The following is a 72,089-nucleotide window of genomic DNA, read 5'->3' as shown; positions in this document are numbered from 1 at the left end:
AGGATCGATATAATTCGCATTAGCAACTTTAGTTATAGGCAATTTGTATTTATAGAATATTTTAAGAACATATATACATAATTTCACCGAGTAATGATTTCATCTCGCATGAATCTTGGGGTGATGTTATGTTCAGTACACTTATCCTTAAATTCTCTAATTCTAAGGTGTCTATTATTTTCTTCAATAACACTAGTGACTCTTCTAACTAGAGTAATCTCATTCAAAAATAAATCAAGGTCACTTTTAATAATTAAATTATAAACATGACATGCACACCTAACATGAAAGATATCATCAAGTGGTGGGTTCAAATGCAGTTCTAATAGTGAAATAGCGACATATTAGTTAAAAGCATTATAAAAAGACAGACACAACACTTTTTTTTTATTAAGATTGTAATATGCCACGAGTTCACAAATGGCAGTACTTAAAATTTATATGTGTATCACACTATGTATCACATATATATCATATTTGTATCAAATGCGTATTATATGTATATTCATGTATACTTGTGTGTGTGATAAATGCGTGATACATGTTTGATACATGATTTTTTTAACACGATTTTAACTACAAATTTTGATACCAAATCACCTCCAATCTTCCTCAAAATTTATATATTGGCTCATATATATGTTTTCAATGAATTTCAATCATACTCAAGATATTTGAAATCTTGTGTATTATATATATATATATATATATATATATATATATATATATATATATATATATATATATATATATATATATATATATAATTTTTTCATCACCTTGTTTGCTACCTCATCCATGAAATTTTCTTTTCGTCTTGCATCTAATGTTGCCGATCACGCTTAAAATATGGAAGGAGATCTTTGCGTGTGATTCTTGGAGAGAAAGAACCTTATTTATTTGAGTTTTTAATTTTTATATGTGTTTGGTTAGTTTTGGTAAGTCTGTGATTAATGGATAGAGGTTGGTAAGTTATGACTTATTTGGGACATTTCTATAAGATTCCCAATTAAAAACATATGCCCCACGAGATTCTTGGGGCTGATGATTAGGCCCGGCCAGTAGGTTGACTAGCTTTGAGCCCGCATCATAATGGGCCTGGGAAGAGGTTTAGGCCTTCTCAAAGTTGGAAATGTACCCACTTGAAAAAAGTAAAACTACTAATTTCCAACATTCGAAAAAAAAAAACGTTTTTCTTCTTTTTTCTTTTCAAAAAAAACTTGGCATTGACTTGTGAATAACTCCAATCAAAATACAGAATCAGTTTTAGTTTCGTGCATTAGTACCTCGCTACTTGTCAAAAAATAATTGGAGAAAATTATACAGACCGACGATTAACATGACATATTCTTTCTACAAATAAGTAGCTACAATTGAACCATTCATAGGGTTACTTCCAAGAACACAGCGTGTTGATTATAGGTAAAGGGTACTTAAAAAACAAAATGGCATGTCTGTCAAGTAATTAACATGATATTTCATAGATTAGCAGCTATAACGGAATCCTATATGTTTAATTAAAACCAACTAGATTTAGGATACGGGCGATGTGCGTGTACCCTTTACGATGCATATAAAATTATAAAAATATAAGCTCTTGAAAATGACAAATATTGAAGCTATTCAGTCAAAGAAGTAGAGGCTAAGCATGAAACAACCAAGATGATTTTGGAAGTTTAGTGTTCTATTATGTATCTCATTCTTTTATATTAATTTTGTATCAAAATAATCGTCCAGGTACCATATATTCTAGACAAGTCAACTAAAAAAAGAAAAAAATTAGCGATGAAAAATTATGTAGTTAAATAATAAAAACTTATCGCTAATCCTATTCAGTGACAAAATTAGTGACAGATCATTAAAAAAAAATTACCAGCTACAAGATGAATTTCATAACTAATTTCCATTTTTAAAGCTAAATTATGTAATAAAAATTCTTAGTAATAATATTAGTTTCTTTTTTACCAAAAAAATAAAAGTCATTTTCCATCTTTTTAACACGAATATGTATTGAGGTAATTTAGGTAGTTTTGTAAATTAAATTACGGTAATTAATTTTTTATTACAAATTAATGATTGTTTTTTTTTAAAAAATAATTACTATTTCAAAACCTAATGCCGTAGGAAATTTTAAGAATAGACATAAATGAATTTAACAACCAAGCTTCTAGAAAAATACTTTTGATTTAAATTTTAGACACAACAAATAAATCATATGAAAGGGAAATAAAGAGGCAAAATTGGTCTTTATGATTAAACAAGGACAAAGAACAAAAATATTACACAAAATCGTGAATTTTCCTTGTTGGAAACCAACAACAACTTTTCCTCCTACTTTTTTGGATTCTTTTATTGTCTTGATATTTTGTATCCTTATTGGGCGAAGATATCAAACACTAAATTACTTAATTAGAAAAAACTTTTTTGATTTAGAACTCCTAAAAATTAGGAAAATTTTAGATTTTATAATTTTATCCAATATAAAATATGCTTTTTAAGGGTAAAATAAGACGAACGATATTCGCTAAGGGCTTTCGTGATTTTAATATTTTACTAATTTTTTGACACGTGCAAGTACTAATTCATACAAATATTTTTAAAATGTTATAATAAGTGTGGGATGAGTTGCATAAATTAAGGGGGGAAATGCAAGCTCAAACTAATTAATGGTGAGACTATTTGCTCGATATTGATTATCATTGCAAAGCACAATCATATAGAAAAATTAATGTCGAATGAATTTGAAAAGTAATTTTCGAGCGACTTCAATTATGCAGTTCTTATAATATATCAAGTATTCAACTTGAGAATATTCTTTTATATGTCAACAAATCATAACTTAAATGTGAAGCCTTCTTTTTTAGAAACTATTGCATCCTCCTGACATACATATCAAGAAGTTATTATTGAATGAAAATAATATTTGTAAAAACTATACAGAAAGTCAATCAACGTATGCCTTCCTTAGGATGGCGAGTGAATCGTTGTGTACACTACACTTAGTTGCAAGTAGTAGTTATTTGTGATAGATAGAATAGCTGCTGAACGATTTAATTGATGTACATAAATCATATTCATGTACCCTTTGGTCATAGGAAAACTCAAAACGATAATGTAAAATCTTCAAAGAGTTTAAATAGAAATCACTGTCACGACCCAATTTCACTTATAGGCCGTGATGACGCCTAACGTCGTCGGTAGACAAGCGAACTATGAACTAGCCATATATTTATTCTTTTTAACAATTTCGAAATAGTTATTTTCTTTATTTATTAAGTAAGTAAGAGGTGAAAGATTTAATAAAACAAAGCATAAACAAATATAAGAACAAGTGTGGTGAAATAAATACTCAAAAGCCATCGAATTGTCTACTAGTATATTTTTCAAGATCTGGTATCACAAGTATATGAGCTACTAGTAGCATATACAACACACTAAACTACTGTCTGAAATAGAGTAGACAGAAAATAAATGCAAAAGAGAGACTCAGGGTACTGCAGAACGAACTCGGAAGGCAGTTCACCACTAAGTCTCGAAGTATCAAGGGTGCGCGCCGGGATGACTGTCAGATGCACCTACCTTAAATCCTACACGATTAGTGTAGAAATGTAGCGTGAGTACATAAACAACATGTACCCAGTAAGTATCCAGTCTAACCTCGAAGAAGTAGTGATGAGGGGTCGACTTCGACACTTACTATGGGCCAACAATAAAAATACAGAAATTCTTAACAAGTATGAGACATGGGAATGATAATAATAATACAATGTCAAGCAGGGAATAAATGACCCATTAACTAATAATAAATTTCATAAGTCTCCAACCACCATCTATTAACCCCGAATCAATTTCTGTCATTTAATAAATTTATAACCTCTCGAGCCATAAAGTAATATCAAGTGTAATCAGGTTCCGAGTATTATTACGCACGAGTTATGCTAAGGTCGTACGGCCCGATCCAAGAATATATTGTGTGCACTGCCGAGGATCGAACGGTACGAACCATAGATGCATCTATTAACCTACCAAGGCAAACGTCCCGCTCCTATGAGAGCAGAGAAATTTACCTCACTCACAGAAGTACTTGCGATGCGAGTGGACATGGATTTCTCACAGTTATTAAAAATTCTTCAGTTCTTCCCAAAAATAAGAAATCTAAATTAGAAAGTTTCAACCTTACAATCCCTAATCCCAGCTTTATTTAAGACAATTAATATGTATAATAAACATAACAGTACAATCAAGGCATGATGTAAATCTAAGACTACCCGGACATCTCATGAAACATAGCTACGCATGAAGTCTCGTCACCTAGTGCATACGTAGCTTCCCACACAAATAATTCATAACAAGAATACACCTAAGGGGATGAGTTCCCTCTTACAAGGTTAGGCAAGAGACTTACCTCGTTCTCAAGCTTACTTCCGATCCACAAATATGCTTTAAAGGCACAACTTGATGCCAAACAACCCGAAACTAGTCAAATGTTATATAAATTAATCAATACATGTTCAAAAGTTCATAATTTAACTATTAGAGTAATTACCCAACCCAAATTAGAAGATTCCTAAAAGTCACCCCCGGGCCCACGTGTCCGAATTCCGAAAATTTTCGAAGATAATTATTACCCATAACCTCACGAACTCAAATATATCATTTTCACCCAATTTCATAATCATTTTCGTGGTTAAATCTCATTTTTATCAAAACCTAGGTTTTACAACTAAACCCATAATTTTTATAATTTTTCATGTTAAAATCTACCCATAATCTACGTATTTAACTTATATTAGATAGAAATTACTTACCTTTAATAGTTCGGTGAAAACCCTTCTCTAAGAAGCTCCAAGATCGCCCAAGAATTGAAATAAATGAGCCAAAATGGCCTAAGTCCCATATTAAATGGACCATTCTGCCTCCAGCGATCTTCGCTTCTGCGGAGAATCAGGCGTTTCTGCGGCTTCGCATCTGCGGAAAAAGTATCGCAGATGCGGCTCTCCCCCAGCTGGCCTATTTCCGCATCTGCGGACAGTGGCCCGCGTTTGCGGCGCACGTGCCGCACCTACAGCCTTGCCCGCTTCTGTGCTTGCCTTCTTCGCACCTATGCTTTCGCAAGTGCGGTCCTTTTTCCGTTTTTGCGATCTCTGGGCAGCCCACACCAGGCTGCTTCTGCGGTCGTTAGCTCGCTTCTGCGAGCTCGTAGCAGCGGCTAGCTCCTTGCAGGTGCGATTGCACTAGAAACTCTTCTGCTTCAGCCATTTTCTCCAAGTCCAAACGACTTCCGCGCATCGTCTGAATGGCATGCGGGTCTCCCGAGGCCTCGCCCAAACATACCAATAAATTTGAAATCATAAAACGGACCTGGTTGACCTCACGAAACACGAAAAACAACACCAAAACTTAAAATCACATTACAAATCAAATCGAATCAACTTATGAATTTCAAGTTCTTCCAACTTGCTCCTAACACGCCGAATCATACTTAAATTACTCGGAATGACACCAAGTTTTGCGTGCAAGTCTTAAATCACCATACGGAACTATTCCCCGGCTCAAAATCCCAAACGGACCTCGATAGCACCAAAACCTACTCCAACCCAAATTTAAAGAACTTTAAAACCTTCAATAAACCAACTTTCAACTTTAGGCACTGAAACGCTCCCAGGTCATCCAAAATCCGATCCGAACACACGCCCAAGTCCAAAATCATCGTATGACCTATTGGGAATGTCAAATCCCGGTTCCGAGGTCGTTTACTAGAAATGTTGACCCAAGTAAAACTTAACCCTTTTAAGCCTTAAGGAACTTAGTGTTCTGATTTCAACCAGAATCCTTCCAAACCTAATCTAGCCATCCCGCAAGAGTCGGGTGGTTACAATCATAAATCATAAGACAAAATTGACACATAAAAAAATCTAATATTATAGGAAAAACTAATAAAACCTCACAGCTGGCAAATCTGACGTTGAAAAGAAAAGAAAAGACATTTTTTCCCCATGTCTCACCATCCTTCACTTTGTATACAACATCGAGTATGATATGAAAAGTAAAACCGAAAATGTGAAAATGTGGAGTCACAAATTGTTGTCACAAAAGAGCAATGTGGTCTATTGCAGAGTGAAGCAGAGAAACAGAGAAAAAACTAAAAGTAAACTTGTAATCTATTGCAGAGTGAAGCGTAGCTGAAGTGGAAAAACCAATGGATCTTTTGCGGAAAACGGATTTTTTGATAGAAATAACAAATAAGTAAAATGCGATACAGTGCTTAGACAATTGACATGCACTTTTATAGAGTGAAATAAAAACTGTAACTGCAAAATATTCTTACTACCGTGAAGATAAAGAGCCAAAATTGAAATGTGCTTCTGAGTAATAATTAAGAAAATTTATAGCTGAGATCTTGCTTTACTACTGTGGAAGATGAAAAAACTTAATTAAAATGTGAAAATGAAACTGAACACTGATTAATAAAATGTACAGTTGAGAAGCAATATGAATGCCCCAGCCTAATTAGATTCATTGAAGTGATTGTCTGGAGCATTAAACTACTATTATGATTCACTCGGCTAACTTCTAAAATAATTAAAAAAATAATTAATTGAAGGTTTATTATTTTTTCTTAGGGACAAAATGATAACTCAGAGTTTAAAGGGTATTATTGTAAACTAACGTTGAAGGTAGGAACTTCTTACTTTTAGTATAATACTAGTTTATGTACGTGTATCTCTTGTTAAAGTATAAAGCTCAAAAATAAATATTGTAATACACAAAAATAAAATTAAAAAAATGTAATTTTGTGGACCACTGCATCAACCTTGTTATAATTTAGCAATCCTTGTTTTCTTGTTATGGGTAATTTTGTTTCATAAAATAGGACACAAATATTACCAACCGTGTTTGTTGCCATTTTTGAGCTCCATATAAATAGGAATCACATAACTTATGCAGAGATTTATGTATTGTTTATAGTAGCAATATTTGGATTATTTCACCTTCATAAAAATACGCAATTAATATGAATAAATACCCTTAAAGTATGTTATGTATTTTATCCAAACTGAAATACTATTGTTTCTTCATATTTTCTATTCCTCTGGAGTAGGGTAAATTCTGCGTACATACTACCCTCCCTAGACCCCACTTGCGGGATGTTATTGTTATTGTTGTTTTGTTTCTTCTTATTAATACAAGATATGTAAGATGAACTGTTCGGATGGATTGATTTTAGATATAGCTAATGATCATATTTGAAAACGTACCCCCCCCCCCCCCCCCCGGAATTGTCTTGCGGTGACTATAGTGTATAGGAAACCTATCAAATTTTTCTGTTCGAAGGGTGATCATATAAGAGTAAATGTGTAATGAACAATACAAAAGAACCCAACACTAACAAATACACAATCCTCAACTCTCCTCCCCGACCCTTTCTTATCCTGTTTCTTGCATTTTTTTTAGTTCTTTTTACGCATACAAGAACAATACTACAGTTTGAAAGATCAAAGGAAATGTAGGAGAGTTCTTGACATTTATTCTAATTAGCAAATATAATATACATACAAACTATACCTGATTTTTCTTCTTTACCCAAATTTATCCTTGCGTCAATATAATTTTAACTTTTCGAGCAATCACGCCAGAATCTAAAGTACTTCTAACTTTTAACCTTCGAACATGACTGATTTGTTTCACCTTTTCTTGATAAAAACAAATGTTCATGCGTCAAGATATATAGTGGTTTGAGCAAATTAAAACTGAAACGAAAAGATAAACCTAGTATATGAATGGGCAGTTTCTAATTTGCATTTAATAAATGCATCGGTCTTGTATTTGAATTAGTCGAATGAATTTAGTCACTACCAATAACACCTACAATAACTATAGATAGGTGGAACAATTTTCTCATATTACATTCACCTGTTTTAATCTAAAAGTAATTATTTAATGAAAGTTTTTTTTTATTCAAGGACAAAAGGGTCAACTAACTTTTGAAGGATATTTTAGTACTTCAATTTTCAACTTTGGGCTTCACACTTATAATATAGTATGATATGATATGACGATAGATAAGTAAAAATTACATGTAAGAATTAAGAGAGCCCTAAAATTGTTGAGATTTTTGTTATTTAAGATGAAATAGTCTTAAAATGAGGGTGAATGGGAAATGGAGGGAAAAATAAAATTTTTGAGTAAAATTTTAAGTTTTTCCCTCTTGACAATGAGACATTGTCCCATATTGGAAGAGGAAAAGATTTTTGGTGGGTATATATATAATTACTCTTCTTGTAGCTCTTAAAGAGTTAAGAAGAAAGCAAGCCTTGCGCCATCGTCGTCGTCGCTCGCTCGGCTCGGCTCGGCTTCGGCTTCGGCCGGCTTCGGCTTCGGCTTCGGCTTCGAATTTTTTGGACCAAATTTATTTGTTAATAGTAAATATTAACGTAAGATTATCCGCATTTGTAACGGATATGTTCCAATCCGTGTATTGACCACCAGCTGCAATAGCAGCCGCCTAATGCTCTTCCCACCATGGCCAAGTGCTTGCTCCACAAACAAGCTAGTGCATGCTCCACCATGGAGGGTGGAGGGTCGTTCATCTTCAAAGCTGACTGCTATAAATATATGCAGTAGCTGTTGAAGAAAGATACACCAAACTGAAAATGCTCAACTTTGGCTATACATTGCACTCCTTCCTCTCAGCATTTCCATACGATTTTCTGAGTTTCTACTCCTTTGTTCTGCATTGTTTTAACTTCAAACAAAGCAACTGTAAGTGTGATTTGCTACCGAACTTTGTGTTCGCTGAAACACTGGGGTTTGAAGTACTGCTACACCAGTGTGTGATTCGTTCTATCCTGGGAGGAAATAATCCATAACCTTGGGTACTAGGAGGGGATTAAATTCCTTAAGGAAACACTATGAATTCAGTGGGCTCGAATTAATTACTGTTTCATTACGATAACTTATATTTCCCAGAATTATTATTTACAAATACAGCAATATTGGCTGGACTAACAATCTTAAGGAATTTAATATTTATTTCTGTATTTGTGTTATTCTTATTATTCTGTAAACTAAAACCTTTGTGGTTTTGTATACTCCCATTTTGGAGAGTAAAGCTTTCGTGGCGTTCTGTTGGAGATTAAAATCTACGTGATTTTTTCTCCAATTTGAAAACGTTTATTAAACGTTTGTTTGTGTCATTCTTTTATAGAAAAAATAACGACTGAAAGCGAAAATCAAGCTGTTCCGACGGTGACTGCCAATGCATCGATAAGCCGAACACCGGCTTTGGCACCGGCAGAAAAATTCGAAAAAATTTTCGGGATTGATTTCAAGCGCTGGCAGCAGAAGATATTCTTCTACTTAACTACGTTATGTCTACAGAAGTTCATCAAGGAAGATGTTCCTGATCTGCCAGATAAAACTCCAGAGAATGAATGCTTTGTCGTGATTGAAGCGTGGAAGCATTCTGATTTTTTATGCATGAATTATATTCTTAGCGGACTGAATGATAATCTGTATAATATATACAGTGGCGTGGAGACGTCAAAAGAATTGTGGAATGCGCTTGAAAAGAAATATAAAACTGAAGATGCCGAGATGAAGAAATTCATTGCCGCAAAATTTTTAGACTACAAAATGGTAGATAGCAAGTCTGTTATTACCCAAGTCCAGGAATTGCAAGTGATTATTCATGATCTACTTGCTGAAGGTCTTGTCATCAATAAAGCATTCCAAGTAGCAGCAATGATTGAGAAGTTGCCTCTGTTGTGGAAGGACTTCAAAAATTATTTGAAACACAAACGAAAGGAAATGTCCCTTGAAGATCTCATTGTTCGGTTGAAAATCGAAGAGGACAATAAAGCTGCTGAAAGGAGAGGCCGTGGAAATTCAACAATAATGGGAGCAAATATTGTTGAAGATAACAAAAAGAGGAAAAAGGCTTCTGTTCCGAAATACAACCCAAGCAAGAAGCGGTTCAGTAGAAACTGCTACAACTGTGGAAAAATCGGACACAAATCTACGGAGTGTCGTGCTCCGAAGAAAGACAAGAAAAGGGGTCAAGCAAACATAGTAGTAAAGCATGATGATGTTGATAACTTGTGTGCCATGCTTTCTGAATGTAACTTGGTGGGAAATCCTAAACAGTGGTGGTTTGATTCTGGAGCCACTCGCCATGTTTGTGCAGTTAGAGAAGCTTTTGCTACTTATGCTCCTGCTGGACCCGGAGAGACAGTTTATATGGAAAATGCTTCAACAGCAAAAGTTGAAGGATATGGGAAGATATTTCTGAAAATGACTTCTGGCAAGGTCATAACTTTGAACAATGTCCTTCATGTTCCCGAAATGAGAAAGAATTTAGTCTCTACTGGACTTCTTGTTAAGCACGGTTTTAAGTGCGTTTTTGTGTCCGAGAAGGTTGTCATTAGTAAGAATGAAATATTTGTAGGAAAAGGTTACCTCACCGAGGGCCTTTTCAATCTGAATGTAATGGTTGTGGAAAACAATAATAATATTTCAGCTTCTTCTTACTTACTTGAGTCAAATGATTTATGGCATGTACGTTTGGGTCATGTCAATTATAAAACCTTGCGGAAAATGATTAACTTGGAAGTACTGCCTAAGTTTGAATGCGAAAAATCAAAATGTCAAACATGTGTGGAATCTAAGTATGTTAAACATCCTTATAAGTCAGTTGAAAGGAATTCAAATCCTTTAGACTTAATTCACACAGATATTTGTGATATGAAGTCAATATTATCTCGCGGTGGAAAGAAGTATTTCATAACTTTTATTGACGATGGTACTCGATATTGCTATGTTTACTTACTGAATAGTAAAAATGAAGCAATAGACGCATTCAGGCAATACAAAAATGAAGTTGAAACGCAACTTAACAAGAAAGTAAAAATGATAAGAAGTGATAGGGGTGGTGAATATGAATCTCCTTTTGAAGAAATATATTTAGAATATGGAATTATTCATCAAACAACAGCCCCTTACACGCCCCAATCTAATGGGATTGCGAAAAGAAAGAATCGCACATTAAAGGAGATGATGAATGTATTGTTGATAAGTTCTGGTTTGCCACAGAACTTGTGGGGAAGCCATTCTTACGGCTAATCGAATATTAAATCGAGTGCCCCATAGCAAAACACAATCCATTCCATATGAAAAATGGAAAGGAAGGAAGCCCAACTTAAATTATTTTAAAGTGTGGGGGTGTTTGGCAAAAGTGCAAGTTCCTAAACCCAAAAGGGTAAAGATAGGACCGAAAACCGTTGATTGTGTTTTCATAGGATATGCGACAAATAGTAAAGCATATCGATTTCTGGTTCATAAATCAGAAAATTCTGACATTCATAATAATACGGTTATAGAATCAGATAATGCTGAGCTCTTTGAAAATATATATCCGTATAAAAAGGAATGTGAGTCGTTTGGTGAAGGATCTAAACGACCTCGGGAAGAAACAAAAGAAAGTATATGTAATCAGGAGAATCCAAGACGTAGTAAACGTCAAAGAACGTCTACTTCATTTGGACCAAATTTTGTGACTTTCTTATTGGAGAATGAGCCTCAAACATTTAAAGAAGCTATGACTTCTTCCGAATTATTATTTTGGAAAGAGGCAGTCAATAGTGAAATAGAATCCATATTGAACAACCATACATGGGAATTGGTTGATCTTCCTCCTGGAAATAAACCTTTGGGTTCTAAATGGATTTTTAAGAGAAAAATCAAAGATGATGGCACTATTGATAAATTCAAGGCAAGACTCGTAGTCAAAGGGTATAGACAACGAGAAGGTCTAGACTACTTTGATACATACTCTCCAGTTACAAGAATTACGTCCATACGGATGTTAGTAGCATTAGCTGCAGTGTATGGTCTTGAAATTCATCAAATGGATGTTAAGACGGCCTTCTTAAATGGAGAGTTGGAGGAAGAAATTTACATGGAACAACCTGAAGGGTTTGTGGTTCCAGGTAAAGAAAAGAAGGTATGTAGACTTGTTAAGTCTCTTTACGGACTAAAACAAGCACCCAAACAATGGCATGCGAAATTTGACCAAACAATGTTGTCAAATGGTTTTAAGATAAATGAATGTGATAAATGTATGTACATTAAAAATGTTTCAAATCACATAGTCATTGTTTGCCTATATGTGAATGATATGCTGATAATGAGTAATGACATTGCCAACATAAATGCTACTAAGCGTATGCTCAATAGCAAGTTTGATATGAAAGACTTGGGAGTTGCTGATTTAATTCTGGGAATTAAGATCCATAAGACTCCTCAAGGTCTGGCATTGTCACAATCTCATTATATTAAGACAGTACTTGAAAAATTCAAGCACTTGAGCTTTAAAGTTGCAAAGACTCCAATTGACGTGAATCTTGCATTAGCAAAGAATAAAGGCCAAAGCATATCACAATTGGATTATGCTCGTGTGTTGGGATGCTTAATGTATATCATGAATTGTACACGACCAGATATAGCTTGTGCTATAAGTAAACTGAGTCGATATACGAGCAATCCAGGCCAATCTCATTGGATGGCAATGAAACGAGTTTTGGGATATTTAGAACATACCCAGAACTTTGAATTGCACTACAGTAATTTCCCTGCGGTGATTGAGGGATACTGTGATGCAAATTGGATCACCGGTTCAACTGATTCTAAGTCCACGAGTGGATATGTATTCACTATTGGTGGAGGAGCGGTATCTTGGAAGTCGTCCAAACAAACATGTATTGCCCGCTCTACAATGGAGGCTGAATTCATAGCCTTAGATAAAGCCGGTGAAGAAGCTGAATGGCTCCGGAATTTCTTGGAAGATATTCCATTTTGGCCCAAACCATTGGCACCAATATGCATACATTGTGATAGTCAAGCGGCAATTGGAAGGGCTGGGAGCGTTATGTATAACGGTAAATTTCGTCATATACGACGAAGACATAAAACCGTTTGGCAATTACTCTCTAGAGGAATTCTCACGATTGACTATGTAAAGTCAAGTGATAATATGTCGGATCCACTTACAAAAGGCCTAACTAGAGAGGTAGTTGAGAAATCATCAAGGGGAATGGGGCTATGGCCGAGAATAAGTCATTGTGGTGGTAACTCTACCTAGAAGACTGGAGATCCCAAGATCTAAGTTCAAGGAGATCAAACAAAGTCATTAATGACGGTTCAATATTGTCAAATAAAATTTTAGTCCGTTCTCGTGATGAGACAATGTTCAGTACCAAGGATAAAGCATTAAGGCTTTTTAATGATTTCTAAATTTGATACGGGGTATATCAAATAGTGTATCTACAGGATGACACGTTTAGGAATCACCTATGTAAGTGTGAAGTGTTAGCTGCTTCAAGGAGAACTTTGTAAGGCCAGTTCTCTACGCACTTATGAAACCAGGCGGTGTTCATGGCTGAAACGAACACAACAATGAGAACCAAAGACGGTTAAGGGTTGATTGTGTGACTTATATTTGTCTAGGTATACACCAAAGATCGACGGTTCAAAGATATCAAATCTACCGATTGACCGAGTATATCCGACATAAGTTCACTACGGAAAGTTCAAAGGGAAACCTACTTATCCAGATGCGATTAATCCTTGCTTGCAAATCAAACAGTTTTTCCATGCATACTTTCGTGATATAGCCATTCCCCATTCATGTGGGGGAATGTTGGGGTTTTTGTTATTTAAGATGAAATAATCTTAAAATGAGGGTGAATGGGAAATTGAGGGAAAAATAAAATTTTTGAGTAAAATTTTAAGTTTTCCCCTTTTGACAATGAGACATTATCCCATATTGGAAGAGGAAAAGATTTTTAGTGGGTATATATATAATTGCTCTTCTTGTAGCTCTTAAAGAGTTAAGAAGAAAGCAAGCCTCGCGCCGTCGTCGTCGTCGCTCGCTCTGCTCGGCTCGGCTTCGGCTTCGGTGATTAATATTTTGGACCAAATTTATTTGTTAATAGTAAATATTAACGTAAGATTATCCACATTTGTAATGGATATGTTCCAATCCGTGTATTGACCACTAGCTGCAATAGCAGTCGCCTAATGCTCTTCCCACCATGGCCAAGTGCTTGGTCCACAAACAAGCTAGTGCATGCTCCACCATGGAGGGTGGAAGGTCGTTCATCTTTAAAGCTGACTGCTATAAATATGTGCAGCAGCTGTTGAAAAAAGATACACCAAACTGAAAACGCTCAACTTTAGCTATACATTGCACTCCTCCCTCTCAGCATTTCCATACGATTTTTTGAGTTTTTACTCCTTTGTTCTGCATTGTTTTAACTTCAAACAAAGCAACTGTAAGTGTGATTTGCTACCGAACTTTGTGTTCGCTGAAACACTGGGGTTTGAAGTACCGCTACACCAGTGCGTGATTCGTTCTATCCTGTGAGGAAATAATTCATAACCTTGGGTACTAGAAGGGGATTAAATTCCTTAAGAAAACACTGTGAATTCAATGGGCTCGAATTAATTACTGTTTTATTACGATAACTTATATTTCCCAGAATTATTATTTACAAATACAGTAATATTGGCGGGACTAACAAAAATGATATTATTATGGCTAAAGGCCAGTATAATCTGCATATAATCAACACACATGCAATTCAAGGTTTAAGTCAGATTTCCTAAATGTGAAAGTATGATGAATAGTGTATATATATATATATATATATATATAAATAAAGAAATGTCATGAACATCACATGTAATAATTTGTAATAAAACCCATCTAGCGAAATACTGTTCATGCATACTCTAGGTGGTCGTTTGGACATAAGAATTGTAAAATTCCCAAAAAAAAGTGAAATTTTATTTCAAGTGAAAATGGTATTTAAAAATTAGAGTTGTGTTTGGACATGAATATAATTTTGGGTTGTTTTTAAATTTTTGTGAGTGATCTGAGTGAAAATTTTAAAAAACAACTTTTTTTGGAGTTTTTCAAATTTTCGAAAAATTTCAAATTTTACCTTCAAGTGAAAATTGAAAATTTTATAGCCAAATACTAATTTCGAAAAAAGTAAAATATTTTTGAAAAAAGTGAAAAAATTGTTATGTCCAAACGGACTTTAGCTTGTAAGAAAAAGTGATTCTGAAGTCCAATGTTTGACCCTAGGGATCTCCTCAACAATCAGAACTACCTCATCTGCTACAGAAGAGCAAAAACTTATTTCCCGTTCTAAACCTTAAAAATCAGTCTGAGGCTGGAGCCTGGAGGGCAATTAGGTATATTATTGGTTAGAATTTGGCTCATATGCACGGAAAGTGAGAATTTTTATTTTACCCTTAGATCTATTTATAAATGAGTTTAACTTATATACACTTATATTACAAATAACTTTAATAATTTAATTGTTTTAGATCATGTTACCTACCTTTATTTTCCGTGTAACTAATAGTTATCCATAGTTATTTTTTAGGTAATCTGATACACCGTTAGCATATATAGAAGTTAAATAAACTCATTTGTAGACTTGATCTTTCTACCATCCTACTGCTACAGCCTACAAAGGGCATGCCTAAAATTCTCGATAATGAAATTATTGCATTTGAAAGTTGTTTTTCAGTTCTCTAGGAGAACTTCCCTTAACTCTTATCATGAGTCATCAAACTTTAATCTTAGCCAAAATTTGTCCAGTATTCTTTTCGCTCCCCTCTTTTTATCTATCTATCTATCTATCTATCCATTTTAGTTACTTATTTTTTTTCTCTTTGCTGGATGGAGCCATTGTAATGGCAATTGGGGGTACTATTTTAAGGCTCAGGACTATTAGCAGTAGGAGCAGGTGTATTAGGCCATGCAATATTGCATTTGGTGCAGATCAATTTGACACAAACACAAAAGGGCAAATCGAAAGTTTCTTCAATTGGCGGTATTTATCATTTACTATTAATTTGCACTAGGCACTAGCCATTGCTTTAACAAGGGTGGTTTATATTCAGACTGAAATAAGTTGGACTATTAGTTTTGCTATACCAACTGCTTGCTTATCATTGTCGATTACAATTTTCTTGATTGGCTGACACACTTATATTTAACAAGAAATCTCAAGGAAGTGTCTTTGGTGACTTGGGTGGATAGCAGAGGCGGAGTCAGGATTTAAAGATTATAAGTTCTTGATCATGTTACCGACCCCTGCCTTGTTTTAGTTACTGAGTTTGCCATTAAATAGCTTTATATATTTAATGGATTTGCTAATACAAATACAGAATTTAAGTAAAAGTTACTGGGCTCATCGAACTCGTACCTACTACATGACCTCCGCCCATGGTGGGTAGTCATGATCTTAATGAAGGTAGATTGGAGTGCTATTATTTCATAATTGCAGCTCTGGCTGGCTTGAACTTCAATATATTCACTTTGTTTGCTAGCAAGTTTTTCACTGCTATCAAAACAACTGAGATTTCAACCTTGGGTGCATGCCAGAGAAAAGATGAAGAAATTGGACGAGATTGCAACACTGCTTGATCTATTTGGTTACATTTTATTGAGAAATAGATATCCGCGTTGTCCAAGAATTTCCTGCGATTGTTTATAGTACAGAATCCATTTTAATATCTTATTGAACAAAAATAAAGACTTGTATTACTATAATAAAACTGTACATTGTACAGAGTAATCAAATAATTTATTCTCTATACAAAAGAGTAATATCATCTTTTCCTTATTCGTTTATAAGAGGTGCAAAACATAGGGACGAACATCTTATCTAATTTAAGCAAACTCTCTAATAACTGTAGTAATTAAGTTCTTTATAGTTGTAATAAACCTGCAAAATTTGCAAAGTCGGCAACCTTATTAGCTTCTTTAAAGTAATGTTGGACTTGCACTTGCCCACGTGCAAGTTGTCTGTTTTGTTGAAACAATAACAACAACAACATACTTACTTACTTATGGCTTGTTTGGATGGTTGTTATCTATTGTATTGTATCGCATTGTTATTTTAAATATAATATTTATTTTGATTGTTATTTAAATTTTGTTATATCGTATCGTTAAAGTCGTCGTTACGTAACGACGAAAAGTGTCACTATATATAACGACCGATTTGGTGTGGTTGCATCATTGACTTGTCTTTTTCTCTCATCCCTTTCATTATTATTAAATAATCCTACTTTATCCTTTGTACTACCTTTTTAATTGATGATTCTACCTCGTACTATACTTTTTCTTTGTAATATTGTAAGTTTATTCTTCATGTTGCTGGTGCATGATATTATGAAATGACGGCAAACGATACAATCTATCAAAATACTGTATTTATCAAATTATACAGTACAATATAATACAATATACTATAATACAATAAAATACAATACATTATGAAACGATACGTAACAACCATCCAAACAAGCTGTAAGTGTATTCCTACATGTGGGGTCCGGAAAGTGTATTGTATATGCAGCGCTTGTAGAGATATTGTTTTCAACAAACCTCAGGTAAAAGCTATTATATATTTGGATTTAAATTATATACACCGGCAATTTTATTATCCGTGTAACTTTTCACCTATTATAGCACTGCAAGTGTAGTGAATTTCCACAATTATGCATTTTAGCATGTTACTTTTTAGGTTACTAATTCCCTTTAACTATAGTTAGTTATGTTTAATTACCTTTTAAGTGATCGCTTACTGGAAACAAATTTTATCCTGCTTAGTCTGGTAATCGGAGCGCAATGATAATATAAAGGAATACTTCCTAAGTTTGAAAATCTGTTATGTCTCCTAAGAATTTTTCTCCCCAAACACTGAAACTCTTAAATGACGTGCGGAATGGTGTCACATTTTTACTTCCAATTGTCAGTCATTTGACAGGCCGTAAAAACGAGGAGCGCGATCACTGAGAATGATAAGCACTCAAGGTGCTTGTCAAAAAGTCTGAAAGAAAAAGCATAAGAAAGAGCACTTGTGCTCCTAATTGGAACATGAAGAATGCAGTAGATGGACACGGAAGAGAAAACGGAGCGGTGATAAGGCAACAGAGAAAGAAAAAATTGCAAGATCAATCACAGGCGAGGTACTCTGTTCTAGACCTAAATTTTAATCATGTTCAAAGTTACTTGTCAATGCATTAAAGAATAAACATGTTAGTTTAATTAAGTTCAATCCTGTACACAACATGTTTTTCGTATATGAGGAAAATGTGGTAGATATTTGAGCATATTGAGGCCAATAGGATTGAACACCAACTTTCTAACCCCATTTACCACTAAAATATATTTTTTCCTTATGTCAAGGGAATTCAACAATTTATATATAACCAACAAATTTGATTTTTATCCTATTTGCATATAGTATAATTATTCGACAAGAGATTCGATTGAACCCCCTTCCCTCTTACTAGCTCCGCCCTTGGATGTACTAGATGAATATGATTACTTGGCTAGTCGCATAGAAGACCCAGAAATCAACAAAAAGAAAATAGATGTGCCAAGATTTGAACTTGGACTTTTCAATAAGTAAGAAAAGAATATGAAGATGGTCCTCATAGAAATATGAAACGAGTAACCATTACTAGATATCGCAGAATTTGTTGTTTATTTTGGTTCTGCAAAGTCAACGTTAAGAAGATCTGAGAGATGCCTCATTTCTCACAAATTTGATTCACAGGGGTATTGGCCTAGTCCCTCGCTATGTTTTTGTAGTTTGTTGTTCTGTTAATGAACTTTTTAAATTTAAACAAAAATACAGTAAATTATGAGTTCAGTGATTACTAATATTATGCATTTATTAGTCCTCACTTCACCCTCCACCAGAGAGAGAGAGAGAGAGAGAGAGAGAGAGAGAGAGAGAGAGAGAGAGAGAGAGAGACAGAGAAAAGAGAGGGATGGTTATTGAAATTATAAACTACGATTTTAATAGAACATAGATTAAAAGAAGAAAGGAAAAATTTAAGAAAAATAAGCCAATGTCCTTAAATATGATTCAGTTACCAAAATTTTCAGTGATGACTTCATCAAAGTCATTTTGATCGATGAATCGGAGTAAGTTGAGCGTGCAATTTTCCGATATGTTTTGCAAATATAACGCTTTGCGCATTTGGTAAATGGTGTGCTTTTAAAGAGGCTTCAAATATTTGGTTTGGGTTTTAAAGAGGCTTGAACCAAATACGTAACTGGCGTAATTCCTTGAACTTTCAGCCTTTTGGTGTAAGACAATCACTTTATCAAAGAGATAGCTTTCACTGCCTTCCTTTGGTACCTGAAGTGATATCATTTGTCTTCATGTACACCCCGAAAAGGAAAAGATTTTGGTGTCCATCATGTTTGGCAGTAGTCTTGAATATGACAGATCTTTGAAAGATTGCTTCATGTGAGTTGTACTTAGTGATACATGCTGAAAATTTGTCTTAGATCATACCATATCATTACCTCTTGCTAGAACTTTTTGAAAATTTTCCAGAATTTTGAAAATCTGAAGTCTAGCTTAGCTGATAATGAAAAAAGATTTGAGATACAAAAAAAGGTAAAAATATATATTGCCCATAATGGCATAGTGTTCGTGTCGACAGTTTCAAATATTGACTAATAGATAGGGAGAACAAACATAATGAAGTTAATTCAGAAGAAGAAAAAGGTTAATTTCACATGTATGGTCATCAAAATAAATCTTTATTTCTGGAAAGCTACAACACTATTTTCTTTAGCAAAAAGTACCTCAACTGTCTCTATAATTTGCATAAAATGAAAAATCATTGGAAGATAAAAAGATTGGCACGAGAATGTTTGTAGAAATCCAAATAAGCTCTGCCACATCATCAACTCAGAAATTCTTTTCCACATCATAGCACATGTGGAAGAGTGTACAAACACAAACCAATAGAACATAATTAACCCTTTTCCTCCCTTTTGAGAAATCAGCATCCATGCATATCGAGAAATGGTTTTAGTAGGATTCCGCATGGCATGGCATGTTGTGAGGTGGAAATTTAATTATGTGCCATTGGTGACTTGACAAGTATTGCTTATCTGGCATCTGAGTTGTTGATATTCTGATGATATTTTTCATTTTGTGCAAAATATATCGATAGTTTAGCTACTTTTTGTTACAAAAAATTTAGTGTTATGACCATCGAGCTATTAATGCTTAGTTCTATGACCATGTGAAATTCATCCAAAGATTGAAAACTTATCGATTAATGTGAGCTATAACAGAATCCATCTCCACACGGTTAACTCCCCCATCTAGCACTGATTGCTTGACGGCATCACTTTGTTCTGTTGCTCTTTTCCTCATCTCATCTCCCTCAAGTGAATCCATCAAAGTTCTCACCGCATTTTCAACTATTTCTGATGTAACTAATTCATCTCAACAATGCCTCACAGTTAGGCCAATTTTCAGAAACTTAGTTACCAGCTGAGAATTCCTTGGCTGGTCTGAATGCATTGTCCAGGCTGCTATAGGAAACTCCCATGGAAATACTTCCCATGCACGAATTCCATATATCCGCAGTGACTCATAAAACCACCTGCGGAAGGATGTCCCTGAATTTCCAACTGAGGTACCCAATCTCTTATAATAATTCCTCTTCCTTTTATTCTTTCTTCATAACCTTCAGGCGGCTAAGCTCTTCTGTCTTCACCTGCAAAAATATCACCTTTGTCAGCATCTCTGAGAACCCAAATGAAATTCTGCATGCTTTTCTCTAACCCAATGGCGAGTTGTTCGATTTCTTCATTCGGCAACGAATAGATGATCCAAAAGATACATATATCACTGAGTCTGGTTCTTGTTTGTCAAGCCAATCCAAGGTTTGGTGATGTTTATTTAAGTCTTTCTTCTGCTCAGTCAGCAAAAATGGGTTCAATGGACCAATAATAGCCCGTAGGTTTAAGCCATCAATTTCTTTGGCTACTAAATCAAGGTATAAACCTTCCATTACTCTGGATTTAATTGTAAAGTTCTCCAGAGCTAACTTTCCCCATAAGGGATTCCTGTTTCCTCCACAATTCCGATAACTCTGGAGTACCGCAGTTTTCAGAGTGATGGAATGTCCTCGTATAGTTCAGTTCCTGCTAGCAAAGGCTTTCCTTTGGCCTCTCAGAAAGTGGAGAACATATGAAAAGCTGAGATAGTATTAAAACAATAGCACTCAGCATTTGGGATTGCTGGCACACCCTCTACTACCCAAGTCATCATAGAAGTAGAACCATGCATAATAACAATCACTCAACCCTTCGGGGTTGCCCAGTTGGTTTGGAGGGTGGTCATCCATATGGATGACCTGGGATCGAATCCCCCCTCAATGCCTTTTGGGTTGAGCCTGTCGCACAGGGCTTGCCTAGTGTGGTTTACATCCCTTGTGTGGTTTGCAGGCTATTACACAGGGGGAGGTTTACCCACCCGAAGGGCAGAGGTTGTAGCGACTGCGGGTTTCCCCTCTTACCCAAAAAAAAAAAAAACAATCACTCATAATGGTTCGGGGAGATGGATTGTTGCATAAAATGAAGGGATTAATTGGTTACGAAATTTATTAGAAGCATTAGGATTTGGAGGGCTAGTTTCGAAAGATGGTATAGGGAATTCATGAAATTGTAGGTTTTTTGCTGTGAGAGGATCAAAACCATGGACACGAAACTTAGGCTGGCGAATATGACTGGTCGTACTCGTTCAAACATAGTGTACTGGGATATTACATGAGGAAATATGCCTAGAGAGGTGGAGAAACTGGTTGAGATGGCCACGTGCTGAAAGTGATACCATAATCACAACCACTTGTGCATCTTGAACACTTTTTTGGCCATGGATTTTTGCGGGGTAGTTTTATTTTAAAATTTAGAACTCAAACACTTCAAATCCTAGCTCCATGAATCCGACCACAACAAATGGTTAATGGTGCATGCACAACATGTACTGTAGCTAAAAAAGATTATTAAAAAGCTTAACATCTCTTATCTGACAAGTACTGCAAAGTATACTACTACTACTTTTACTTAAAGCAGTCACAATCACTTTCCTTTGTTCTTTTCTCAGTAAAATCAAAAAGTGGTTGAGTTTTACATCCTCTTCGTCATCATTGTAAAAAAACAAAAACTATATTTTTTACAGGTGTAAGTTACACATTGACTAGCTTGTGCATCGAAGCAGTATTATTACTCCATTATTTTTATCGTACTTAGTACCATTATCTTTAGAAAATTATATCCTAGGAAAAAAATACTAAGTATTATTTTATGGGAGCAAATTCTAGTCCACGAGCAGACATAAAAAAACTGCATATTCAGAGTATTGTTTGCATGTTCTTGCTCCATTATTTGATAAGACATCTTGCTTTTTGATCTTTGTAACACTAACTTAGTTTTACCGAATTATGTCAAGATATATAACAAGTGATAATGCTCTAATTTACCACAAAAAGGAACATAAAGCATTGGAACGGTATATTGTATAGCTCGTCCTTTTCCTCTTAATGTTTCCTCCGCAGTACTTACAATCTTTTTTTCAACGACATGAATTTGATTGAAGATAACGATTGGTGAGAGGAGATCCACAAAATCTCTTTACTAATCACAAACCACTGGGTATCATTATTGAAAAATCGCTGTACTGATTCTTCCATTTCTTTGGCTCTCTGTCTCTTCCTTTCTCCTTTGTTTCGGTTGTTTTTTATTAACTCAACCAATATAATTCTGAGTTATAAACCACTTAAGTGGTGGAAGTTATGTTGTAGCTTGATTTTACTCACCTGTAAGTATATTCTGAGACACGTGTTTATCCCTTAAACTGTTGCTAGTGGATGTATATATATACATATGGAATGGCGTAGATAAATATTTTTCTGGCTAAGTTTTTGTTTCTACGTGGGAATATCACTTGCTTCTATGATTATTCAGCCTTTAAACACGAATTTGATTATATTTTTTTCGGTTTAACCATCTGGTACCTACTGGCCAGACTGATCCACATTTGCGCTGCTTAGGTCTATTGAAGGAGGTACCACTATTTCTCCATTTTCAGGGATCACAAGCGAGACCTCTCATTAATGATGGAGAGATCACATACATTCCACCTCATTCCTTATTTTAAATCAATAAACTTCACCATGAAATCCCCAGCATGTATATTTCCCAATTCCACAGATTGACCCATCTCGAGCTCTAGTTGCTTCTCTATGTTGCCGGCCAGTTTGCTTCTTCATTGCTCCAGTCGCAACAGAGCAAATTTCTAATTCAAATCAAGAGTCTCATGAAAGTTTATTCATGGTTTAAAAGAAAAACTACAGAGAGTACTTGAGCTCTTCCTTATTTGTCTATTTGCAAAATCTGTTAAGTATACTTAAAAAGATTGTCTATACCTACCAACATGAGAAGTCTAGTGGAATATCAAATACAAGGTTACAGAATCAAAGATAAGCTCCAAAAGTCCTGGAAGAACATACTATACCATCCAGGTACTAGCAAAAAGTTCTTGAAAGAATTCACAGACAACTGTTGCGGAAGCCGAATATATAGAGAGCGATTAAATCACAATTACTATATTTAAAGGTAGCTAATAAATAGTAAATGAGACAATAATAAAAGGAACACCAGATATTAACGAGGTTCGGAAAAATTTGATTTTTGCCTAGTCCTCGGACACAATCAACTCAAACTTTATTTCACTCCAAAAAATACAAGTGAAATACTACAAGAGAAAAAGAAGATTCAAATGTCTTAGGAGATAAGAAGGCAAGTGAGAGATGATTTCAAATGAACAAAACCCTTGCTATTTATAGAAGGGAAATGACCTTAATAATGTCATGCATGACATCATATTAAGTGTGAACATGCAATGTAAATGCATGAAAAATGCATCTACCAATTTCTTCCTAAAAAGAGATTTCAAATGTTTACAATAGTTCACATTAATCTTGTCAAATTCAACAAATCTCCACCTTGGCAAGATTTCCCTTTTTCAATTTTCTCTTACTGATAAATTTTGATTGTCTTCAACTTCAATCTTCAAAGTTCAACAATGTTGATCAAGTTCAAACAATGTTGAAACTTGATCGCAGTCACTACTTTTGTTAGTATATCGGCAGGGTTGTCTGTAGTCCAAATTTTGTGCACCATGACTCCACCTTCTTCTATAATATCTCGTACAAAGTGATATCGGACATCAATGTGCTTCGTCCTTGCATGATAAACTTGGTTCTTTGCTAATTTGATAGCACTCTGACTATCACAAAACAGTGTGATGCTTTCTTGACCAATACCATGATCTCTAAGCAACCCTTGAAGCCAAATTGCCTCCTTTACAGCCTCCGTAATTGCCATGTACTCTGCCTCAGTAGTAGACAAAGCAACCGTCGACTGCAAAGTAGACTTCCAACTAACTGGTACATTTGCAAAAGTGAAAACATAACCAGTAGTTGATCTACGCTTGTCCAAATCACCCGCATAATCCGAGTCACAATATCCAACCAGATACTAACTATCTTCCTGCACAAAAATCAATCCAACATCTACAGTATTACAAATGTACCGTAGAATCCATTTCACAGCTTGCCAATGCTCCTTTCCTGGATTATGCATATACCTGCTTACAACTCCGATAGCATGTGAAATATCAGGTCTTGTGCAAACTATTGCATACATCAAGCTACCAACGGCATTCGCATATGGCACTCTTGACATATACTCTCGTTCAGCTTCATTCTTCGGTGACATAGAAGCACTAAGCTTAAAGTGAGGAGCAAGAGGAGTGCTAACCAACTTCGTGTTCTCATTCATGCCAAATCGATTTATTACTCTCTTCAAGTATTCTTTCTGAGATAGATAGAGTTTCTTTGAATATCTATCTCTTTTTATCTCCATTCCAAGAATTTTCTTCGCCTCACCTAAATCCTTCATCTTAAACTCCTTTTTTAGTTGAATCTTCAACTTCGCAATTTCCTCTTGACTTTTGGAAGCTATCAACATATCATCAACATATAGGAGAAGATATATGAAGGATCCATCTTCAAGCTTGCGCAAATACACACAATGATCGCATTTGCTTCTTCTGTACTTCTACCGCAACATAAACTTGTCGAATCGTTTGTACCATTGTCTAGAAGATTGTTTCAATCCGTACAACGATTTTTCAAGTTTGCACACCATATTTTTCTTTTCAGCAACTTCGAATCCTTCTGGCCGAGTCATATAGATTTCCTCTTCCAAGTCTCCATGTAAAAATGCAGCTTTTACATCTAACTGAACTAGTTCCAAATTGAATTGTGCTACCAAAGCCAACAAAACTCTAATGGAGGAGTGTTTCACGACTAGAGAAAACACCCCATTTTAATCAATTCCCTCCTTTTGAGCGTACCCTTTGGCCACCAATCTTCCTTTGTAGCGAACATCTTCTTGGTTAGGAAATCCTTCTTTCTTTGCAAATACCTATTTGCACCCAATTGCTTTCTTGCCCTTCGGGAGATTGGCCAATTTCCATGTGCAATTCTAATGAAGGGACTGCATTTCTTCATTCATGGCAATCCTCCACTTATTTTCTTCTGAACTTTGGACTGCTTATTTATAAGTGGTAGGAACACCATCAGCTACAATTGAGGCTGCACAAGCCACCGCCTCTATGAGACGAACAGGTTTCTTTATTGTTCTTTTTGGCTTGCTGGTTGCTATTGATTCAAGTTGTTGTTGGGGTTCCTAAATTGGAATCTCCCATTCCACTGACTCTTCTTACAAGGGAAAATCTTCTATCGTTTCCTCGTTTTCTCCCTGTGTTGGGAAAATTAATTTTCCCTCAACTCCACCTGCTTTGAAGCACCATCAGTTTGTTTGACATCTTCAACTGTCACCTTATCTGTTATGGCAGATTCATCAAAGGTAACATCTCTACTGAATATAATTTTTCTTGTATCTGGACACCATAATCGATATCCTTTGACTCCAAAAGTAATCCCCATAAATATAGCTTTCTTTGCTCTCGGATCCAATTTTGACTCTTTCACATGATAGTATGCAATTGAGCCAAACACGTGAAAAAGTTATAATCTTCAGCGGGTTTTACATACCATTTTTCAAATGGTGTCTTGCCACCAATAGCGGTAGATGGTAGACGATTAATGAGGTGGCATGCATATGTTATTGCCTCAACCCAAAATTCTTTGCCCAAGCCAGCATTGGACAACATACACTGAACCTTCTCCAGCAAAGTACGGTTCATACGTTCTGCCACTCCATTCTGTTGTGGTGTATTTCTGACGGTGAAATATCTCAAAACGCCATCATCTTCACAAATCTTATTGTAAAGATCATTTTTGTATTTTTCACCGTTATCTGTGCAGAGACACTTTATCTTTCTGCCTGTTTGAGTCTCTATCATCGCCTTCCATTTGAGAAAAATTCCCAGTACCTCATCTTTGGTTTTCATAGTATACACCCACACTCTTCGGGAAAAATCATTAATAAATGTTACAAAATAGTGTCTCCCACCTAATGAAGGTGTTTTGGAAGCACCCCAAACATCATAGTGAACATAATCCAAAATACCTTTAGTATTATGGATTGTTGTTCCAAATTTAACCCTTGTCTGTTTTCCCTTGACACAATGCTCACAAAACTCCAAATTGCAAGTCTTTACTCATTTTAACAATCCTTGATCTAATAAAATTTTCAAGGATTTTTCTCGAGCATGTCCCAAGCGCATGTGTCATAGCTTGGTTGTTTCTGCCTCCTTGTCATCACTGGATGTCACTGTTGTTGTCCCAATAACTGTACTACCGTGATAGTGGTACATGTTATTATTTAGCCGAATTTCCTTCATTACCACTAGTGCACCGGAGCATATTCTCATTATCCCAATTTCTGCAACGACTTTGAGCCCCTTTGACTCTAGGGCTCTTACAGAAATGAGATTTTTCTTCAATTCTGGTACGTATCGAACATCTGTTAATGTTCTGATCAATCCATCATGGTTCCTTAATCGTATTGAACCAATACCATATGCGGTAAAAGGATTGTTATTCGCGGTGTGAATAACTCCACATTCTCCTTCTTGAAAATCAATAAACCAGTCCCTGCTAGGACACATATGATAGCTACAAGCTAAATCCATCAGCCATATGTTAGATGGTTTGAATGGCTCAGTTGTAACTAGTGAGAAATCAGAGTCGTCACAATCAGCTACATTTGAATCCATGACAGCCTTCCCATTGTTAGGTTTGGCCTTGTTTTTCAACTTTGGACAGTCTTTCTTCCAGTGTCCTTTTTCTCGGCAAAAGGCGCATTCATCTTTGCTAGGTCTGGATCTTGACTTGGATCTTCCTTTCTTCGTTCTCATATGATTTTGAGAACGACCTCTCACAACCAGTGCTTTTCCTTCTCCACTTTTTTGCTTTTCTCTCTTTCTTTGTTCATAGCTGTATAAGGCAGAACAAACTTCTTTGAGAGACACATCATCATTCCCATGAAGTAGAGTTGTTTCAAGGTGCTCATACTCATCGGGAAGTGAACTTAATAATATTAAGGCCATATCTCCATCACTAAAGGTCACGTCCATATTCTGAAAATATGTCGCCAACTTATTAAAGTTGGTGATGTGATCATTCATTGTAGTACCAGGAACATATGTGAAGCGCAAGTCTTTTTTTCGTGTAAAGTTTATTTTGACTGTTTTTCTTCAAGAATTTATCTTCCAATGCATTCCACAATTTACTTGCAGAAGTTTCTTTTTTGTATGGATACTTTTGTTCTCTTGCGAGGTAAGATCGAATGGTACCACAAGCAACGCGGTTGATAATCTTCCAATCTCCTTCGCCGATATTGTCTGGTTTATTTTCTTCTATGGTAATATGTAGCCCTTGTTGAAAAACGACATCAAGAACCTCAGCTTGCCACATCCCGAAATGTCCTGACCCGTCAAATATTTCAACTGCAAATTTCGTATTTGACATAATTCTTGTCATAAGCGAAGATGCCAATGACGTATTACTGACACCCGATGTGGACTCTTCATTTTTATTATCTCCCATTTTGCTATAGATACTATTTATTTGCTGACAGTACAGAACACCAAAGTAATTCTTTTATGATGTGAAAGTTCAGACTATGCTGCAACCACAGAGCATACTAAGATAGAACCTTGGCTCGGATACCAATTATTGCGGAAGCCGAATATATAGAGAGCGATTAAATCACAACTACTATATCTAAAGGTAGCTAATAAATAGTAAATGAGACAATAATAAAAGGAACACCAGAAATTAACGAGGTTCGGCAAAATTTGATTTTTGCCTAGTCTTCAGACACAATCAACTCAAACTTTATTTCACTTCAAAAAATACAAGTGAAATACTACAAGAGAAAAAGAAGATTCAAATGCCTTAGAAGATAAGAAGGCAAGTGGGAGATGATTTCAAATAAACAAAACTCTTGCTATTTATAGAAGGGGAATGACCTTAATAATGTCATGGATGACATCATATTAAGTGTGAACATGCAATGTAAATGCATGAAAAATGCATCTACCAATTTCTTCCTAAAAGGAGGCTTCAAATATTTACAATAGTTCACATTAATCTTGTCAAATTCAACAACAGCTTCCAATATTTTTGTATCTCTGGTCCAATAAACTAGTTGCTAGTAAAGGAGGACCTCCACTTCTATATTAGCAAATACAAAGAACACAAAGGAAATGTTCTTCTCCTTCAACATACATATCGTGGTGCGCATAGAGGGTGGACACTAAATCCACTCGGCTGGTGATAGCACATCGATACAGTCTCATAGGTTGTACCACTTATGCTAACTAGATGGCATGGTTCTACTTCTACCAATTTAATACAAAAGAAAAAAAGTTATCGAGTAATGTGAGCTATAAAAGAATCCATCTCCACACAGTTAACTCCCCCATCCATCACTGATTGCTTGACAGCATCACTTAGTTCTGATGCTCTCTTCCGCATCTCATTTCCCTCAGGTGAAGCCATCAAAGTTCTCACAGCAGTTTCAACTATTTCTGATGTAACCAATTCATCTCGACGTGTCCAATGCCTCACGGTTAGGCCAATTTTCAGAAACTTAGTTACTAGCTGAGAATTCCTTGGCTGGTCTGAATGCATTGGCCAGGCTGCTATAGGAACTCCCATGGAAATACTTTCCATGCACGAATTCCATCCGCAGTGACTCATAAAACCACCTGTGGAAGGATGTGCCAGAATTTCCAACTGAGGTGCCCAATCTCTAACAATAATTCCTCTTCCTTTTATTCTCTCTTCATATCCTTCAGGAAGCTGAGCTCTCCTTTCTTCACCTGCAAAAACATCTCCTTTGTCAGCATCTCTGATAACCCAAATGAACTTTTGCATGCTTTTCTCTAATCCAATGGCGAGTTCTTCGATTTCTTCATTAGAAAACGAAGTAGATGTTCCAAAAGATACATATATAACTGAGTCTGGTTCTTGTTTGTCAAGCCAATCCAAGGTTTGGTGACGCTTATCTGAGTCTTTCTTCTGCTCAGTTAGTAACAATGGATTGAATGGACCAATAGCCCATAGGTTTAAGTCATCCTTTTCTTTGGCTACTAAATCAAGGTATAAACCTTCTATTACTCTGGATGAATTGTAAAGTTCTCCAGAGCTGATTTTCCCCATAAGGGATTCTTGTTTCCTCCACAATTCCCATAATTTGGTAGTAGTGCCGCCGTTTTCGACTGATGGAATGTCTTCGAATACTTCAGTTCCTGCTAGCAAAGGCTTTCCTTTGATTTCCCAGATCAATGAAAACGTATGAAAAGCTGAGATACTATTAAACTGGTAGCACTCAGCATTCGGAATTGCTGGCACATCCTCTACTACCCAAGTCATCATAGAATCATAAATAACAATCACTCTCCGATGGTTTGCATCCAAGAGTTTGCGTGCAAGAGAGCACACTGGCTCCCGGAGATGGATTGCTGCATAAAATGAAGGGATTAATTGGTTAGGAAACTTATGAGAAGCATTAGGATTTGGAGGGGGATTTTCAAAAGGTGGTGTAGGGAATTCATGAAAATGTAGGTTTTTAGCTGTGAGAGGGTCAAAACCATGGACACGGAACTTAGCCTGGCGAATATGAGTGGTTGCTCCAACATAGTGTACAGGGATATTACACGAGGAGATAAGCCTAGAGAGGTGGAGAAGCTGGTTGAGATGACCTTGTGCTGAAAGTGGCACCATAATCACAGCCACTTGTGCATCTTGAAAACCATTTTGGTCATGGCTTTTTGTGTGGTAGTTCTCAGCCATTGGAAAGGTATAAAATTTTTCTAGTTTTAGGAGTATCTGCAGCTTCTGAAGTGTCTTGAATAATATGTAGGCGAAAACGTAGATGCTCTTATAAGGATTATGTCTAATGCATGAATCCAATGAATAGTACTTGCTGGCGGGCTGCTAAATTATATGCACATAGTTTCACTTCTCTTATTTGACAAGTTGATGCAAAGTCTACTACTTAATTAATACAGTCACAATCAGTTTCCTTTGTTTTGTTCACCTTAATAAAACCACCAGTAAGTGGTTATAAAAAAAAAAAGTATAACCTCAACTCTCTATGCTATGAATTTGTGTAGAAAAAAAGTGTTGTATGCTCACAATTCAAATATATTATATATGTTTAGCCAGCTTCTTAATTTTCTGTTTGAGAACTCTTGTGCTAAAGGAGACTGAAGAGTCAAAGATTGAATTGATTAAAAACTTTTTCCATATGTTGATAGGCAGGCTCTTCAGTATAGGTATCATAAAAAACACAGAATATATTATTTACAAGCCTGAGCATTAAAGCAGTATCATTATTATTTTGTGGTCCTCAGTACCACTATTTTAAGAATCTGCAATCAGAGGACAAAATAATATTCCATTATTTATGGGAGCAAAATATAGTCAAGGAGCAGACATATTAGACTGCATTTTCATAGTTTTGTGCATTTTGAACAGTTGCAGTAGCTTGCTCCATTATTTGATAAGATACATGTGCCTCGTCTAGTTGTTCTCGCCAATTATGTGTGTTTTTCTTTTTTTAATCTTTGAGACCCCAACTTGGTAATATAAAATTATCTCAAGTTAACACGAGATTAATGCTCTAACGTACTCATAAATGAAAAAGCGTAAAGCATTGGAGTGGGATATTGCTTAACTCGTCCTTTGCCTCTGCAGCACATATGATCTGTTTTGAACGACATGATTCGGCTGAATATAACGTTTGGTGCGAGGAGATCCACAAAATTTCTTTACTAATTGCAAACCAATGAATTGTTGGACGTGTTATGGTAGAAAAGCAAAAAATTGCAAGCCAAAGTTTTTCTTTTATATATAAATTGTTGCCGTCTAACTTTTCTTCTCTCGTTTTCTTTTCTTTCATTCTTACTTTTTCCCTTTGTATTTTTCTACTTTTTTGTCTTCTTTCTTTTCTTTCTTTTTCAATGAATAGGGTTTGTTCCCATATGGGTTTCATAATTGAAAAATCTACGATTTAGTAATTCTTCCTTCTTCTTTTTGGCTCTTTCTGCCTCTTCCTCTCTTTTGTTTTGGTTGTTTTGCATTCACTCAACTAATACTATTCTTTGAATTATAAACCGCTTAAGAATTGGTTGAAGATTATGTTAGTAATTAGCATGGCCCTGTAAGGATGACACACAAATCAAAAAGTAAAAGATTATGTTATAATTTGATTTTACTCGTATGTAAGTGAATATTCTCAGACACATGTTTGTCCCTTAAACTATTACTGGTGTATGTGTATATACATATGGAATGGCATATATTAATATTTTTCTGGCTAAGTCTTTCCTGCTATGTGGAAATATTGCTAGCTTCTGTCATTATTTAGCCTCAAATCAAAATTTGATTTCTTTTTTCTTGCTTTAACCATTCGGTATCTATTTACCCGATTAATTTAAATTCACGTCACATAGGACTCATTAGAGAAAAGTACTATCCACCAGAATTTTTTTTTTTACGTCCATCCCTTCTTTAATAGTGAATTTGATCATAGACTATAATGATTACTACATAGTCCATTTGAACCATATACTTTAACGATTACTAGTCTTTTGCTTTCATATGATATAGTATATGTCTTCCACTTGAGAAACAACGAATAATCCGCCGCCTATTAATTATTGCAGACACCATCTTTTATAAGTTTTGTCACATATTGAGTCAATAATGTTCTTAATTTTTGTCAGTTGTTTACGTTGGAATCTTCAATGATATACTGCCACTTATGCTGATGAAAGTATATAATATTGTGTGCGAAAAGAACCATTAATATGAAGAAAAGGGGCAAGTGACAGTGCACGAGGGCTATAACCAAAAGGAAAATAATGCACGGGTTTGCCTCTATGTAACTTAAAAGTTTTGTATTAGCTACATATAGTGATTAAAATAAGATAATGATGATTTGTGGGGAAATAAGGTGATTTGCTTGTATGCGTCTTATGTTTATGGTATTAGCAATAATATTGGACGAAACTATCTTCTTTTACATATGTCAAATATACTCCCCTCAAGAACAATGTAGAAGAGATTCAAGAAATATATGACCACTAAAACTGATTATACTTCCCAACAGGGGTGTTCAAACCGAACGGAAAATCGCACCAAATCGAAAAGTTAAACCAAACCGATTAAAAAATCTGATTAGGTTTGGTTTGATTTGGTTTGGTATTGAGTAAAAAAACCTGAATCAAACCGACATATAAATATAGAATTTTTATATAGAATTTTCTTTAAAAAATATCTAGAAATATTTGGGATCCTCTCATGAAATGTAATATTTAATAGAACTATAAAGTGCATCCATTTTTATTTACTTTAAATGTAAGTTGTAACATCTCTTTCTTATCAATTATTATTGAAATGCGTCAATCTCTTCTTTCATATTCATATGCGAAGATCTATTAAATTCTAATATCTTTTTTCGAATTTGAAATGATAGTTGGATAATTTTTAAATTAACTAAAACATATCATTATTTAGGTTTCATATTGATTTTGTGTTTAATTATTAAATTCGGTTAGCCTTGAATGCGTACATCAACAAAAAATTATTGTTAGATGACTAAGAAAATAACTTCATGAGTTACTAAAAAACTATCCCATAAGAATATCTTAATAGTTTATATGTTTGTCAGTTTTTTTAATTTTTACTAAACATATATTCACTTATCAAAACTTTAATAAAGTAGGATTGAAATAATATTCATGTAACAAAAAACACCCAAAAATCCCAAAAAAATCCGAAAAAACAAATAAAATCAAACCAATCCAAACCGATATAGGTGGCTTGGTTCGATTTTAATAAGAATCGAACTAACCCGGTCCATATACACCCCTACTTCCAAACACTAGTTAAATTGTGCGTAAACATGCATACACGTTCCATATTTCATGTCGCGAATTTGCTCAAATGCATAGATGACAATATGTTAGAGATAACATGTTCCATATTTAATGTCCCGAATTTGCGCTTGAAGTGGCAATATTTGAAAGAGGTTATAACAAATATGATAAATTGATTTTCTGCCTTCTTATGATTGAGGAAAAAATAGAGAGTTATGATTGAAAAATCACACATCACGACTAGATAGTTTCTATTTCATTCTTTGAAGTGAACTGGTAACTTTCTAATATATATGCTCTACACATCCATTCCCCTTAATTAAATGCGACGATATTTACTAAAATTCAAAAAGAGATCAGTGAGGGGTGGAAAAGAGATGGTGATTTGCATCTATACCCAGTTTTGGATCACAATTTAACTTATACCCACTTTGTAAAAATAAATTGCAAGCGTACTTACTTTTTGGGTAACTTCAGACATACGGGGCCTGAAGTAGCAAGAATTTATGTCATTTTTTGCCTGAAGTGTGACCTTATCAAAGTAAAACTTCAAATATTTTTGTCTGAAGTTTGGTCTGACTTGCAAAAGCAATCAAAAAAACTTCAGTTCGTAGTGCAAACTTCAGACAAAATCAGCTTGTTATATTTGAACTTCAAATAATTTTTACCGGCATGATAGTTGCAAACTTCAGACAAAATTTAACTTGGTAATGTCTGAAGTTTGGCCCTGCAGTCCTAAACTTCAGTTGATGCTTCTTCGAGTTTTGACAATAAACTCTTGTTTTATTATTTACGTACTTTGTGTTAGGGTGCAAACTTCAGACAAATTAGTCTGAAGTTCTTCGTAGTGCAAACTTCAGACAAAATCAACTTGTTATATTTGAACTTCAGATAATTTTTCCTGGCATGATAGTTGCAAACTTCAGACAAAATTTAACCTGGTAATGTCTGAAGTTTGTCCCCGCAGTCCCAAACTTCAGTTGATGCCTCTTCGAGTTTTGACAATAAACTCTTGTTTTATTATTTACGTACTTTGTGTTGGGATGTATTAATATTTGAGAGGCAGTGGCGAGTCTTTCTTTCTTCTTGATTTGTCGCTTTGTTCAATTTCCAGAAACGATAATATGTGTAACTTACAGGATAACATGTTTGAGAGAGAAAAGAAGAAGATGAGTAAAAGAAGAGGAAGAAAGGAGCGCATGGGTAGCAGGATCTGAAGTTGTCAAAATTAGGGTATAGATTAAATAATTTTAAAAATATGGGTATAGGTTAAATGGGGGCGACCAAATAGGCCCTATGCAATTTTTACGAAAAGAGATTGGATCACTTCGTTGCTCAAGTCAATAGATAAACTCTAATAGGCTCTAGTGACCCAAAAAAATGCATCAATTGAATATTTCCCATTCAAATGGCTCTAATAAATCAGAAGAAGAAAGAGACAGATTATGATTGTACAATTTTTCAAACTTGTACCTGATAAAAGAAAAAACTCCAACAAATATAAAATCTTCTTAGTTGCTTTAAAAAAGATGAAGCACAAGTGATGAAGTTTAGTTTGGAAACTACATTTCCATGTCAAATCTGAGTGTCAGAGATACACGTCTATGGAGAAAGAGCCACTTTAAGAAAAGCATTTACAACTTGCAGTTTCAACTTGAACATCTATCCTAACACTTTTCTGTTGAATGAGAGCTAAAAAATTTCATGTGTATTAGCCCCCTTTTAAAGGGATAAAAGAAACTTTCCTCAATGTATCATCCCACCAACAACATTCTTGAAGCTATTTCAAAAAGTTTGTTACTTCTTGCCATGATGTTCGCTTAATCAATCAAGGACTGCTGATATTTTTAAGGTCTTGACCCCGGGCGTACCAATTTGGTATAATCTTAGAGAGATGCGGGTATAAATCCTTGAACGAATTCCGGATCGTGCCTTCAGCAACTCCAGTTGCAAGTGAGACATCTGCATCCATGCAGTTTTATGCATGAGATATTGGATATTCAATATGCATATACTTCATACAAAAATTCAATAGTAACAAGAGTGGCGTTTAACCTCCAATATAACTACATCAACCCCCCACCCCCAGTCTCTGGGCTAATGTGACAACATGTAGATGTATAGGATTTGAGGATGACATTCACTAGATATAAGAAGGGAAACTCGTTCCACTGAGGTTTTCCTGAATATATCTTAGCTATTTTTATGCAATTCCGATCAAAGAGGGAATTGGTTTCTTAGTATACATGTCAGGACAAAAAGGAGGAGAATAATGGTGATTTCTCATTACCTTTAACTGGCTTCTTTTCATCCGAAAGCTGTGTGACTATGTAGATAACTGCTGCAGCAATAGAAATGGGACTTCTCCTGCATTAATGAATTCAATGGAGGAGTAAACAAATATGATATATCCTGTTGGTATCAAATGTTTGTTCAATCATTTTAGAAATTGGAACAAGTACCATGACCAGCTCTGTGAAAGCTGCCAAGCAGTATTAGGTGACAATTGCATCTCAAGAAGGGCAACAGACGTATAAAATTCCTCATTCTTGTGTAAGAATATAAGAAATCACTAAATTGTAAAAAGCTACATAGAAACAACAACTATGCCTCAATCCTTGTGATGGAGGTTGGCTATATGAATCATTACTAATCATGGGATCTCAAAAAAACCGTATTCAGGTAGAAGAATCACTCTCTAAGCCTGTGACTTCTTAATACAAGTGACACCAGCTCTTCTTTACCTGACTAATACTTTAAAATCCAACGCCATGCTTCAGGAAACAGTCAATCTCAACTACAAGTCTGGGAATTCATACTTTAGCAACAAGGGATTCGCTTCAGAAAAGGAAGTAGTTGTTTCTCTCTCGACCCTGTAGATGTCTACTCAGGGAACTACACAACAGAATTTGACCCAGAAACTCGAAGACAAAGAATTAACATCTGCACGGTTTAGTAAAACCACAGAAACTACTATGAAGCACCTCCAGTTTTCCCTTCACAATAAAAGATCAGTATTTGCAGTTATACTTGGTTCCAGAATGCCATGGATCACATATATTTGTGGGTGACATTTGTCACTTGTGAAATCGAATTTATTCTAAGTCCACAATCTGAATATTCCAATACAAGAATGCTATTACCCTCAAAATAAGCGAACCTAGGCTTGCTTCTACACAACGGTTAAAGAAGGTCTAATATTGAAATTTAAAAAAACAGGGATTATGTCTCGTTTAGGACTTTACAGTATATCTTTCACTAAGCTTTCCTCTAAAGAGAAGCTCTTTTGACTTGCAACATTTACAAAAGATTATACGTCTCCTTTTGCATCATCAATAAAAATCTTTAATGAAAGGGAAAAAAAGCAGGAAGAAGAAAAAGGGACATCTAGCATGGCCCCAAAATTAAAAATATCATTGCATGCTGTAAATCGTATTTCAGAAGGCTATCAGTAACATATATATAATGGAAACAAACCAAATACATCTATGAATCTAGCAAGCCCTTAAAAATAAGGATTCCCTAAATTAATACAAATGAAAAAAATGTGGCAAGAACCTCTAAATTCTAGAGCACAGTCATATTGATAATATGCAGTCATGTATTTCTAACCTTTCTTTTTCATTCACAGAATTCAGTATTAATTGCGAGAATTTCATATAAACACCTACTCCTCCCTCCTTCCCCCTCCCCCAAAGGAAATATAATGCATGACTTAGTTTAACAAAATTAAATCACTTATAAAGTAGACCTTAAGTTGCTGGTATTTCTTTTCCAATAATCAGTCTCATAATTTTAACATTTTTAGCCAACTAAACATTGTCAAATTAGTGAACTTGGACAATGACTCAGTCAAGAATATACCAATAATGTTTCCCCTGTATTCCCTCTTTTATATTGTAAAGGGGATATCAAACAGTTAACAGAGTATTTGAACAAATATATAGGGTAAGACACATGCCTTCAGATTACTAATATAACTTCTTGTAGGCAAGAGATCAAAGGGTAAAAGGTGAAAAGACCCTTTAACAGATGCCTCAAGTTATATCTTTATTCCCAACTTCTATTTTGTCTTTGACGTACTCAATCATAGCATTTGTTTTTAGATCGTCCTTCTATTCATGATAGACCAAGTTGGGTTCAATATATGGCAGCAGGTAAGCAACGTGTGAAGAACAATTTTGAAAGTAAAAAAAGCTATCTAAAAGTAAAGAAAAGAAAAACCAAGGGAAAAGGAAGAGAAAACAAAAAAAGAGAAAAGCGAGTCATAGCGTCAGAAAGGGACCCATCTAAGTTCTTCAGCAACAGGCTTCCACCAGTCCCCCTGCTGGAAAATTCAGCACAATCCTCCTTCAGCATTCCCGTTAACCCTCACCCATTAGTCCACAAATTCAAATGCTAGTCACCCTCCACCTCCAACTTCACAACTGCCACCTTTGCCATCCCTAACTCCCTATCCATCGCACCCCACCCCGACACATACCTTTTCCCCCTTCACCGTACAATGTACCCTGTCCCTTGCAACTCCCTTCTTCCCACTTTTCCAGTACTTCACTAGTCTCTTCTCAATATCAGACCAGCATCCTGTTGGCATCTCCTTTCCTTAGTCTTCTTCCGCCCTTCTCTTAACCCTATGTAACCACCCCTTTCCCACTCTTCAGGTCCGTCGCTGCTGTCCCACAGTAACCTCCTTAGAATCAACTTGAATGCAAATCAAGTGTGGATGTGATTGTATGGAAGCAAGGTAGGATGTGGTCTATACCTTCGTGAACGTCTTTCCTCCCATTTTAAATTTTAATTCCGCATGAATCTCAAAAACATCGCATAAGTCAATAGAAACAGAACTCTGTGGTAGAATGAGGAGAAGGACCACTTAAACACATAGGAAGTTAGGAATGATTTCTATTCAGTATTTTACTTGGAGATCAGAGATTGATTAGTCACAAGAACAATTTCCCTTCCATTCTATTTTAGGTACTCCAGTACATGCAGTCATTTAAAATGGATAATTTGAGCTTAATTACCAATATTAGAAGGTTCATTTCCAAACAATCAAAAAGTAGAACAATCTAACAAAAAATCTGGGATTTTTACCCCAGCCCACAACTACAATCATCCTATAGTCAAGCTAACAGATAAAATGAAGACTAGGTTCATCTTCTGAACATGAAATGATGTGAAAACATAATTCATACACACATTCATTGCTGCTGGACAAGAGAGAGTTGCCCTAGTGGTGAGCACCCTCCACTTCCAACCAAGAGGTTGTGAGTTCGAGTCACCCCAAGAACAAGGTGGGGAATTCTTGGAGGGAGGGAGCCAAGGGTCTATCGGAAACAGCCTCTCTACCCCAGGGTAGGGGTAAGGTCTGTGTACACACTACCCTCCCCAGACCCCACTAGTGGGATTATACTGGGTTGTTGTTGTGTTTTGTTGTATTCATTGCTGCTGCTAAGGGTCATGGTTCTGCTATATAGTTTAGTTATATATAATCTTTTGATACCAAAAACAGACACTATTATCATGATGTATATACCAATTAACAGTACCATGTCTATGGTTTTGTCTTCTCCTGGAATATACTAGCATGTAAGGCACAATAAATTTAGAACTGATTAACGATCTTACATAGTCATAGAATTAAAGACTTCCCTCATTCACCCACTTATTTCAAAATATATGCTCCACTATTTGGAACAAATGAGATTAATTATAGTAAAAACAGCATTTAATTGAACACTAAATAAATCTGAATAAGCATCTGCAGATCAGCATAGATACAAGCAGAGCTACCTTATGTCAAACTCTTCGGATTTTTTGACTGCTTCTTGGGCAGCTTTAACTGTTTGATTTGTCATCCCAAGATTAGAACAAAAGCGCCGCTAAAGATTAAAAGCATGTGTCAGTAACCAAGTTAAGAGAAACAGAAAAGGTTCTGATTTTAAAGGAAATCCAATTCAGAAAAATACTGGTTAGAAGGAGAATGATGTCTTTTTCCCTTTCTTCTAAAAAAATAAATCTCACCATGAAATCCCCAGCATGTATAGTTCCCATTTCCACTGATTGACCCATCTCGAGCTCTAGCTGTTTCACTATGTATTCCTTTGCTCGGCCAATTTCCTTCTTTGTAGCTCCATTCGCAACAGAGCAAATTTCTATTTCCAATCCAGAGTTTCAAGAAAGCTCATTCACATTGAAAGTTAAATCAGGAAGCACCAAAATGACAAAAGATCTTAGCCTGTACCCTTCACAGTTCGAGGCTTGTCTTCTTGTCGACAAGCAATATATAGGCAAGCAGCTAATATAGCATCCTGGTTCCTTCCTCTACTAGATTTTTGATCTTCTACCTTCTTGTAAATCTCATTAGCTCGGTCCTTTGAACAGAATGTAAATCATTATAACAAAATACTGAACAATAATGATCTATGGTTTTTGGTGTCAACTTACTTTATATGAAGTATAACAATATTTTCAAATTCATCTTTCAAAAGAAAAATAACATAGAGTACTTGAGCAGTTCCTTATTTTTTGTACATGTTTAATAAAAAAAAATTCCTATTAATGTTGAGAAAACAATACTGTGAAGTACATTAAAAATTTGCCAATTCCTATCAAAATGAGAAGTCTTGCAGAATATCAAATATAAGGTCACAGAACCAAAGCTCCGGTATTTATGTATATGGTCAAATCAATCGGTTGCTACTTGCTAGTAAAACGAGAACCTCCAGTTAATGTATTGGCAAATACAAAGAACTCATCAAGGAAAGGTTCTTCTCTTCATGCAATGATGCAAATGGAGGAGGGGAGTGGGGGTGGACAGTAAACCCATTAACATTGTCGAGTATTGGACAGCTTATCCAACTCTGTGATAAAACGAGCAAATGAATCAGGCAGCCTTTATTTAATGACCATAGCAAAAGAGATAGCATGACTCTTCATACATAATGAATGAAATTGGAAAGAAAAAGTAATTGGCCGCTTCTTAACACATTTACATATATCTGCACATACTTGATACTTCCTGACATCTCAATGTCATCCGATGAAAATGAGTATCAGGACTTTAGGAGTAAAACATACCTTTATGGTTGCAACCAGGCCCAACCTGAAAAAGATATAATTGCATCAGCCATCTCTTGGAATTCCACGTTATAAGTTCAGCTAAAGTCAATAGAATAAGAAGCCTGACCAAACCCATACTGAGAACGAATATTACAGGTTTCACATTACAAGTTCATTTTGTTCAAATAGGATAACATAACAGAAAGAGACGGTAACAAACACATACATAGAAAGAATAGCACAGTGAAGAGCATTGTGTGAACAATAAGTTGAAATTTCTGACCTACTCAATTACTTGAGAGCAAAAGGTGAATGTTGTAATTCATTTATCGCCTAAAGTAGTTGCCTTGAAGAATAGTAATGACTAGAAAAACAGAATCACAACCATATCATGTTCTCTATGGCACAGGGAAATTATTCTTGGTGCACCGAGACAACTTTTCAGGTGAAAAGACACATGATGCTTCCAGCCACTTAAGGTAATGCAACAATACATGAAGGCATGGATAGAAATTTCCCAAATAGTATAAGGGTAGGAGACTCGGCCACGAGAGCTCTTGGCAATTTCAAACCAAGCAAAGGTCTTCAATCTTCTAATCACAAAATTGTTGTAGCGAGCCAAGTATTTTCTTTTCGTAGTCTGCATGATACACATGCATCTTCCATTATTGGATGCCATCTAAACTAATTTCTCCTTCACATAAATTTTTTTAATATTTGTGTAAAAGAGATGAAATCTAAAACATAGCCTTTTTTCTGATTTAATAGACATAACACTATTTTCAGGCAATGCAATGACTTTGGACTAAACATTCCTGATTCACTACACGGAAGCATCAAAAACAGAAAACATGAGCATTTTCAAATTTCAACCAAGGAACATACTACCAGACAAGCATAAAGACCCAAGTTAGTACAAAATGGCAAGGTCTAAAGGTAACACTTCACATTCCACTTTCAACTGTAAAGTGCAATAGCTGCTTCTTCTATCACCAATATCTTGGAACCAAAATGTTTGTGCCCTTTATATACAGCATTCATTTAGTCTCGTCTGACTGTCATTACCTTGTCTATTGTTTCGCTTTGTAAAATGAACAACAATGGTCCAGCCTTCTAACTAATGTAAATTTTGGCAATCCTTCATGTTTTTGATAACTCACCATGGTAATCCTAGCTAACAACCATTGCCAACCTTAAGGATTTTTCAAGCAATCAAGAGTACAAACTGCACACACCACTATGAGCATTCACCTCATCAAGAAAATCAATAAATACAAAATTTGCGCATATGTTCCTGCTGCTTAGACCAATAAAGAAGCAACAAGTGCTTCAGCCTATAATATTCACACTGTACCATAACTTAGGCCACTTGTAGCAAAAGACAATAAGTTGAGCAACTAGTAAAGATGCAAACCTTTCGCACACTAACTATGGCTATCATCACCGCATGTCATTTTTTAACAGTAATGAATCCAGAAATACAATTTTTACCATGAAGGTCAACAATTTAATTCAGTTGGCTCCAAGGAGTGCTAGAGTACCCAGGCACATACTCAAACCAGGACAAAAAACGGAGAGAGTAAAAGAGTACCAACTCAGTAAGTAATTCTACTCCAACACAGGTAATCAAATAAACCAAATGTGTAAATCTCCACTCACCTAGGTCACCTGCACCAATCACACAAGGGGATTCAAACACACACCAGGTGTCACACCTAGGATTTAAACCTGTTATCTAAACTAATTCTCTTATGAAACGGTAACCAAAAAATCGTTTTGCCTTATATGTAGTGTATAATTTTCCAGCAAAAGGGATTCAATTAATACATCCTACGGGTAAGTTTTTCCTTCAGCCCATATCCCACATTCCAACAAAAAATCAGTGAAACCCCATATCAAAAAATCTAACATTTACATCAAAAAGCAATAACAAAACAAAAAACTAAAACCCAGAAAATAAAAGGAAAAGAAAATTAAAATGCACCTATCAGACATAACACCAATGGCTAGAGCAAAAATCAGAGTAACCCCATATCAAAAAATCCAAGCTTTACACCAAAAACAAAAAACAAATATTAAAACCCAGGAAAATAAAGTGAATCAAGATTGTAAATTACCTATCAGACATAACACCAATGGCTTTAAAAGCCAAGATAAGGGATCGATCGGAATTAGAGCCACGATTCTGCCAACGGCCCAAAGAGGAAGTCAAGAAATCGCTGGTAGTTCCATTGGGTTTAGAGATCACAGTGGATAAACCACCATCAGAAAGCAAAGGGTTACTGGGCCCACCAACTCGATTCGGGTCATTATCCCCTGACTCATTAGCAAAAGTCCTCCACTCAGATGTTTCATCAATTGAATGAGATTCCAAAACTAGCCCACATTCTGAACACACCATATCACCTGCTGAATGATCAAACACAACTTCTGTACTCTTCTTACAGTCTGAACAGTACGCATCCATTGATATACACTAGTAAAAAAATTGATGATTTTTTCTAACTTTTTTTATGAATTGGGTTAGTTCTGTTTTTGGGTGTAAAGAAGAAATGATACAGTTGTTGTTTTTGCTGTGATATATATAGTTGGAGGCGGAGGAAGTGGCGGGGGAATGGGTGAGAGTAGGAAAGTCATGCGGGACTTGTGGGGTTGGTTCAGTTTTGAAATTGTGACAAAAAAGTAAGAATTTGTGACATTTTTTTATCGTCCCCCTTTGTTTGCTTCTCTTTGGAAAGAAAACAAGTAAAACAAGTGTGACCAACTTCTTTTCCTTTTTTTTTTCTTTCCAAGAATATAATGGGATGACATGTATGTGGTTTTTTCTTCCGATATATTGGGTTTAAGTTATGAAAATAGAAAAATTATTAATATGAGGGTTTCTCTATGTAACGTTAATCTGAATTAGTTAGGTCAATAGTTATCAGATGGTTAAACAAAAAAAATTTGTAACCTCAACTAATTAGTCATTAAAACTTATTTATATTAAGTATTGTACTAATAAAAATAGACGCACACATATATGTGTGTATGGCTCGAGCAAAAAGTAATGAGCGTGACCGTATTCGTTTCCAATAACTTGATTTGTTAATAGGATTCTACTAATATGTTGTTATAGAAAAGATGGTGTTTTAGCTCCTTCTATGCATACAAGTTTGATGGCCGTTGACAAAATTTTGTTCAATATAAATGATCTTGAGATACATATTGAATTTTTTATAATATTACTATTTCACGAAGAAATTATAATTACGATTCAAATATGCGAGCTATAGATTACCTGAGGAGCAATTATGTCGTTGCGCTAAGACTGGTGGATAAAATTATTGATAATATTGTGTTTTAAATCTTTATGGTACTATAAAGAATGTGATATGGTTCATACAATATAATGCACATCTATATCAAATTGATAATGCTTTTGAAAGAAAGAAAGAAAAAAAAGATTCTATGCATCCATGATTGCTAAAAATAGTAGAGTATGAACCCAAACTTTCTTTTCTTTTCCTTTTTCGTTTTTAGTTCAAAATGCCAAAATTGTTTCTGTTTCTATTTGAGGATAATCTTATTTTCTTTCACATGGTTTTCGAGGTAAATTGAAACTGAAATGTACTTAACTTGATTTAAGACTAAGAGAAGAAACACAATTGACTGTCTTATGAACTTAAACTTTACTACCAAAATAATTGTAATTCTTAGTAAAATTCTTATTACAGAACAGATAAGAAAAATTTTAAGGCGCAATAAAAAGAGACCATGATACTTTACATCAGAGAAATGAAACATATTTGAAAAGTCAAAATGATTTATGAAATTGGACACTTTCTTAAACATCTTATTTGGTGAGTCTCAATTCCTCACTTTTCTAGCAGTAACTTACTAACTTTTTTCTTATTTTGATTAGTCATTTTCCTGCTTCCTGGAAAATAAAAAGGGAAAAGATGAAATCATCAAGGGACCAAATACCCTTTACTTTAAAAATAAAAAATAAAAAAATAAAAAGGATGGTAGTTTTTGATAAGACATTTTCCTGCTTCCTCCTTTTTGTGCTCACCCTAGTTTTATATATATAAATGAAAATGAGCAGTAGTTTCTTTTCAATATAAACAAGACAAAGGATGGGAAGCCAAGAAAAGAATGATTGTATGGAAAGGAAAAGAAAAGTGAAATTGAAGGACAAAAAGAGGAATGGGCTTGCCTATTAATGTGATATATGCCAAAGGACGCAAGCAAATGGATAAGATATTGTAGTAGAGAAGTCTTTGATCATAAAAAAAAGGTGATAAGATACTGTTAATCTTGCTTCACAAAGATGACAAAGACACTATTCGGCATTGGTGTTAATATATGTTTTTTTTTTTAACGAAAAAGAGCTATTATTTTGTTTGTCTAGGTGAAAGACTACTATCTAATTATATACTCCTAAACCATTATTATTTATCTTTTAACGAAATTGCCTCCTTCTTAGAGATAATGACAAAAGCCAAATATGTGTAGTCAAAGCTAAATGTAAAAAGTATTTTGGGTTGTCCAAAGAACTTGTAACTTAGATTGCTCCAATACAATTATTTTGGAGATCAATTTTATGATCCAGCACAAGATATTATTTTAGTTTTATGATTCTTTTCATAGGAAATGAGAAGATATAACAGGAAACATCATTCATAAGGTCATTTTCTTCTATTATAACTTGGAAGATCTTAAGAGATCATTTCTTCGTTATTTTTTGTTTTGAAACACGTCATATCAATCTCTTCTTAATGTATTCTCTGTTGTCTCCATCCACTAGAATTGGTGTGTTCGCACCTTCTTCCATAAGGTCGGAGACCGTTCTTCTTCAGTAGTCTCAAGTTAATTCGTTCTTTCCTTAACAAGAATCAATTCAATCTATATGATGAGTGTTTTTAGTCTGCTTATATGTTGACTATATTAGAAATTTAGAACATTTCCAGGTACGCCATCCAAGCAACACAGCAAAGATTTAGAGTCTCACAGGTATATCCAAATGTACGAGGGAACTCAAAATGTATGTATGTGGTTCTCGTTTGGAACAGCAATCACAAACCATGGGGCAACTGAAGCCTGAACCTGACGTTTTCTTATGACCATTCCCTTTCAAATGCATTGAACTAAGGAGAAAACGAGAAACTGTCATCTAGTTAGTGAGTTACCTGCTGCTTAAAAATGGTCATTGGCAACTATAGTCAGAACAAACTGAGATATTTCATTTCATGAATAGAAGAAAAGCAACATCGTTTTGAAAAGGAAAGTATCTTACCACATAAATGGATCTTATGGAAGAAGAGAGCCTTTCGCATGACAATGTATAGCCATAAAAAAATTGGACAACAATGGCCTATAAAATCTGTGATTGCTCAATAACATTTAAAAATCAAATTGCCTATCTGTGTTGAGGGGAAAAAATGAAACAAAAATTTAGATTACTCAGGACCTACATGACTACAGTGCACCTGTATAAGAATCCAGAACACAGAATTGCCAACTTCAAGGGCTAAACTCCGACATATAATGTTTTCTCTATTTGCCTTCTTACAGAGGCCCTAGAGCAGATTCCTATAACTCAACAACTAGGCGTCTCTTATGCCTTTGGACTGCACAGGTTCTTAAGGTCCTTATCCTTGACATACCATTCTGGTATTATTTTGGAAGCATGAGGATAAAGATCCTTGTACGCATTCTTGATAGTCCCTTCTGCAACTGTGGTTGCAATTGAGATATCTGCATACGCGAACTGTCAAACCATATATGCAAAACTAGCATAGTCACCCAAGATTAAAAGCAACTGTGCAACCACATATGAAGAATTCAATTATGCAATCAATAGCAGGTGGAAACACTACAAATGCAAATGCTCCTATTTAAGCAATGCATGCATTTATAGAACATAGCGCCTATTTGGCTCAAGATTGCACAAAGAGGAAGGTAAATGTCCAAACCTCGCAGGGGTTTCCTCATATCTGTAAGTTGAGTTATCATGTATATTATTGCTGCAGCAATTGATATAGGACTCCTCCTGCAAAAGGGGGAATAACTATTAAGGATATAATCTACCAAACTGTTGTGCATAATAAACTCTGTTGCCACTGATAGCACCCAATTACTGGCTTCTGTTCCCTTTTAGCAATTGTTTTACTGGTTAGAATTCCAAGGGGTCGTCCATACAACAACAACAACAAAAAACCCAGTAGTTTCCCACAAGTGGGGTATGAGGAGGGTAAGATGTACGCAGCCTTACCCCTACCCCTGGAAGGGCAGAGAGGCTGTTTCCGCTAGACCCTCGGCTAGAGAACGACTAAAAAAGAAAAGGTAATTGCAACAAGTAGGAATAACAGCAAGATGAAATAAGATTGAATCCAAGAATGCAGTCAAACTCTAGGTAGTAATAGCCATCTATGAATAAAATATATCATACTAACACCACTGCTAGCGAACTGAGTAAGACAAAGAGAAACGCTCGACTACCCACGAACCTTCTACCCTAATCTTTGACCTCCACACCCTACAGACAAGGATAAGCGAAAATAATCCCGGGATAAAATGTGAAATTATTTTATCCAGCGTTTGGCTGAACTTTTTATTCCTGTACAAGCAATCCCGAGATTGTTTATACCACAACTATGATATTAGTTTTGTAGCACTCTCCATGTGGGAATAACATCTCGAGATTACTAATCTCGGGGATAAAATAATAAAATGACACAATTGCCCTTTTCCAAAATTTCTCTCAACATTTTTAAAAGAAAGCCAGGGTCAAAATTGAAAACAAAAGTTTATCCAAGCACATCCAATATTAAAAATGAAACAAAATTTTTGTTATACCCACTATACCTCTTTTTAGTCCAATGAACCAAACATCTACCAATAAAAGTATATCCACACCAACAAGGGTCGTGGTGGAGTGGTAAGTACTCCTTCATCCTTAATCAAAGGTCTCGGGTTCGAGTCCCTGGGTATGGAGTCGCCTTTGTTAGGGAGCGCTTTACCCTCAATGTGGGACTTCCCGGCGCGAATCCGGATTTAATTGGGCCCCAATGTGGGTATCGGACACCGGGTGGGAAACCCAAAAAAAAAAGTATATCCACAAAATAACCCCATTCTTATTTAATCCATGTATTATAATCCCCACATTGTAGTTCACAATATAACTTGTTCACACACCAAATGACCTCCAAGAGAGCAAACTACGTCTAGTTGAGAAATGTCCACTAAAATTTCTTCAGCTAGACTTTCATATATTTCTCATTAAAATCAAACCAGTGTGGTTTATTCAACCTTCTTCCTTGGAGGTTGTGGAGCGGTGAACACATTCAAAGCCCAAGAAGTTGAACGAACTGACAAAAGTTCTTCACCCACTATACTCACTGACCCAACATCATTTTTTCCGATAAATTCAGAACTTTTCTCAAAGTTCCAGACAGAGTAATTGCCAAAATCAAATTTACAGAAGGTTCACTCAATATGAAAGAAGAGCATTCAAGCCACCGCAAAAATCAAAGGGTTTCATCAGAGAGTTTACATGCGCATCCACAAACCAATGACTTTACCAGCCTCTGGATTATTACGTGACCAAGGAATGGACTTACCAGATTAAGAACTTAAATAAACATACACAAACAAAATGTACCTTATATCAAACTCTTCCGACTTCTGAACAGTTTCTTGGACAGCCTTAATTTCTTCATGGTTCATACCAAGGTTGGAACAAAAACGTCTCTGAAGATCAAGAATAGTTCATGTCAGGATAGTATAAAGGCATATAAATATCAGATAAGAGGCGCACAACCCACAATATTTGGTTCACTCACCAGATAGTCCCCAGCGTGTATAGTTCCCATCTCCATTGATTCTCCCATTTCAACCTTCAATTGTTTCACAATGAATTCTTTTGCTCGGCCAATTTCCTTCTTACTAGCTCCATTGGCAATTGAGCATATTTCTAATCAACATCCAAAGTTTTAGAGTTCACACAGAGGACTAAACCGTTAATCTACATGATCAGGTAACATTGCCACACCTTTTACAGTGCGTGGTTTGCCTTCTTGGCGACAAGCAATGTAGATACAAGCAGCTACCAAGGCATCAAGATTCCTGCCTCTGGTACACTTCTGGTCTTCCAACCTTTTATATATCTCACTTGCTCGATCCTGCACAAGATCAAAGAAAACACACATCTTAAAAGAATAAGACAGAAAGAAGACTTGGTGCTACCATATAGTGCAAAAGAATTGTCCTAGCAACATAATTCAGTATGGACGAACAGAAGATTAATCCTAATAAGAGAAAAAGTTATATCAAAATACTCGATGCAGATTTCAACCAAGAAAATGGAAAAAAAGATTATATCAGATGACATCCCCTGACATATCAAGGAAATAAGTCCGCAGCAATAAGGACTATCAAACTTTGGAGCTTTACACAATATCTTGGGCAGAGAAAACTAATGGTTTCTGTTTACTAAGGCAAATCATGATGGATAAGATGCAGAAATTGGCCGGAATCTACATAATTAACTCATAAGATAGGCAGAAGCACTAAGCAGAAAAAGACTCAAAACAGAAATAACACTTGAGCACAAATAAAATGAACTGAAGAAGATGCCAATGGAAGAAAGTCAGACTGCTTCAACTGAAAAGGCGCGAGAGAAGCCAGAAAGCAGTGAGATAATTACGAAAAACCCTCCAGAACATGTCAGAAGAGCACAGCAGAATAAGAGTCCTTATGAGATGAATCTTAGCATGATCATATGAGGTCAGAAACGGGGACTAAGTATGTCAAATCGTATATGACATTTAACGGGGTATATACAAATAACTTTAAAAGATGACACTAAGAAAGTAAGTTTTACTTTCATTACTCATGAACAGATCCCATTTTGTCGCTATGACCAATGCAAATTCACAAACTATATTACTTGTATGAAAAAATAAATCTATCTGATATGCACAAGCAGGAGAATCCCATGAAACAAATCGCTACGCTAAATCAGCTGTTCAGAATCACAAAAATGGCTTATTACTCACGGAAAGTCATTTTTCAACAAAATGAAACAGCTAACCCGCAAACAAGCAACATGCAAGCAAGTTTGAAGATTGCTGTCATTATCTTCTGTTGCAGATGCTACACTTCAACTTCTATGAATTCCCCATTATTTAATTGAAGATGTGATGCATGAGTTACTACAGATGTTTAACAATCAATTCTGTATACGCAAGACCAATTCACCAAATTTAAGGTTCGATGAATGTTCTATAAAGTGCAACCATATAATGCTTCATCCATGGAACAACAAGACAAGAAGGATTATTTGTAACATGGCAGTTACTCAGTGTTGGACAACAAACCACTTTGGACAGCCAAAGCGTCTGTCCAACTTTTAGCTAGCGTTTGGTTATAGATTCCCAAATTTATTCTGAAAAATTTGATTTGGGTGAAGTTTGGTTTGAAGATGAAAAATGTGTTTGAACATCTGTTTTGGGTGAAGTTTGGTTTGGAAAAACATGAAACATGACTTATACCCACAAGTTCTAAAAACTATCACAAATACCCAACAGTACCATTATCAATAACATTCATTATATTGTCGCAAACCATAGTCCTGAACATAAATAAATTTGATACAAAATTTTATCATTTTTATAATGAACTATATGATACACTATCAGATGACCGAGAAGACGAAGCAACATCGTTACAAAATAATAAATGGTGGGCTCTTTTATAAAATATAAAAGTTTGGGGCAATTTTTAAAAAATATAATAGTGACATTTTGGCCCAAAACCAGCTCACATTTGGGATTTGGGACTTGGGATTTGGCCAAAATGTAGGCAAAATCTATGGCCAAACATGTGTTTGCCAAATAAAACCCAAGTTCATTTTGACAAAATCTATGGCCAAACGGGTCCTTAGTGACAGCCCATATTGTCTAGTTCACTGTCTGTAGTAATTATCAGGAAAGTGAATGATTTTCCATTTTTCATTCAAAGTGAAGCCCCCACATTGTGAGGAAAGTTTATAATCCTATTATGTGGGAAAGAAGCAGCAAACAAAAACAAAGATGCAACACTAATTCTCAGAAACACTTTATTGGAAGTTAGTATTATTTTCAAAATTACTTGCATGTCTGATGCCCAATTAACTTAAAAGAGTACTAAGAACATACCCTTATAGTAGAAACAAGGCTCAACCTGTAAAAAAAGGAGGAAAAAAATCTCAGTGCAATCAATTGATACAAAACTCCCAACCTTACAAGAACTAGAATGAAGGATACAACATTAACTAAAACACACAAAACTAATTCAAACATTTAATGACTCCTAAACATCTCAATAATTGTTTCAACAAAGGCACAAACACAATTGGTCAGCATCATTACTCATGTCCTCCTAGCAATCTCAACAAGTTATAAACCAGTATTATCACTTCAAATACAGTTGTAACATAAAGCTAACTGAAATGCCATCTCAAAGAATTTGAGTAATTACAGCACCAAATCAATCAAATTGTGAATCTATATTTCATCCACGAATGTCTTCCATCCAAAAAGCTTAATGGAGGAAAAGAAGTCGTCCAGTTTTACTCTTCAAATTAACCACATTTTTACCTGTGCAATTTCATTACCAGATTCTCTAAGATAAACCTATTTGATACCAATAGCCAACAACGTACAAGCCCTGAAGTCTGATCAATGATAAAATTAGCTATGGGTTGTGACTCAAACTCTATAGATGTGTTAACCACTAGATTAAATAAAAAATAGATTCCAGATCAAAGGCGAAAAGCGCAAAAAAGCTCTAAGGTCTGTTGGGGCTTTAAGCGCAAAACGTAAATAAAGCATGGGCTTTAATGAAAAAAGGCGCAAACTGGAGAAAAAGTAAAACCGTGTATATGTAGTCCAAGACTAATGCATGAATAATAAATATATGGACAAAGAAATTGAAAAAAAATTACGATAAAGTTCAATATCAATTGTTTAATGTCGCCTTTTCAGGATTACACTCATTGGCAAGGAAAAGTATACTTAGAGCCTTGATGCGACACTAAAGCACCCAAAAAGCGAGGCAAAGCACTCAACATGTTTTAAGCCTCGCTTCAGGGCTTAAGCGCGCCTTTGACAATATTGTATTCCGAACCCGGTAAATCAAATGGGTTGTGGTAAAATACCAAACTGGAACCCATAAAGTTCAAATGCTGGATCAAGTCTCAGATAAAGAATAAGCTTTTTTCATCTTCCAACATACCATTACTACACCTCAATCCAAAACTAGTTGGATTAAGCTGTATATATCCCCATATCCAATCCGATCCATTCGAGCTCAATTCATTTCAAAAATAATTAATTGTAGAGATTCTCTTAAATTCACTCTTGGTTCTAGTTTCTACACAAACATACAAATATCAAATACATAACCTAATATAAGTGCATCAATAGTTGTTTCAGTCCTAAACAAGTTGGGGTCGGCCATATAAATCCTCACTAACCATGTTACTTCATATTAGCTTATCTCGGGCCAATAATATATAAAATAAAATATTAAAAATATTAATAATAATAAGCATTAGGGTTTCATCAACAAGTAAATAAAAGCAACCGGTAATTAACAGACCTATCAGCCATATTAGCAATGGTCTTAAAAGCTATAACAATGGCTCTATCAGGATCACCGCCCCGATTCTGCAACCGAGCAAGAGAACCATCGCCGTTACTACCATTAGGCCCTTTAGAAATAACAGTTGAAAGGCCCGCATCGCCAAGTAACGGGTTAACGGGTCCGCCAACACGATTCGGGTCATGATCACCGGATTCATCGGCAAAAGTACGCCACTCAGATGTCTCATCGATTGAACGGGATTCCAATACCAGCCCACACTCCGAGCAAACCGTATCGCCGGCGGCGTGGTCGAATACTACCTCCGTGTTCCGTTTGCAGTCCGAACAATATGTATCCATTTTTTATAAAAACAGTTTTGACCCGATTCGATTCAATTATAGGTCCGGTGACGATGAACGGAAGAAGGTAACGGAGAGAGATAAGTTACAAATTACTATTGTGTTATTGGGTTCTCTCTCTCCAAAATTGACCTGCTAATGGAGAGGAGTAAGAAAAATATTGAAGGGTCAAAGGGTATTTATAGACCTGAATTCAGAATGCGGGTCGGTAGAAGTGTCCTCGGTAGGGTCCACTAACTTTTATTTCTAACAATTAAGAGAATGGAGAAAATATCGATTGTACCTCTCTGTGGTATATTTGATTAGACGAAGTTTAAGAAGCAAGAAAATTATTTTCAGTATTTGCAACTTAAATTCTGCTTCAATTTATGTCGTATTCCCTTTTCGAGATTTAAATTCTTTTATTTTGATAAAAAAATTCAAGTTTTTAAATAAATTTTATATATGTTGAAAATTAAACCAAGATTAATTAGTATTCCTAAGTTGTCTAGGATTTGGTTGGTATTTTATTTAATTCATGTCTAGTAAGGTTTTATTTACCAAATTTATATTGCAATAGGTTTTGTTATTCTAGTCAAATTTGGATTGCAGTATTATAAATAAGGGTTTTGATACATATTTTCAATTGTGGAGAGATAGCTACGATGTATAGAGATTAAAGAGTTTCTGAGTTCTGAAAAAGTCTCCTGCCACATTATCTCTCAAGTTTTATAAATTTTCTTCTATATAGCATTTGTTGAATTTTTTACTTGTGCCTAAATTGTACTTCGGGATATTTCAATCCTTCAAATTGGTGTCAGAGCCTGTATGAGATCCTACAGAGCCGCCGGGAGATCCTAAAAAATATGGATACTCTATTACCTGATTGTCCCGTTTTTGTGTTTGATGGAAAAATAATTTTGAAACTTGGTATCAACATATGAAGAATTTTTTTATGGCTATTGGATTATGGTCCACCATTGACGAAGGATTTGAGGAACCCCCCGCAGTCACAACATTGATGGGTAATGCAACTACGCAATTGGAGAAGAAGAGACATTTAAATTAATATAAGGCACGCTACTATCTCGCTATCAAGGTCTAATTGCATGTATCTAAAAAATATTTGCATGCAAAGTCATCAAAAGAAGCGTGGACAATCTTGGTGAAGTCATATCGAAGAGTTGCTGATATAAAGATGGAGAAACTGCAAGAGTTTATGAGTCAATTTGAGTTGGCTTATATGAGGCCAATAAAGTATGTCAAAGAATTTTTTACAAGAATTAAAGATATAGTCAATGGTCTAAGCACTAATGGAGAAGTATTGAAAGAAGTTAATGCTGTTAAAAAAATATTGAAGTCTCTAAGTCAAGTTCACAACAAGCTAAGAAAGTTATTATTGAGGCTACCAAAGATCTTAGCACTCTCAAACTTGATAATTTAGAATGCGAATTGGTGACATATGAGAGAACACTAAATCAATAGAAAGATGAGACATTGGAGAAGGCATCGCAAAAAAAGGATGATCAACCAAAAGAAAAAGAAGACACATCAAATATGGTGAAAATAAATCAAGAATACTAAAATTTAAAAATAGAAAAGAAAAGAAGAAAAGGTACACGTAATTTTTGTTGTGATAGAGATTTCATTGAAAGCGAAGAGAAGTCAAATAATATTCAAATTTATCTAAAATTTCTGCAATTGTTAAAAAGGACGATTTGATTGCAAGGGATGTCCATCCAAAAGAGGATGGTGTTTCACCAGAAAAATTATTTGATGGTATTAGAGATGAACCTAGTAATGAAAGAAGCAAGATAGTTCATCATGAGAAAGTTTCTAACGATTTACCCAAGATTGAGACAGAAATAGCTTGGAATCTAGAACCAGAATAACACATGATTATAGATATTGAAGATACAGTGCCATTACTCGAGATTGCATGTTTCAAGGAGCATGACAAAATGTTTATTGGTGGCATTACTCTACAACCTGTCGAATGTTCAATTGGAGTTGAATGGGTGTGCAAGTTCACCCACAAGGCAATTGGAGAGGTAGATGCTTTCAAAGTAAACGAAAAATATATTGATGATATTTTGAAGGAATTTACCATGGTTAAAGCTAAATCAATTATGATTAATATCGAAGAGAATTTGAAATTGACTAAAGATGATACCCGTGATTTTGTCGATACTATATATTTTAGGAAAATGGGGAAAAATCTAAGGTATTGAACTTCTACAAGATTTGATATTACTCATAGTATGCTCAAGTTTGAAGATCTTGGTTTAAGGGAGGCTGTCGGAAATTAAACCAAGATTAATTAGTATTCCTAAGTTATCTAGGATTTGATATTTGGTAGTTTATTTAATTCATGTCTAGTTAGGTTTTATTTACCAAATTCATACTGCAATAGGTTTTGTTCGTCTAGTCAAATTTGGATAGTAGTATATAAATAGGGGTTTTGATACATATTTTCAATTGTGGAGAGGTAGCTACGATGTAGAAAGATTCAAGAGTTTCCGATTTCTGAAAAAGACTCCTACCACGTTCTCTTTCAAGGTTGATAAATTTTCTTCTATATATCCTTTGTTGAATTTTTTACTTGTGCCTAAATTATTATTAGGGGTATTTCAATCCTTCAATATATTTGATAATTATATAAAAAGTATTATAATTCAGAATAATTAATAGTTCAAAATATTTAAAATATATATTTTAAAAATTATGATAAATGAACAATTCATTTGACTTTTGAAATCCGAATACCATCACATACACCGGGACAAATTGAATAATAAATATTTACATAGTTACTTACCAAAACTCCAGCCCCCTCTCCCATAACAAAGTCGTCTGTATCTTTGTCCCACCGTTTAGAAAGCAGTTTGTTGATTATTATTTATTCTTCGAAACGTTAAATTATTTTTAAATATAAAAATATATTATTCTTTTATAGATTAAAAAAATAAGTCACTTAGGCCATTTTCAACCCTTGCCTTCATTTTCTCCTCCAAAATGGAGTAAAGTTACTCCAACCATTACTCCATTTTTTACTCTAAAAAAGAATATTCCATTTTATATTCTTCTCTCTCTTCAATATTATATTATTATTTTAAAGAAATTCTATCTTTTTTCTATTAAAGAAATTCTATCTTTTTTTCTTTTTTATATATTCATCACATATAATTTAATATAAAAATATTTTATACCATAAATTTTCAAATAATATAATTTGTAAGCAAATATTATAGATTATATATATTAATGGATAATTCAAATAAAAGTGAAATCATTGAGATACAAGATAATTAAATACATATTACATTACAGTAAAATTCATATTAAATATTACATAAATATTCAACTTTCATCTCTAGTATGCTCCCATAAATGATCTATTAATGTATTACGAAGTGCAAAATGAGCATCTTTGTCCTTAATTTTTTTGTGTCGAGTTAAAAATTGCTCAAATCGGTGATTTTCATCTATTACCATTTCTACCGTTGGAGGTGGACATTCCCAATCATCTTGAATTGGTGCATTAAGATCACGTTCATCCTCTATTATCATGTTGTGCAGTATAATACATGTAGTTATTTCCAATTTTCATGTATTTCTAATTTTAATGTATTTTCAGTATTTTCAATTTTCACTTTTCAATTTTAGCAACATCTAATATTTTATATTCGCACCTTTCAATTTTAGCAACATTTAATATTTTATATTTGCACCATTCATTTTTGTGAGATGATTATATATTTTTTGTATAATTATAACTTATAATAAAATTAACTTACAATTTTACATAAAAATAATAAATACACAAAAATTAATTTATCAAAATTATACACCAAAGTTAAGATGTAAAATTAATATTATAAAGATATTACATAAACATAATTAGATATATATAAGGAGATAAATTAAAAGAGTTAAATAATAAAAATAATAATAAAATAAGGATAAATAGTAATGGAGGGGATGAATAGTGTCACTCCATATTTGAGGTAACACTATTTATCCCCTATTTTGGGAGCAAAAATAGGGGAGCACTAGAACCCCATTATGGCAAAAAATGCCTCCATTATGAAGAAATGGGGGAGAGTTGGAGATGCCCTTAAAATAGAAAAAATAATAATCTTTTAAGTTATCATATTAAACTTGATATGGAGAGTCATATATCATTATAATAACCTAAATTTAATCCGACGAAATACAAAAATTGTAAATACTACCAATTATTAAAAGAAATGATCTGTAAGTGCTAGTGCTCAAAACTTAAAAGTATGACGGGAATATAAGTTTTGATAATCCACTACTAATTCAAGTCATAAAAAGGTAGAAGTACCTCTTTTAATGTTATTGGGCAGACAAAATTACTACTAGTAAATTAGTAATTTGTTTTTATTCACTTGTCCATTTTTTATTTACAGTTTTTACTCTAACAGCTTGTTTGGACGGTTGTTACCTATTATATTGTATCGTATTGTTACTTTAAATATAATGTTTGTTTTGATTGTTACTTAATTTTTATTGTATCGTATCGTTAAATCCATTGTTATGTAACGACGAAAAGGGTACTTTATGTAACGATTGATTTGGTGTGGTCGCGTCGTTACCTTGTCTTTTTCTCTCACCTTGCCCTTTATTATTATTAAATAATCTTTTATTTTACTTTTTAATATAATAATTCTACCCCGTACCATAATTTTTCTTTGTAACACTGCAAGTTTATTCTTCATATTGCTGATACGTGACATAATGAAACAATGACAAACAATACAATTTATCCAAACAAAATATTCAGAAAACGATATAATACAATATGATACATTATGAAACGATATGTAACAACCACGCAAACAAGCTATAAGAATGCAAGGAATACTAATTTGTTTCTCTTTGGCATTTATCCAATCAGAGCATTTATCCAAAAGATATGAATTGTTTTATGAAGATATGAGTAATTAATTGTTGATATCATTTATGGCTTCAATGCGTATGCAACACCCGCGAATTAAAAAAAATGAAAATGTCACAAAACAATCTCTGTAGTTAGTATGTGTACAAAAAGAAACTTCTTAGCAATTTCCATTGTCAAACATGAGAATAAAAATGAAAATTTAATTGGAGGTATTAACAAATAAATGGTATTTATAGGAATATTCCTTGCCTAAATTGATCTTTTACATTTATTCTTGGCATTTTTAATACATCTAAAATTTAACGAATAATTATATTACTATGTTCTTTGGCGTAACATAGAAAACGCACTGTACATATATACGGGAGGAAGAAGGGCTCTTAAGCCCTTTTTTCTTTCCTTTTTCTTCCTCTTTTTTAACTTTATATTTTCTGCCTCTTCTTTTATTTCTTATTATAATTTTTTAAATCAAAATTATTAGTGTTCACTCTCTTTATTTGCTTGTATTACACGCATTTTGTCCAACTCAGTCTACTCAATGCCACATAAGCTTGAGCAACTTTATGACTATCTGTACAAATTTCTTTGAATCCATACCTTTTAGAATCGGCGGTGTCCCTGGTATTTGGTCAACCCGGGAGTTGTATGTCTTCACTTTCTTGTCATTTGCCTCGATTTTCTTTTCTCCCGATTCAATCCGTTTAGTGAGCTCCTCGAACATTTTCATAATGGCGGGGTCAGTCCCCGATTCGTTGGCATTCGACCTTTCTGGCACAGGTCCAGTCCTGTGAACGACTTCTGGTTCGATTCTACTCGGTGTTCGGTGCTGATTTTGTAGTTATGTTATAGCGGCTTGTTGAGCCTGTAATATTTTGAATATCAATTGGAGACTAACTCCACCCTCTTCTCCGCCCTGTGTACCTCGACCACCTGATCGAACTTCCCTACGTATACTACCTTCGGGCTCAACGCCCAAATTTGCTTTAAGGCGACAAGTGAACTGACATCGACGAGATTAACAATTGGTGCTCCCTCGAGGTCGGCCTGAGGCACCTCGATTCATGGGGCGGTTAATGTGATGACCCAAAATGTCATCTTTAAATTTAATAATTAATTTTATATTCTAAGATCTCGAAAAGTACTATTTATCATTCCTCGACTTGCGTGCACAGTCTGTAAGATTTTTCGGAAAGTTTTCAGGTAAAAAATGAATTAAAATGTGAATTAGAGCTTTAAAACTCAACTGAGTTGACTTTGGTCAATATTTTGAGCAAATGGACTAGGATCAGTATTTTGATAGTTCCGTTAGGTCCGTATCGTGATTTGGGACTTAGACATATGTCCGGAATCAAATTCCGAGGACCCTAACCCGAGATATAGAATTTTGATAAAAAAATTAAAATTTTAATTTCAAATAGTGACCGGATATCAAATTATATGCAAACGACCCCGGAATAGAATTTTGATGATTCCAACATCTCCGTATGGTAATTTTGGACTTAGAAGTGTGATCGGAATTTTATTTGGAAGTCCGCATTAGAATTAGGCTTGAAATGCCAAAAGTTGAATTTTTGGAAGTTTGACCGGGGGGTTGACTTTTAGATATCGAGGTCGGAATCCAATTCTGGAAATTAGAATAGGTCTGTTATGTCATTTATGACTTGTGTGCAAAATTTGAAATCATTCCGAATTGATTTGATATGTTTCGGCATAAGATATAGAATTTAAAAGTTCAAAGTTCATAGATTTTGATTTGAGGCGCGATTCGTCGTTTTGATGTTGTTTGATGTGGTTTGAAGCCTCGAATAAGTTCGTATTGTATTTTGGGACATGTTGGTATAATTGGTTAAGGTCCCGAGGGTCTCGGGTGGATTTCGGAAGGTAAACGGAATGGATTTCGAACAAAGAAGGCTGCTGGAAATTTTGTTGCAGAAATTTCGCCTAAACTTTTTGGTGCGCGGAGCCAAATTTGGAAGCTTATATCTTGCAATCTATAAGGAATCGGAAAATTTTCAAAACATAAAAGTTATAGTCCTTTGATTCATAGTTTCCAGAAAGTTAAACCATTCATTATTTGGACATTTGTACAGAAAGTTATGATAGATTGAATGAAGGCTGGTAGAGCAGTTTCGCTAGAAATTTCGCCAGAAATTTCTGATGTGTGGAGCCAACTTTGGAAGCTTATATCTGAAAATTCATAAGGAATCGGAAAATTTTCAAAACATAAAAGTTGTAGTCGTTTGATTCTAGTTTCCAGAAAGGTAAACCATTCATCATTTGGACATTTGTATATAAAGTTATGATCGATTAAAGGTTGGTAGAGCAATTCCTAGTGGACTTTTAGTGACGAAAAATGGACTTTTAGTGACGGAAAATGGACTTTTAGTGACGGATTGGCAGAAACTTAAGGACCAAAAATGGTCATTTCATTCATTTCGTTTTGGATTTTTGGAGCACGATTTTTGGGCGATTTTCACGGGAAAATATTGGGGTATGTATTCCTTATCCAATATTGATTATATTTCATGATTTCATACTCATTTACATCATGAATCCATGAATTTATGGAAGAAAAATCAAGATTTTTGTAAAATCTTCCAAAAACGAAAATTTAAGATTTGGAGGTTGAGTTGTTGTCGGATTTTGGTAAAATTGGTATGGGTGGACTCGTAATTGAATGAGTTGTCGAATTTTATAAGTTCTGCCAGATTCCGAGATGTGGGCCCCATGGATAAATTTTGAGCTAATTTCGGATTTTATTAAAAAAATATAATATTTTCTTATGAAATTGATTACTATAATTTTTGTTGACTGTATCGAATTAATTACGACTAGATACGAGTCGATCGAAGTTGGAAAAATCGAGGAAAAAGCATAATATTTGGTTAAATTGGAGCAAGTCGGGGTAAGTGACTTGTCTAACTTTGTGTAGGGGAAATTCCCCTAGGATTGATAATTGTAATGTGTGGAAAGTCATGTACACGAGGTGACGAGTGTGTACACGGGCTAAATATGAAAGATTATGTTTTAAATTATGTAGATCATTGTTGCGCATTAATTAAATTATTTTATTTTGTTATATTCTTCATTATTGATTTAATGTTTATATTTTTAAATTTGGTTGACCTTTTCCTGCTAATTGTTTTATCTGTTTAGTTAGAACTTGGTTTCTTTTATTCTGTGCATTATTTGAAGGTTTATTTTCTTTAAATTAAATATTATTAATATGAAGTATTTGACATTTTTAAACTTGATATTGAAGTAACGTATTAAAGGTTTTGAAATATTATTTTCCTGAATTATTTACTCCTGAATATTTTTGTAAGATTTTCGTACTCATTGTGATGGAGCAGTGAGCTCTTTATTGTGGAAAAATATTATTGTTGAATTATTTTGACATGAGCCGTGAGCTCGTTATTGTGGAAAAATATTATTGTTGAATTATTTTGACATGAGCCGTGAGCTCTTTATTGTGGAAAACTTTTATTGTTGAGTTATTTTGACATGAGTCGTGAAGTCTTTATTGTGGAACAATATTGTTGATAAATTATTTTGGCAAGTTAAATTATTTGAGCACCTGAGATGCAAATTGTGATATATTGTGATATTGATACGCATGCGGTGGTATAAGGTCTGGGTATTGAAACGCATGCGGTGAGATAAGGGTGGCTTGATATGCGTGGCTAGTAGGGGGAACTACTAGAAGTCATGCGGTGTGATAAGGATGGCTAAAACGCGGGATGCTATTTCGGAAAAAATATTTTCTTTAAAATAAATTGTGAAGGCTCCCGCGATGAGATAAGAAAATGAGATATTGTGAATTTATTTATGATTTGGGACTACGAGGTGGTACCTCGGGAGTGCCCTTATTGATATTGATTTATGGCCGCAGTTGCCTTTAATTATTGTGTGATTTTCTTAAAGTTAAAATGAATTCTTTTTTGTTTCATGAGGTATTTATTTGCCATTATTTGATATAATTAAATGTGACATACTACTTGATTCATTTCCATTGTCATTTTATCTTATAATATTGTTTAAACATTTTACCATGCCATTATTTATTCTCCAGTAGGGCCTGACCTGACCTTGTCACTACTCTACCGAGGTTAGGCTTGGCACTTACTGGGTACCGCTGTGGTATACTCATACTTCGCTTCTGCACATCTTTTTGTGCAGATCCAGGTACATCTTATCAGACCACGCGCGAGTAAACTAGCTGTACGAGGAGACTTCGAAGTATATCTGCCAACGCCCGCAGACTCTGGAGTCCCCTTCTATTCTTATTATGTTGCTTCCTTATTTTCTTTAGACTCTGTTATATAAAGACATCGAGGATAAATTCTTAGAAGCTTGTGACTTATTTCTACCGGGTTTTGGGAGTTGAAATTGTTTGAATTGTAGTTTAATTATTTCAGATATTTATTATTATTCCGCATTGATAGGCTTACCTAGTCTAAGAGACTAGGTGCCATCACGACATCCTACGGAGGAAATTTGGGGTCGTGACAATTATGTTGTCGTTTTTCCCGTGAAATCCGAGGCTGTTGTCACCATGTGTAGGCATTGCTTGCGAGTTTGACATGTTTATCCTGAAAATAAAGATTTTTATGAGAACAAGTGTAAAGCAATGTGTGTTATCGAAATTAGTATTAAGCAATCACTATTATCATTAGCCCCATGGTGGGCGCCAAACTGTTTACCCTTAAAATTGGATAACAATTAAACTTATAATGAGGTTCTAAGGATACGCAATTTCACTTAATACCGATAAACAAATATGACGATTAATAACATAAATGAACTATAAAATAAAGTGAACCAGTATTAAAACGGAATTCAACCCTCTAGGGTGCCCTCGAACTGACTGATACCAAAATAGTTGAAAATAAAGTAAGCTGATGAACAATCGTATCAACAGGAAAGAAAATTGTATTGCTTTTTTACGTGAGAACTGTGTGTTACAAATGGTTAATACTCCCCTTTATATAGTAAACGAGTTCTACTTATGGTATAACTCTGATTACAGAAGAAAATCTCATGATTAGATAATTAACCGTTTCCGATTCGACCAGTCACCGAGATTTACGCCATAATCCTCGACCAGTCACCGAGATTTATGCCGTGATCCTTGACCAGTCACGGATATCTTGCTTTTCTGTTATTTTTCTATCTTCGATCTTGCTCGATGTTTGTCTTGTTTGGCTTCGATCGCTTCTAGCCTCTATTTTGACAGGTGTTGATACCCAATTTTTTTCTCATATTTTTAAAAATACATATATACTTTCAAAATAGCATATTTGCATCATCATTTAGTTTACAAACCTATACAAGTATATTTCCATAATTTTTCATAATTTTTAGAGCTTTAAATTAATTTTCTTATATTTTTATTATATAAATATCTAGTAATTATCCTTTAAATTATTTTGTGATGACTTAATTACCCAAAATTATTATTCGCATCCATAATACATGTTTCAAACATTTCTATTCTATTTTTTATAATTGCATTAGCATTTTTAAGCTATTTATCTAATTTTGCAATAATGGCTTATATTCTACAAATAATTGTGTTTATTATGTTATTTATGCCGAAGTATCATTTTTATATTTTTATAATATTGGGATATTATTTTCAGTCATCTTATTGCACAACTAGAATTTTATTATCTATTAGTTATTTTATAAATTATTTTTAAAATAATTGTTGTGTATTTAATAGCTGGCCCAAAACAGGCCAATTTTCGGACCTAAAACTACCCAGACCTCAGCCCAATTACCCCAAACCTTAGCCCAATTACCCCAATCCCAACACATATTACCCACTAATCCCAACCCGATCGGTACCCGCTTTATATGACCCTCCCCGGCTTTCTTTTAATCTTGGCCATTGATCTCTCGAGATCAACAACCCACAATTAAACCCTCCCTTTAACTACCCTAACCCTAACACCCATTCACCCTTTGCCCGCCGCCTCCGTATCTTCCCATCTCCCTTCTCCCTCATTCAGAACCTCTAGTCGTCTCCCCCATCTTCTCCAAATCCAAGTCAATCATGGACTCCCTCTGTGATTTACTTACCTTTTATGTGTTACCTCATTATTATTTGCAAGATTATGATGTTATATGGTACTTGCCCTAATTTTGGCAAGTACCAGTACCAAACAGGATTCCACCGCCTTCAATCTATGAGATTTAGACGATATTTGGTTTATATGCACTCTATATGGTCCGATTCAGCGAGATCTTCGACTATCTATGCTTCCTTTCGAACTAGGGTTTGAATTTTTCCCTTGTTCCTTACTGATTCTTGACTGATACTTTTCCTTTTCCGTGTTTGACTATTCTTTTCCTTATTTGTGTTTAATCTGCCATGTTTCCTTATTTTCTACTTTATTTTGCCCTAAATCTTACTCTAAATAATTTTTGGTATGATATTTTCCTTATTCTCTGTTTAACCTTCTGTATTCCTTTATTTTTAGTATTATTTGCATGATAATTGTTATTCCCTGTTGATTTACTGAACCCCTTTGTTTCACGCCCTAAAACCTGATTCTAATTGATTATAGTATATCTTCCCTTATTTGTATTTGAATAATTTATTTTTCGTGTTTACTTGGTTGATTTCTACACTATATAAACCCCTCTCATGAAACCCCTTAAGGGAGAGATTTCTGAACCCTAATTTTGGCTAATATTTTTCACTACTCTCTCACTTACTCATTGTTACCCTAAAACACTGTGAAATTATTGAATAACCTCCTCTGGTGCAAGCACTACTCGGAGCTTATTTTCGAGGCTCTTGCGAACTCTGAAGCATCGGGGATTTTGGGTTTTTGCTATTACACTCTGCACTCTTTTAATTCTGCTACTGGTTAGTGTTTAAACCCTCATAATATTTGCTTTCTTCCCTTCTTTCTCCATATGTATCTGAATTTTGGTTCAACTATGATGGTGTTTAACTTGATGTCATTCTGTGTTAATTGACGCATGAGAGTAGTGTACTATTCATGTTATGACTCACTATGATTTGTACTCTGCAATTCCCTATCTCTTAAGACTAGTTCTGCACCCTGTAACATCTTTACATGTTAATTTTGAACTTCAATATTGTGGTTGTATATTAATTATGCCTATTGTATTTAGATAATGCCCTAACTTTTACTTGAATGAACTTTTACTAAGTCTTGTGTATGTTTGAGTGTTTTTTTGTAATACTGCCCAAAAATCTGTTTTAAACTTGTGTCATGCTACCCTGATTTTCTAAAGGCAAACATTCTATTTGAACTGACTAGGACCTTGCTCCTAGATTAACATGCTTTTTCAGTATGACTTGGTTCACTTGCTACTTTCTCCTTTCTGTGATAATCGATATATGTATACCTCCATTTTGTCAAAGTATTGATATGGCCTTAGGTTAGACTTGACTTAATGTAGGTCCTTAAATGTCAACTAGTGCAATCTAGGTATGTTAGCAAACTTGTTTTCCTTTTCCTATGATGTTTGTCTATGTGATGCTTTGCTACTGAACTTTGCTGAATTTTGCTGGTCTACCTGACCAGTTATGTTGTATGATCACTCTGGGAATTTCTGTCCATTCTCTTTACTTGTTGCTTTGGTATTCTGAATTCCTATTCTAAGCCGGCTGAAAGCCAAGGCTACCTAGGTTCTTTGTTGGCCTCCTTAGTGCGAGCACTGCTCAGGGTCCAATTGAGGCCCTTGTGAACTATGACGCACTAGGGGCTCGGCCCTAGTCACTCCTCTTAACCTCCAAACTATCCCTAATGCTCTACTTCCCTATCATGTACTGTATTCTATGTTGGTTGCTCCAAGTGATGCAATATTTGGTGTTATGGCTCATTGAAAGGGGTCTGAACTCCCCTATGGACCTGTGATCGTATGGTTCTTTGTTGAAGGTCTAAGTCTGCTACGCCAGAAGTTTTGAAGGCCCCAATAAGGCTAGGTATTTAGTTATTCTATTTGGGCCTGCTATAGGCCTGTCTATTGCCATGTAATATTACTACTTTATTATTAATTTGGGTATGTAATAATAATCTTTGTATAAACGACTGGGGTGTTAGTAAAAGGGGATGGGGTAGATTCTAATATTAACGTATGATGGGTAGAAAACACGTCTATAGGATTGAATGATACTTTGCCTTATGTTGTTCATTCTCTATGTACACTGTAGAAAGCATGTCATTAGGGAAACACACACGCTTGCACTACTTGTTTATTAGTAATGCCTGAACTCAAATGTCTCAATATCTTTGTAGCTATATGTTGATTAGAGAACCTGCCCGTAGGAAATATTGTTGAATTTTCTGTTAATTCGCATTACTAGAGATCATGCCTATAGGACTCTAATCATATCATTTGCTATGGTATTGCATATTTCACCTAGAGAAATATGTCTATAAGTTCTAACAATAAAATCAGACTCCTCAATTGTTAATCGTCAGAAATTGTGCCTATAGGACGCCACTGCTCGCCTTAATAACTGGTAATGATGCCCTTTAAACTCTGTTCACCACTCACTTAGGCCATTATCAAGTGTATGAGTAATTCTGAATTTCTACTCCCTCTATCACATAACTCACCTAGGCGCAACAATTATAGGGCTAGTAATTGAGGAATTTGCCTTCTCAATAACCAGTGTGTAATAACCTATGCAATCCTGTCTATGAATCTCGCTGGTTCCTGAATCTGCTTGCGTGCCTTGATGCATGTCACCTAGAAATGATGCCTATAGGGAGTTAAGTTCCTTAATTCTGAATTGCCTCACATGAAAAACCTGTTTCGCGTGCATTTGTTGTTTAAGTGTGGAGGCAAACTTAAGCCTTAAATTGCAATATTTGAAGTCCAATGTGTTTTTGTATGTCGCTTAGTTTTAACATTTCTGAGCAGCCTAAGTGAGGTCTATAACCACCCAAAATAGAGGTCCAATACCTCCTGGACCATAGGTATGGGACGGGTAGTGCACACATCAGGTACGACTTATAATTGAATTAGTACGCTTTAGGTAACAACTTTAACATAGTAATCGGGTAGCAGGAGATGATAGTCTGTGCCCGCTGAATAATATGAGTAACACCCCATCTTGAGGGAGTTACGAAGTATTATTTATGTTGCACGGGATGATCCTTTAGGCTAAAAAACTTAGGACCCCCTCCCCTTTCCTCTTTATATGTTGTTATTAGATCTAAATAGTTGTATCCCCATGTTCTCACTAAGATCTGTATTAATCATGTTGTGATAAAGTTCTATGACTTCTGAACTCCCTTTGTTTATTTGATCACCTAGCTTAATCATAATCCACATAATCTTAAGTTCGGCCGGGACCCACAGTTGTGGACCTCGAGGAGTGCCTAACACCTTCTCTTTGAGGTAACTTAAGCCCTTACCCGATCTTTGGTGGCATTGACTAGTCAAATAGAGTTATTTTCATAATAGGTGCCCTAACGCACCTTAAAAAATCCTTAGGTGGAAACTCTTCTGCTTTAGCACTCTATCTCCCATTCTAAAAAATGGAGTTGTCACAACGTCGAAGCCCGCTTTTCACGAGAAGAGAAAAAAAAAGGGGTGCGACAGTATGGCAACTCTGCTGGGGATTTACTCTTAGGCTCTTACCATAATGAACTTGGTTTATGTGGATTACTTTCTTTGTTACATGCACATCCTTTCCCCTACTCACCTTTATTTGTTTAAATCCGCTACGACATGCACATCTATTCCCCTACTCACCTTTATTTGTTTAAATCTGCTATGACAGGCACATCCCTTCCCCCTATTCACCTTTACTTGCTATGACTGCTCTTTTATCTTGTCAAAATTGCTATATGATGCCTCTTTCCTTACCTGCTTTATTACATTCCCGCATATATTTTTATGAACTAAACTAACTCCTTCCTTTTGTCTTTCTTCTATATTCTTTCCATGTTTAACTTTGCTATATTATTTATTGCTTTTACATATCATGCAAATACTTGACAGCGTGTTATTATTGCTGCATAAAGCATGCTCCACATTATACTCCACTCGTGCCAACTATCATCATAGCGGCACTTGATGAGTGTCCACGCTCTTCCAAAAATTATCCTTTTAAATCGGAAAGGCTTATTTGCGGTAGACTAGTCGATTAGTGGTGCAATCGACGTTCCCGTGCCTTTCCCTCTCAAGTTGTCCACTTGGGAGTACCAATCTAGACCATTCTTGAAACCCTACTCCAACTTGAAATGTACATGCATCATGCTAAACCTAGTACGGGTTGAAGCGTTATTAACGTAACAACCCGCTAAGATGAACCTTGTTCAAAGTCCGACGGGATTTTCACAATCCCTATGGATGCTATCATACTATGTGCATTACTTGGAGAAAAATATGCCAACGTGTTGATCACTATTGCGTAAAGAAATGACGCAAATGTTGACATCAATTTTCTCCAAGTCTACGTGTCGCTTAGGCTACCTCGGGCACAATGAGGTCCCTAAATTAGGACACGAATTATTGCATGACTTTGTGAAATATGTTTTAATATCACAAACACTCTTTTAATATTCCTTACTAACTTGGTTACCTTTAGCTTTTTCTTTCTTTTGATTATTCCCATTCCCAAAGATTGGTTCGTGTATACTGGCATCTTCTCAAGAACTGGACTGCTGCACCATCCCGGGCCTGTCGAGTTCCTGGGTAGCTTTGCAAATTAGCATGAATTACTTTAAAAAATAGTTTTGAGCATTTGAGACATTTTTCAGTATTCTATTTTGAAATAATTTCTCGAGCCATCAAGCCGCACTTGTTGATGTTTTTAAGTTTTTTTTTTTTTAATGCATTACTGCTTTTCGTAATTATTATTATTTTTACAATTTTCTTTTCAGCATTATTATTACATATCCCGATAAACCTATGATTGTGACATATAATGAGACAACACAACATGAGGATAGTGATTCAGTCAATCATTACTGACAACGCCGGTAATTTAAACAGCGATTTGATGAAAGCCATGTGTGAAACGTTCAAGATCAAGCATAGGAACTCCACGACATACATACCGTAAATGAACGGAGCCGTAGAAGCCGCCAACAAGAACATCAAGAAGATATTGAGTAAAACGGTGGATAATTATAAACAATGGCACGAGAAGTTGCCATTTGCTCTGCTCGGGTATTGTACCACGGTTCGCACATTAACTGGGGCAACTCCCTACTTATTGGTTTATGCTACTGAAGCGGTTATTCCTGTCGAAGTAGAGATCTCTTCTTTAAGAATTATACAAGAAGCAGAGCTCAGCGATGCAGAATGGGTACAGAGCCGATACGAGCAACTAGATCTCATTGATGGAAAGAAACCGAATGCGGTATGTCACGATCAACTCTACCAGAACAGAATGGCAAGAGCTTTCAACAAAAAGGTTAGACCAAGGCAATTCGCACGGGGGCAATTGGTGCTAAAGCGGATCTTCCCACATCAGGATGAAGCCAAGAGGAAGCTCTCACCCAACTGGCAAGGTCCCTACATGGTTCATCGAGTATTAACAGGAGGAGCACTCATACTTGCAAAAATGGACGGAGAGATTTGGCCAAAACCTATCAACTCAGACGCAGTCAAGAGATACTTATGTTTAGGATTGTTTATATTTCTTCACTTGATGTAACTAAACTACGCTTGACCTGATTTCCATTTAAGAGGGGATACGTAGGCAGCCTTGTGGGTTCGGTCACATCTTAATAAAATCTTCATTTTGCCATGATCAGAAAACTAGGGCAGAATTTTGAGGAGGACCCTCAAAATTCTAAAGCAAGTTCAGCCGACATCGTCATACACGGAACAACCAAAGTATTGCATTTAAACTGGGGCAGAATTTTGAGGGGAACCCTCAAAATTCTAAAGCAAGGAGGTCGCAATGTCTCTAAAATATGTCACAGTCACCGGTTCATCTAAAATATTTGAAATCGCATACTACTGCATTTCAAATAACTATATTTATCAAATGCATGCATATTTTTCGAAAACTTTATGACAGCCAGATGCTACCCAGGGTGGCTCAAACAGGATCTCAAGACAGGAGCACAGGCAAAGTAGAAGATAAAAGCGTGAACCAACCTTCCCTTCCAAAACTCATAATTGTTTTTGGATGCAGGCATAATAAGACACTAATATTTGCAGACACATCAGGTCACTACCTTCAAGATAGCAGATTATCTATCCCAAGCATCTCCAGCTAAGAAACACTCTATTATCACTCATTGTTTTCTTTGCATGAGGCTAAGCCATGTTTCCTAACTGCATAAGGCTAAGCATTGCCTTCCTTTGCAAAAGACTAAATATTATCTCCTAATTGCATGAGACTAAGCACTGTCTCCTATTTTGCATCAGGCTAAGCCTTGCCTCCCTAATTGCATAAGGCTAAGCACTGCCTTTCCTTGCATGAGACTAAGCATTGTCTCCTTTCTTTGCATCGAGACTAAGCATTATCTCCTATTTGCATGAGACTAAGTATTGTCTCCTATTTTGCATGAGGCTAAGCCCTGCCTCCCTAATTGAATAAGGCTAAGCAGTGCCTTTCCTTGCATGAGACTAAGCATTGTCTCCTTTCTTTGCATCAAGACTAAGCATTGTCTCCTATTTGCATGAGACTAAGCATTGTCTCCTATTTTGCATGAGGCTAAGCCCTACCTCCCTAATTGCATAAGGCTAAGCACTGCCTTTCCTTGCATGAGACTAAGCATTGTCTCCTTTCTTTGCATCGAGACTAAGCATTGTCTCCTATTTGCATAAGGCTAAGCCCTGCCTCCTTAACTGCACAAGGCTAAGCACTTCCCTCCTTTGCATGTGACTAATCATTGTCTCCTATTTTGCATGAGGCTAAGCCCTGCCTCCCCTTTTTGCATAAGGCTAAGCACTGTCTTTTCCTCAAAGACTAAATGCTACCTCCATTATGCCATCTAATACCTAGCGTTATCCTTTACTCACCCAAGGCTAAGCATTGCCCTCATCTTACCCAAGACTAAGCCTTGTCTTGTCGAATCTTCGCATATGACCAAACATCATGTTTTTGCATTTCATGGGCTGAAACATTACCATTTTGTCCAAAGGCGTCATAGTCCGAAGGCATTATCCTCATAGCCGGAAGACACCATTCCATGGCCCGAGGATCTCTCAATATTGTACATCATTATTCAAAGGCGTCATGGTTCAGAGGCACCATTTTCAAGGCTCGAGGACATCATTTCATGGCCTGCGAATCCCTTATCACATGATTCATGGTGCAGGACGTCATGGTCTAAGGACATCATCCTCACCGTCCAAAGACAACTTTCGTGGTCCAAAGGGAATTTGGATCATGTTTAAATTCTCGCAATAATCCATATATACTTGCATGCATCGTGTTTTAAGTTTTGTAGGTAATCCAAGAGGTAACCGTTCTCCTAACGGGAGCAATCTTCGCTCCAGTTTCCATTCAATGTTCACATCCTGCGATTATGTCAAATGCAGTCAACCACCATCAGTTACCCATTTTCACTTGACAACTATTCAAATGCTCATTTTGAAATACATCCATAACTTCTCAGATTCACATTCGTGATTTCGCGCAAATTCATCTGATACTGTCCTATCCTAAAGAACCCTTTTTCGAAACATACGACCATTCCTACAACAACTCCACCGGTTCAGTTCTCCGATGGATCCAGAACTACATACGGCCTGATTCCCGTAATACCAGGCATATGTAGGCAACTCAGGAACCAAGATTCGGCCTCCATTTTTTCAAATCACCCCATTCGGTCAAAATCGGTCATCACTTCTTTACCCGACAACTCTTTCATCATTCCTGGGTAAAGAGGGGCAGCTGTTGATACTCAATTTTTCCTCATATTTTTAAAAATACATATATACTTTCAAAATAGAATATTTGTATCATTATTTAGTTTACAAACCTATACAAGCATTTTTTCATAATTTTCCATAATTTTTAGAGCTTTAAATTAATTTTCTTATATTTTAATTATATAAATAACTAGTAATTATCCTTTAAATTATTTTGTGATGACTTATTTACCCAAAATTATTATTTGCATCCATAATATATGTTTCAGACATTTCTATTCTATTTTTTATAATTGTATTAGCATTTTTAAGCTATTTATCTAATTTTGCAATAATGGCCTATATTTTACAAATAATTGCGTTTATTATGTTATTTATGCCAAAGTATCATTTTTATATTTTTATAATATTGGGTTATTATTTTCAGTCATCTTATTGCACAAGTAGCATTTTATTACCTATTAGTTATTTTATAAATTATTTTAAAAATAATTATTGTATATTTAATAGTTGGCCCAAAACATGCCAATTTCCGGACCTAAAACTACCCAGACCTCAGCCCAATTACCCCAAACCTTAGCCCAATTATCCCAAGCCCAATACAAATAACCGACTAACCCCAACCCGATCGGTACCCGCTTTACACGACTCGCCCCAGCTTTCTTTTAATCTTGGCCGTTGATCTCTCAAGATCAACGGACCACAATTAAACCCTCCCTTTAACTAGACTAACTCCTAAACCTAACCCCCATTCACCCTTTGCTTGATGCCTCTGTATCCTCCCATCTCCCTTCTCCCTCTTTCAGAAACCCTAGCCTTCTCCCCCATCTTCTCCAAATCCGAGTAAATCAAGGACTCCCTCTGTGATTTACTTACCTTTTATGTAGTACCTCGTCTTTGTCTGCAAGATTATGATGTTATATGGTACTTGCCCTAATTTTTGCAAGTACCAGTACCCAAATGGGATTCCACCACCTTCAATCTATGAGATTT

At 35.3% G+C, this 72,089-nt stretch overlaps 4 protein-coding genes, 1 long non-coding RNA gene and 1 pseudogene across 6 annotated transcripts; 2 read left to right on the top strand and 4 right to left on the bottom strand.

The window, feature by feature from the left end:
• The first annotated feature begins 17,541 nt into the window (after window positions 1-17,541).
• On the top strand, window positions 17,542-31,769 carry LOC138903581 (uncharacterized). The gene is made up of 2 exons (XR_011412873.1): window positions 17,542-18,051; window positions 31,144-31,769. It is a non-coding gene; the product is annotated as an uncharacterized lncRNA (long non-coding RNA).
• On the bottom strand, window positions 20,060-22,150 carry LOC117275982 (zeatin O-glucosyltransferase-like; annotated as a pseudogene).
• LOC108944579 (zeatin O-glucosyltransferase-like) lies at window positions 28,444-30,645 on the bottom strand. Its single transcript, XM_018769747.3, has one exon. It carries the CDS (start codon window positions 30,235-30,237, stop codon window positions 28,810-28,812), a length of 1,428 nt encoding a protein of 475 aa, XP_018625263.1. The 5' UTR covers window positions 30,238-30,645; the 3' UTR covers window positions 28,444-28,809.
• Window positions 31,770-34,828: 3,059 nt separating the features above from the next.
• Window positions 34,829-42,984, bottom strand: LOC104093028 (transcription initiation factor IIB-2). 2 transcript variants are annotated; one of them, XM_009598736.4, is made up of 7 exons: window positions 42,509-42,984; window positions 40,410-40,434; window positions 39,574-39,703; window positions 39,354-39,484; window positions 39,123-39,211; window positions 35,620-35,696; window positions 34,829-35,291 (listed from the first exon to the last, which is right to left on the bottom strand). In XM_009598736.4, exons 1-7 carry the CDS (start codon window positions 42,856-42,858, stop codon window positions 35,158-35,160), a joined length of 936 nt encoding a protein of 311 aa, XP_009597031.1. In that variant the 5' UTR covers window positions 42,859-42,984; the 3' UTR covers window positions 34,829-35,157. The 2 variants fall into 2 exon arrangements, with proteins under 2 accessions (XP_009597031.1, XP_033511222.1); XM_033655331.2 differs by lacking the exon at window positions 42,509-42,984 and adding an exon at window positions 42,376-42,416.
• Window positions 42,985-45,595: 2,611 nt separating this feature from the next.
• Window positions 45,596-52,521, bottom strand: LOC104093029 (transcription initiation factor IIB-2-like). The gene is made up of 7 exons (XM_009598737.4): window positions 52,017-52,521; window positions 50,573-50,597; window positions 48,427-48,556; window positions 48,218-48,348; window positions 48,037-48,125; window positions 46,349-46,425; window positions 45,596-46,130 (listed from the first exon to the last, which is right to left on the bottom strand). Exons 1-7 carry the CDS (start codon window positions 52,358-52,360, stop codon window positions 45,991-45,993), a joined length of 936 nt encoding a protein of 311 aa, XP_009597032.1. The 5' UTR covers window positions 52,361-52,521; the 3' UTR covers window positions 45,596-45,990.
• A 15,804-nt stretch (window positions 52,522-68,325) lies between these two features.
• Window positions 68,326-69,493, top strand: LOC138903190 (uncharacterized). Its single transcript, XM_070191120.1, has 2 exons — window positions 68,326-68,771; window positions 69,292-69,493. Exons 1-2 carry the CDS (start codon window positions 68,326-68,328, stop codon window positions 69,491-69,493), a joined length of 648 nt encoding a protein of 215 aa, XP_070047221.1.
• Window positions 69,494-72,089: the final 2,596 nt, after the last annotated feature.

Source organism: Nicotiana tomentosiformis, chromosome 12 (genome assembly GCF_000390325.3).
Source record: "Nicotiana tomentosiformis chromosome 12, ASM39032v3, whole genome shotgun sequence".
NCBI classification, from domain to species: domain Eukaryota; kingdom Viridiplantae; phylum Streptophyta; class Magnoliopsida; order Solanales; family Solanaceae; genus Nicotiana; species Nicotiana tomentosiformis.
The sequence above is the reverse complement of the archived record's forward strand: the minus strand, read 5'-3'. Positions and strand labels throughout refer to the sequence as shown.

Coding starts and splice junctions, on each gene's coding strand:
- LOC108944579 (XM_018769747.3), bottom strand. CDS start 30,237: ATGGCTGAGAACTACCACACAAAAAGCCATGACCAAAATGGTTTTCAA.
- LOC104093028 (XM_009598736.4), bottom strand. CDS start 42,858: ATGGATGCGTACTGTTCAGACTGTAAGAAGAGTACAGAAGTTGTGTTT. Junction 40,435..42,508: donor ATTGGTGTTATGTCTGATAG/GTAATTTACAAT, acceptor TATCTTTTTCAG/GTTGGGCCTGGTTGCAACCA. Junction 39,704..40,409: donor GCCTGGTTGCAACCATAAAG/GTATGTTTTACT, acceptor TTCTGTTCAAAG/GACCGAGCTAATGAGATTTA.
- LOC104093029 (XM_009598737.4), bottom strand. CDS start 52,360: ATGGATACATATTGTTCGGACTGCAAACGGAACACGGAGGTAGTATTC. Junction 48,349..48,426: donor CAAACCACGCACTGTAAAAG/GTGTGGCAATGT, acceptor GATGTTGATTAG/AAATATGCTCAATTGCCAAT. Junction 46,131..46,348: donor TATGAGGAAACCCCTGCGAG/GTTTGGACATTT, acceptor TCGCGTATGCAG/ATATCTCAATTGCAACCACA.
- LOC138903190 (XM_070191120.1), top strand. CDS start 68,326: ATGAACGGAGCCGTAGAAGCCGCCAACAAGAACATCAAGAAGATATTG. Junction 68,772..69,291: donor AGGAAGCTCTCACCCAACTG/GCAAGGTCCCTA, acceptor ACTTTATGACAG/CCAGATGCTACCCAGGGTGG.